General features: G+C 40.6%; 1 protein-coding gene and 2 long non-coding RNA genes across 3 annotated transcripts; 1 reads left to right on the top strand and 2 right to left on the bottom strand.

Moving 5' to 3' along the window:
• Window positions 1-57,264: 57,264 nt before the first annotated feature.
• LOC141648754 (uncharacterized) lies at window positions 57,265-58,729 on the bottom strand. The gene is made up of 4 exons (XM_074457471.1): window positions 58,435-58,729; window positions 58,190-58,311; window positions 58,012-58,089; window positions 57,265-57,873 (listed from the first exon to the last, which is right to left on the bottom strand). The coding sequence occupies exons 1-4, from the start codon at window positions 58,727-58,729 to the stop codon at window positions 57,265-57,267; spliced, it is 1,104 nt and encodes a 367-aa protein (XP_074313572.1).
• Window positions 58,730-60,476: 1,747 nt separating this feature from the next.
• On the top strand, window positions 60,477-69,156 carry LOC141647311 (uncharacterized). Its single transcript, XR_012545716.1, has 2 exons — window positions 60,477-60,667; window positions 68,115-69,156. It is a non-coding gene; the product is annotated as an uncharacterized LOC141647311 (long non-coding RNA).
• Window positions 61,936-62,972, bottom strand: LOC141647312 (uncharacterized). The gene is made up of 2 exons (XR_012545717.1): window positions 62,525-62,972; window positions 61,936-62,430 (listed from the first exon to the last, which is right to left on the bottom strand). It is a non-coding gene; the product is annotated as an uncharacterized LOC141647312 (long non-coding RNA).
• Window positions 69,157-72,089: the final 2,933 nt, after the last annotated feature.

The raw sequence follows: 72,089 nt of genomic DNA, 5'->3' as shown, positions 1-72,089 counted from the left end.
GATGGGAATGAGTTTTCCAACCCAACAAACCTTGACCAATTAAAACGGTACTATGCCTAGAATAGGAACAAAAACGCGCCTCGTGTAACCTCACGTGTCGCTCTTGTGGCACTGAATAAACGACCCCTGGCCAAGCTGAAATAAGCTAATGTCACTATGCTCTTGCATTTTGACAATTTTGTCATCCTCATATCATCAAATAAACTAAATTTGCACCTTCAGAGTAAGCAAAAGCTCATGCTTATTTTCTAAGTTCATTACAAGCTCTTGCTTTGAACAATTATTCTTTTACATTTACTCGAACTACGCGCAAGGGTTTGATTTCATTTTTAATGAATACGTAGGCAATCCTTCACAGGATACAACCCATTATTTTAAAATGAGAAGAGAATGACATTTGCATTGCATTTGGAATTCGACAAGAATAATAAATAGAAAATCACAACGGTTTCATAACCATTTAACCTTTTTTATTTCATTCATTTTCTTGTAATAGTACGCTACATAATAAAAATAAAAATAGGCTAGGATTCTAAAAACCCCACCTCTTTATTACAACAATAATAATAATAATAATAAATAAAGACTCGGACTATTCTTCCATCTTCCCTTTGCCCTTGTCATTCTTGTCATATTTCTTGTCACGACCTCGAGTCGGACGCTCTTGCGCCACTTCGGACCTAATCACCAACGGTCTTTCTCGAGGCCTAGACTTCCCATTCTTACCAAGCACCATCTCCACGACAGGAGAGGTCTTCGGTTTCTTCGAAGGATGAACGACTCGAAACCCGGCTTCCTCCTCTCCCTCGGTCAGATGCTTCTCCTTCTCTTTTTCAACCTCGCGCACCTTGTAGTCGACGGGCTCGCGCTTCCTCAATCTCTCGCGCTCTTCCGAGGTAGTAGCTTTCCTCCATCGCAGACAAGAATCCGACACCCATAAGGCATTAGCAGAAGAGTTCAAGAACCACACATTTCTTTGGGCCCATTTAATGGCCCACTCCCTTCGGCTCTCTGTAGTAAGCGCCACGGCAATCTGCAGAACGGTATCAAGCTTCGGTATCGTCTGTTTTAGTCCAACCTATCTCATCAGCCTTTTCGGGAAGATGCACACCATAAATTCCAAGCCAGGAATGCGCACAGATCGGGTAGGATCCAAAGAAGACACTCCAATGACAGATTTGAGGTGCCACCACGGTACAACCCACCTAATCAAAGGGCCATCATCACTCTTCAGTTTGTTCTCCCAATAATTGTAGACTCGAGTGAAGTCCACCATGTAAAGTCTGGTCCTCATTGCAATTGAACGAGCATGATAAGAAGGAACGTGAACTGGGGGCTCGATCAATCGAAGTCGTTCCATAAGCCATTAAATGGGCCCAAAGACGAAAAAAAAAAAAGAAAAAAAAAAGAAAAAAGAAAGAGAAAAATAAGCGTTCTTTTACCTGCAGAATGACGGGACTTCCCAAATACGGTAGGTCGCGGCTGGCTCTCCTATTATCCAAGCCCAAAAGGATATCTCCTAGACATAAACAAGCTGGGCACCTGCGCAGCTCCATTTGCTCAACAAGGCCCAGAAGACAGGGATCACCTCTCAAGTCTTCATCAACATGCCCTTGGAAGACATACACATGCAACAAGCAAAACCCAAATGCCCTTCGCCTAGCAACATAAGAAATGGTGGCGTCGGCCTTGTTAATGAATCGGTCAATGAAGTCCAACATTCGCACTCCCTTCGAGGTCACTAGACGGTCCACCTCGAGTCTAGTCAACCCAAGCAAGTCTCTAAATTTTGCTCTTGTACCCTTGCGAAGTAGAAGGAATGGCACGCAAGTGTTCAGGGTCCCACCCACCAATCGCATCAATTTCTTCAGGAAACGGGCAAATATCGCCTCCAGGGAACGCAAAAACGTGGAAATTAGGGTCCCAATAATCAAGACAAGCATCCAAGAATGGTTTGACAACCTTGATAAGCTTCAAACTCAACAATGATCCAAGATTATAGGCGCCCATATCATATTTCTCCATGTTTGAAAATTCGTTCGTCCATTCTTTCAGGCAAATCTCCAAAGTATTCATGATGAGAGATTATTTTGAGAACATTATGTAATAAGACGAAGAAGAGACGGAAGAATTGTGTGATTAAAAGCTCTATCGACGTCTCTATTTATACTAATTTATGTTTCTAAAAATCCGCCAGAACGGAACCACCTGGGAACAGGCGCAGCACCTGCTGCGCCTCTTCAAAGGGACGCAGCTCATGCTGCGCCTCTTCCTCAGCTTGATTTCTGTGATTTTCCGCGTTGGATCTTTCCTAATTCCGTGACGAATAATTTCCTATTCCTATGGGTTATTATTTTGGTAAATACGTGGAAGTTACCATATTTCGTGTTTCCTAATTCCGCGGGCACGCACCTCAAGACGACATCGACATTTTCGTCATTTTACCACACTTGTACATATTCATTTTAGGAAATAATTTTCATTATAATATAATTCATTTCAAAATTTATATATTTATTTCATTTATATTTCTTTCATTTCTTTTTTTAATCATTTCATTCCTAACTTATAGGTTTCTATTTTTTTCTTTTTTTAGGGGTAACCCTCCCTACCGTTCGGTCATTTCCGGTAAAATTTTTGCATTTTTTTCACACTCTTTTGAGTCTTTCTTTTTGCGCTAATTCAGGCCACGTGTATATACAAATGTATGTTTTGCGTGATTTCTATGTAAATTTCGGCAGCATGACGGCGTAAACCGTCATCTACCAAACCTGCTCAAAGCTAACATACAGATACAAGCAACACAACCCAGCAGCAAAGGCACTCAGGCCATCTTATATACAACCAAAAAGGGAAATGTACAACAAAATGGGGGCTCGAGCCCCAAACAAAGTCCGAAATGTTCAAAATGAAGGTCCAAAATGTACAAATGTACAAAATACAGCCAACAAACAAACAAACAAAAACTACACAAAGCTACTGCTGGTCGCCCTCCAGCTCTACAACTCTTGCCGCAAGAGCAGCAATCTCGGCGTCTCGAACCTCGAGCTCCCTCAACAAGCGAGCAGTCTCCTCCCGAGACTGAGCCAGCTCTCGCTCCAGCTCGCGGTCCCCCTGTAAACAACAAAATTAGCTCATGTCAATCATTTCAAGCAATTACAAGAAAAGTTGGAAAATCAAAATTCAAAAATGAAACAGGCACAAGGTTCATACCTGACGGACTCGACCGCCGACAAGTGCCTCGACGGCAGTAGCTCGCAGCCGGTTGGCCACCCTCCATAACGCCACGAACCGAGACGGCGCAACCTGCATTTTCAAAAAGAAGTTCTCAATAATTGAACAAACTCAATCAAATGTGTTACTACACAAAAAATTACGCAAAATTAGAGGCTCACCCTCCGAATCAGATGCTGCCAGTCGTCCAGGCCAGCATCCGTCACAGCCACGTCAAAGTCACGCAGCTCGGAGATCGTTGTCCTCCCAGTCGCGTCAGTGTACTCGAGGGTCTCAGGGTACTCTGGGGGCTCGATGCCCGCCGCCTCAACCTCCTACAAAACCAAATATTTCTCATTAATCGATGATCTTTCATCGTAGTCTCAAAATCAAGTAAAAAATAAGAGTAGAGATACTCACCACTACCGGCCAGTACGCCAACCTCCCGTAGAGGAACGCCAAGTAGTCCTCGCCAGGAAGAAGGAGGGCGTCACCACCGACGCCAGCCAGGTCAGCCTCCCTCTCTGCCTCAGAGGGCTCCTTGAACATCGTCCTAGGAGGATCGATGGGAACCGTCAACACGTCCCGAAAGCACTGACGAGCCAAGCGCTCGCCCAAGTACCACACAGGACCCATCGACGTCCTCAACAGCAGCCGGCTCGAGCTCCTAGGTCGAAGGACCTCAGCCACAAAAGGAGTCGCTTCAGCGTACTTCGCCCAAGGCCTGGGCACCCACTAGGACAAGATAAACGAAGAATCATTCTTATGATCAATTTAAAAGCAATATAGAAGCAAATGAATATAAGTGAGATGGTTACACTGTCTAGCGGAAGAGCGTTCACGTCCCGCCGGTAGACACCGTGAGAAGAACGCTTGCTCTTCGTCCTGCACATCACCCAATCCCTCACCACGGGATAGGCCTTCTCCAGCGGCTCAGTCCTCTTGGGCGCGAGGCCCGGAAAGTAGGAGTACACCCACGCCTGTGAAGCAAGATAGTTAATAACGATCTTTCATAATTTGACAAAGAAAGGAATTGATTTTAAGTCTAAATGAAGGTTCATACCTCCAACAGTAGTCCAGGTCCGACAGCGCCAGGAAAAGTTCCCTTCTCCATCAACTCCGGATGAACCATGGCCCTCATGAAGCGGATGAGGACCGCAAAACCAAAGATGACCCGGTCCCCAACGCCCTAGGGAGCTCAGGTCAGAAAGGAAGGGAAGAAGCTTCGTCGACAGCCTCTCTCCCTTGTCTCCGAGGTAAATCGAAGACATAAACCACCAGAGCCACAAACGAGCCCTCTGCTCAGCTGTACAGGGAGGAGGAGCTGTCTCCCTCCTTTCAATCGTCACCAGCGCCGGGATCTTTCCCGCGAAGTAGTCTCAAACGTAGGAGCTGGGTACCAAACCCGGCACTGTGACAGCCTTTGGCGACAAGTTCCAGCCGATCAACCTCCTAGCCTCGGCCGAGTCCACCCTCATGGCAGTCTCCGGCCACTCCACAGCCTCAGTCCCACACGGCAGACCAGAAATCATGCCGTAGTCCTCTAGAGTGACTCCCACCTCACCAAAACGCATGTGAAAAGTGAAAGTCGTATCCCAGAATCGGTCCAAGAAAGCGCGGACCAAGCTAAGGTTAGCCCGAAGCTTCCTTTTCGCGATATCCCTCCAGGACAGTACCAAGGCACCGAACGCTCCGCGCTCGATCATGGCGCGCTCCTCCGCCGATAGCCGCTCGTAGCACTCCATCGCTGTCGTGTAACCCGAGAACGACCTGATGTTCCCGGCCTCCTATTGTGATTTGAAACAAGAGCTATCTTTAGTTTTTTGAATGAAAATTGGAAGAGATATGAACAAATAAACGAAAGAAGATGAGTGATGAGTAGTGAATTCCTATTTACCAAGCTCTTCACCGTCCTGTAGGACAGGTGACCCTCCGCAGCCCAAAGCAGGTGCCTACTCTCCCAGGTCTCAGCCCACGCGGGAGCTCCCCTTAGCTGACGACCTACTCGTCCAACGTTGGCCCGTCTCGGGGCCTCCTCCTCCTCAACAGCCTCCTCCTCATGGACCTCGTCCCCAGCAGCCATCACCGCAGCGGTGAAGGCCTGCTCCAAAGCCTCCTCGACAACAGCAGCGTCTATCTCCATGGAAGTCCTCCCAGAAGTAGAAACCTCATCACCTGCAACATTAAAGCAAATTTATGCCGCGTCACGTGACGACAAGCCTTGGTTAAGGGATTTTCGAGCCTTCGGAAGCCCTGAAATCGCTCTTTCTCACCATCTTTGGCCATATCCTCACAAACCCGATCACTCATGTGGTAATTTGGGTCAAGTCAAGTCTAATTCGAAGCCTAGTCTTGGGTTCGAGTCGAAATTTCGGCAGCATTTTGTTATAACGGCGATTATGCCCTAGAAAAGTGTCCTGAAAAAGCTGTCACAAACCAAAATTCCGAGATGGTAGGAAGTTTACCCATCATCCAAGGATCCCAAATATCAAGTTTCATCGCAAATGGGCAATCCTAAGGCTATTTTCGAAGCAATTTACGGTTTAGCTGTGAAACCGTCTCAAATTCACTCAAATGCTCAAAACTCAACGAAAATTCGAAACAAATACATGGGTATGTTCCTTATACTACCAATTATCCGTTTCTAATACCAATTTGACAAGGCAAATGCATTTGGGGGAAAAGCCCCAAATTTTCGATTATTGGGTCATAAACCCTAATTTTTTCGATCCAAAATTGAACAAATACAGAAGATTAATGCAAGAATGAGACACATACCTCGATTAGTCATGATTAATGCAAGCTTTTGGATCAAACCTTGGCGGAAATGGTTAATATTTGAGAGAGTATTGTGTGATTTGTGTTTCGAAACAAATAAAATAAACCCTCATTTATCGCGTTTTTACGCAGAAAATACACCCTTGGGAACAGACGCAGCAGGCGCTGCGCCTATTCCAAGAGACGCAGCTCTTGTTGCGCCTCTTCTTTATGTTCCCTCCATACGAGTTTTCAAAAATTCGTTTGAGTTCGTTATTTGTGGGCCCATCTTTGGTGCGCCTCTTCCCCGATGCTATTTTATTTTTTTGGTCCGTTTGACGATTATCTTTCGTTTCGGCCCGTATTTCTAAGCCACCAGCAGACTATTACACGTTATTTATTGCTTCCAAGACCCTTACTTGTCACAACGAGCAGATATTCCTTCACAGGTGTTTCGACACGCCTTCATTATATTTCCCCAACGAGAGTAAGCGGATAGACTTTCCCTCTCGAGACATGGACATTAATTCCCGATTATGTTCCTCAACGAGAGTAAGCGGATAGACTTTCCCTCTCGAGACATGGAGATCAACATCAACCCCTATTTATTCCGAAGTTTGTTCGAAGCTGAACACGAACAGATTTCTCCCAGCAGTTCCCGACTGTGTCCTGCCGTTTTTTTTCCTCAGAACCATCATTTCCTTTTAATCCTTCAGATACCCATTTTCAGGATAAGCCGTCATATCTTCAGACACCAAGTTATCTTCATGCCCAAGAGTTTCGCCGAAGCACCTTCAGTCCCGTTTCGCCGGAGGTCTCAGGTATGGTCTCTTCTTATGGCTGGCGAGCCTCCTTACGTAGTCTAATGGACTTTAAACGACCCTCCCCGATAGTCGACAGACTCTAAAATGTTCCCGATGACAGGTCCTTGGCTCAGACCCCTTGAGCCGCCTCGCGTCGCCATAGTCGTCAGGTTGTAATCTTCGATTGACCTGATGGCTATACTTTGACTTTCGCCTTGTCCAAACCTCAGTCAAAGTGGGGGCTCTGTAGATACTTCATTTCTTCACCTCTCACAAACCACCCGGTGATTATTGGGCCGCATGTTTGCTACGCGGAACGATTTGTGACAGTTCGTAAGTTTATCGTCAAGTGATTGCTCAAATACTAATGTCTACCTCTTAGTTGTCATCTACGTGCCGATACGGTCGTTTTGACAGTAATTAGAGTACATTTGGAGTCCGGGCCTAAAGCCGTCTCCATTTCTTGATAACCGTTAAATCCCGAGTCAGAATGTTCTGGAATGTTCCGGATATTTCTATTCCATATTTTATAAATATTTCACAATCTTTATCCTTTGGTAAACAATTTCCCGTAATATTCACATAAGATAGTAAGGAAAACCAAATTATTCCGTCCTTCTATAACTCAAACACGGAAATCTTTCTTCCGCAGGAGGAAACCCCTTGGGAACAGACGCAGCAGGTGCTGCGCCTCTTCCAAGAGACGCAGTGACTGCTGCGCCTCTTCCCAGGTCCTTTTCTGCGTAATTTTCGTATCTTTTTCATATCTTTCCGAGATTCACTTCCAAAGACTCTCCGAAATCCTAATTCCTTCACGTGATTAGTATAAATAGGAGCCTTCGCTCCTCATATTTCTCACGCGAGTGTCCGCCCTTCTCTTCTCCCTTTGCATTCTAGACTTTTGTTCTTACTTTTTGGCGCCTACGTGCTTGAACATTCGACCACGTAAGCTCGGATCCTTCTGAGTACCAGCCTCGTTTGCATGATCGACCAATTTGACCAACTCCACAATCAATCAACTTAATTAATCTAATCGTTTTCCTCTTACGAGGGCACTTTCGCATTTGCATTATAGTTCGAGTCGAGCATCGCTAATCGATAACTTAGTCCTTCTCGTTTCGTCAAACATGTAAGTCTGAGGGTGTAAAATTCTCTCTTTTATTTATTGTTATTTATCTTTTGTATCACCACTATTGTAAGGTTTATGTCAAAAATACCAATTAAAACCGATTTCTAAAACCGTGCTTTAAAACCTCTTTTTGCGGATTTCCAGAAGACAACCCGTCGAGAAAGGACGCAGCAACTGCTGCGCCTCTTCGAAGGAGCGCAGTTCCTGTTGCGCCTCTTCGTGAGGCTGCCGCAGTTCCTGCTTCCTTTCTTCTTCCTTTGTCCCCTGTAATTCGTTCGTCTTTTTATTTGTTTCGTTTGTTTCTCGTTAATTCTTTGACATAATAGCTTATAATTTCACATGTATATTAATTATCGTCATTAACATGTTTTATCCATCATAAATCCGAGTTAAATCCCTTATAATCTCATATTTGCGGGTTTTCGTCATTAAATTCAATCCGGGTTGTAGGAATTCGATTTGTTCATATTGAGTTTCTGGAATTCGACCTTTGACATATTTTCATCTGTTCATTGTCATATTCATCACATGTTCGCCATTAGTTTGTCATTAATTCATCATGTTTAGTTTATTTCATTCACCCATGTCACTAATCAATTATTCTTCCATGTAAATAATTAGTAATATTCCGTCTCATCCATGTTTATTGCTTTTATGACCGTTAATCATATGCAAATAATGTATTAATCACTTTCATCCGAGTAAATATGTTAATCAACCCCTTAAAATCACCAATTTACATTAACGATTTGCAGTTCCGGCTTCACAGCCAGAACTCACCCTTGGAACAGACGCAGCAACTGCTGCGCCTCTTCCAGAGGGCGCAGTCCTGCTGCGCTTGTTCCAGGATGATTTCTGTCTCTGAACTCCGTCGTTGCTTGACCTAGTTTAATTAGCTTACGTATAATTAACTATTATTCGTATTGTCACCTTCTGACTTGTTCGTTAATTTATTCTTTATTCGTTTTTTTCCAAATTATCCGTTTTAAAGGTATTTTCGACATAAATCGCCTAGTCCTTTGTAATTATTGTAATTTTCGTTATTATAATTTTCTTTTATTGTATTTATCATATTTCTTGCATCATCTGTATGTTTTCACATGTAATTGAGCATTAAATCCCTACTTTGACCCAATTGTATGATTAAATTACGTGTTAACCGACTTAGCCTAATTCTCACATGCTAGGATTAAAACTTGGATGTTGCATTGCATGCATATAATCGACGATATATCGAGTATAGATAATTTCCCTAATCATTAGTAGAGGCCGCTATCGAGGCGGGCGGGATTAGGTGTTCGATCAAAAGACCTTCCTAATACGTACCCTCACCCCTTACTCCAGATCTCTGTGAACATCCGTGTTCATTGCATCCACGAGAGTCATTCTAGACATAGAATGCTAAGGGTAACGATTGTTTGGTGTTCATGTCTCTACTTTGTGTCTTGACATGACACGAGGTATTCGAACGGTTCCAATTTCCCATAAAAATTGGTGGCGACTCCAACAAAAATGCAAACGCTTGTTCTCTTCCTCCCAAGCGCCCCCGTGGGGCCCCCCGCTGTCCACAAGAGCCAGTTGGTTATTTTTGATAGGTATACGATTAGCCTGTCATTATGGAGAATATATTCACAAGACATGATAACATCAAATATGTTATTACTTATTTCTTTAACAAACATTTATTAAATCCATTAATTAAACACCTATTATTCTAAACAATTAAACAAAAGTTATATTCTGTCCATACAAAATTACTAGACATTTTAGGGAGCCATGAGTTCAATAAAAATAGTACCTAATAAATTATTTAACCTCATTTCATATATTTAACTTAAAACAACATTTAATAGGCGATTTCATGCATAAATAAAGAAATAATTAAGCAAAATGTGTCACGATTATCAATAATTTATTTTTCATAAGTATAGGACAGAATATGCATAAAAATAAATTGTAAATATTTTATTTATATTTATTTATTATTCTAACACAATTAAACCTTATTTATAGACTAATTAGTTATAAAAATTCAAAAGTAATTACACAAATTACAAAATCAACATGCAAAACTTTAATACACTAAAATAAGTCATCCTATGATAAAACATTTAATTTTCAGATTTATTTATATATTTTACATATTTACTTGAGATTAATTGCATAAAACACGAATATATATTAAATAAAAGCAATAATAATTATAAAAATAAAAAAAATAAATTTAAATACTATATAAATTATAATAGGCCATAATAAAATTAAGGAAGTAAATTTTAGAAACTATTTTGATGTTTTATATATTTATTAGACGATTATCACATAAAACCGTGATTAAATATCAAATAACAACAAATAAACATATGATAATTATAGAACTCAAATAATCACATGAAAACTCATAAATAATGATAATAAATTAGAATATAATCAAAAATATAATTTTTATAATCATCCATATATTTTACATGTTGATTAGATTGTTAAATCACATAAAAAACACAAATAAATCATAGAAAACATTTAAATAAGTATATATTCCTCAAAATAATAAAAACTACTATTTATTATATAAATCATGAATCTCATATATTTCCATGATTTTAAACATCATATATATTATCAATCTTATTATAACCTCATAAAAGCACTTGAAATTCAAAAATCATAGAAAGGAGAAAATCTAGTTACCTTGATAGAGATTAAGATTAGTAAATAAGTAGGATAGTGTTAAAAGATCAACCTGTAGATAACTCATTTCTGCACCTCTCGCAAACCACCCGGTGATGAATGGGCCGCATGTTTGGTACGCGGAACGATTTGTGACAGTTCGTAAGTTTATCGTCAAGTGATTGCTCAAACACTAATGTCTACCTCTTAGTTGTCATCTACGCGCCGATACGGTCGTTTTGGCAGTAATTAGAGTACATTTGGAGTCCGGGCCTAAAACCGTCTTCATTTTCTGATAACCGTTAAATCCCGAGTCAGAATGTTCTGGAATGTTCCGGATATTTCTATTCCATATTTTATAAATATTTCACAATCTTTAATCTTTGGTAAATAATTTCCCGTAATATTCATAAAAGATATTAAGAAAAACCAAATTATCCCGTTATACCATAACTTAAACACGGAAATATTTCTTCCGCAGGAGGAAACCTTTTGGGAACAGAGGCAGCATGTGTTGCGCCTCTTCCAAGAGACGCAGTAACTGCTGCGCCTCTTCCCAGGTCCTTTTCTGCGTTTTTTTCGTATCTTTTTCATAACTTTCCGAGATTCACTTCCAAAGTCTCTCCGAAAACCCTATTCCTTCACGTGATTAGTATAAATATGAGCCTTCGTTCCTCATATTTCTCACGCGAGTGTCCGCCCTTCTCTTCTCCCTTTGAATTCTAGACCTTTGTTCTTACTTTTTGGCGTCTACGTGCTTGAACATTCGACCACGTAAGCTCGGATCCTTCTGAGTACTAGCCTCGTTTGCATGACCGACCAATTTGACCAACTCCACAACTAATCAACTTAATCAATCTTGTTCGTTTTGCTCCTAGAGGGCACTTTCGTCTACATTCGAGTCGAGCATCACTAATCGATAACTTAGTTCATCTCGTTTCGTCAAACATATAAGTCTGAGGGTGTAAATCTCTCTTTTATTTATTGTTCTTTACTTTTTGTAATCATTAATGTAAGGTTTATGTCGAAAACACCTCTTTAAAACCGATTTATAAAACCGTGTTTAAAACCCTTTTTACGGATTTCCAGAAGACAGACCGTCGAGAAAGGACGCAGCAACTGTTACGCCTCTTCGAAGGAGCGCAGTTCCTGCTACGCCTCTTTGTGGACAACGGGGCCCACGGGGGCGCTTGGGAGAGAGAACAAGCGTTTGCATTTTGTGGAGTCGCCACCAATTTTTATGGGAAATTGGAACCGTTCGAGTACCTCGTGTCATGTCAAGACACAAAGTAGGGACATGAACACTAAGCAATCGTTACCCTTAGCATTCTATGTCTAGATTGACTCTCGTGGATGCCAATGAACACGGATGTTCACAGAGATCTGGAGTAAGGGGTGAGGGTACGTATTAGGAAGCTCTTTTGATCGAACACCTAATCCCGCCCGCCTCGATAGCGGCCTCTACTAATGATTAGGGACATAATATATACTTGATATATCGTCGATTATATGCATGCAATGCAACATCCAAGTTTTAATGCTAACATGTGAGAATTAGACTAAGTCGGTGAACAATTAATTTAGCATACAATTGGGTCGAAGTAGGGATTTAATGCTCAATTACATGTGAAAACACGTAAATAAATCATACAAATGCGATAAATATTACAATGGTAGAAAATTACAATAAAAATTACAATAATTACATTGGGTTTCATTGATTTATGTCGAAAATACCTTTTGAAACGGATAATTTGAGAAAAAGAATAAGAAAAAGAATTAACGAACGAATTAACGAACAGATCAGTAGGCGACAATACGGGTAATAGTCAATTATACGTAAGCTAATCAAACTAGGTCAAGCAACAACGGAAGTTCAGAGACAGAACTCAACCTGGAACAGGCGCAGCAGGACTGCGCCCTCTGGAAGAGGCGCAGCAGATGCTGCGTCTGTTCCAAGGGTGAGTTCTGGCTGTGAAGCCGGAACTGCAAATCGTTAATGTAAATTGGTGATTTTAATGGATAATTAATATATTTACTCGGATGAAAGTGATTAACAGGTTATTTACATGTGATTAATGGTCATAAAAGCAATAAAACATGGATGAGACGGATGCAAACGGATTATTTACATGAACGAACGATTGATTAGTGACATAGGTGAACAAAATAGGTTAAATATGACGAATTAATGACAAACTAACGACGAATACGACAAAAGACAGATGAAAATATATCAAAGGTCGAATTCCAGAAACTCGATATGAACAAATCAAATTTCTACAACCCGGATTTAATTTAATGACGAAAACCCGCAAATATGAGATTATAAGGGATTTAAGTCGGATTTAATGATGAATTATACGTGTGAATGAGTGATAAATAATATACATGAAATTATTAGACTATTGTATCGAAGAATTAAAGAAAACAAACAAAAACAAACAAAGATTGACGAATTACAGAGGACGAAGGAAGCAGGAACTGCGGCAGCCTCACGAAGAGGCGCAGCAGTAACTGCGCTCCTTCGAAGAGGCGTAGAAGTTGTTGCGCCCATTCTCGACGGTTTGTCATCTGGAAATCCGTAAAAGGGGTTTTGAACACGGTTTTAGAAATCGGTTTTAAAAATTATTTTCGACATAAACCTTACATTAATGATGATACAAAAGGTAAATAACAATAAATAAAGAAGGATTTACACCCTCAGACTTACATGTTTGACGAAACGAGAAGAACTAAGTTATCGATTAGTGATGCTCGACTCGAATGTAGATGAAAGTGCCCTCGTAAGAGGAAAACACGATTAGATTAATTAAGTTGATTGAGGTGGAGTTGGTCAAATTGGTCGGTCATGCGAACGAGGCTGGTACTCAGAAGGATCCGAGCTTACGTGGTCGAATGTTCAAGCACGTAGACGCCAAAAAGTAAGAACAAAGGTCTAGAATGCAAAGGGAGAAGAGAAGGGCGGACACTTGCGTGAGAAATATGAGGAGCGAAGGCTCCTATTTATACTAATCACGTGAAGGAATAGGGTTTTCGGAGAGACTTTGGAAGTGAATCTCAGAAAGATATGAAAAAGATACGAAAAATACGCAGAAAAGGACCTGGGAAGAGGCGCAGCAGTCACTGCGTCTCTTGGAAGAGGCGCAGCACCTGCTGCGTCTGTTTCCAAGTGGTTTCCTCCTGCGGAAGAAAGATTTTCGTGTTTAAGTTATGGAATGACGGGATAATTTGGTTTTCCTTAATATTTTGTATGAATATCACGGGAAATTGTTTACCAAAGAATAAAGATTGTGAAATAATTATAAAATATGGAATAGAAATATCCAAAACATTCCAGAACATTCTGACTCGGGATTTTACGGTTATCAGAAAATGGAGACGGTTTTAGGCCCGGACTCCAAATGTACTCTAATTACTGTCAAAACGACCGTATCGGTGCGTAGATGACAACTAAGAGGTAGACATTAGTGTTTGAGCAGTCACTTGACGATAAGCTTACGAACTGTCACAAATCGTTCCGCGTACCAAACATGCGGCCCAATCATCACCAGGTGGTTTGCGAGAGGTGCAAAAATGAGGTATCTACAGAGCCCCCACTTTGACTGAGGCTTGGACAAGGTGAAAGTCAAAGTATACCCATCAGGTCAATCGAAGATTACAACCTGACGACTATGGCGACGCGAGGCGGCTCAAGGGGTCTGAGCCAAGGACCTGTCGTCGGGAATATTTTAGAGTCTGTAGACTATCGGGGAGGGTCGTTTAAAGTCCATTAGACTACGTAAGGAGGCTCGCCAGCCATAAAAAGAGATCATACCTGAGACTTCTGGACGAAACGAGACTGAAGACGCTTCGGCAAAACTCTTGGGCCTGAAGATAACTTGGTGTCTAAGACTTATGGACGAAACGAGACTGAAGGCGCTTCGGCAAAACTCTTAGGCCTGAAGATAACTTGGTGTCTGAAGGATTATAAGGAAATAATGAGGAAAGACAGCAGGACACAGTCTGGAACTGCTGGGAGAAATCTGCTTGTGTTCAGCTTCAAACAAACTTCGGAAGAATTCGGGGTCGATGTTGATCTCCATGTCTCGAGAGGAAGTGACTGTCGGTCATGAACTCTCATTGTGGAACATAATCGGGAACTAATCTCCATGTCTAGAGAGGGAAAGTCTATCCGCTTACTCTCGCTGGAAATATAATGAAGGTGTGTCGAAACACCTGTGAAGGAATATCTACTCGTTGTGACAAGCAAAATCTTGGAAGCGATAAATAACGTATGATAGTCTGCTGTTGGCTTAGAAATGCGGGTCTGAACGAAAGATAATCGTTAAACGGACCAAAAAGATAAAATAGCATCGGGGAAGAGGCGCACCAAAGATAGGCCCACAAATAACGAACTCATAACGAATTTTTGAAAACTCGTATGGAGGGAATACCAGGAAGAGGCGTAACAAGAGCTGCGTCTCTTGGAATAGGCGCAGCGCCTGCTGCATCTGTTCCCAAGGGTGTATTTTCTGCGTAAAAACGCGATAAACAGAGGGTTTGCGATCATTTGTTCGAAACACAAATCATCCCTTTCTCTCTCAAATCTCAACCATTTCCGCCAAGATTCGATCCAAAAGCTTGCATCAATCATGACTAACCAAGGTATGTGTCTCATTCTTGCATTAATCTTCTATATTGGCTCAATTTGGATCGAAAAAAATAGGGTTTTCAACCCATTTAATTCGAAAATTTGGGGCTTTTCCCCCAAATGCATTTGCCTTGTAAAATTGATATTAGAAATGGATAATCGGTAATATAAAGAACATAACCATGTATTTGTTTCGAATTTTCGTTGAGTTTTGAGCATTTGAGTGAAATTGAGACAGTTTCACAGCTAAACCGTAAATTGCTTCGAAAATAGCCTTGGGATTACCCATTTGCGATGAAACTTGATATTCGGAATCCTTGGATGATGGGTAAACTTCCTGCCATCTTGGAATTTTGGTTTGTGACGGCTTTTTCAGGACACTTTTCTAGGGCATAATCGCCGTTATAACGAAATGCTGCCGAAATTTCGACTCGAACCCGGAACTAGGCTTCAACTTAGGCTTGACTTGGCCCTAATTACCACATGAGTGATCGGGTTTGTGAGAATATGGCCAAAGATGGCGAGAAAAGAGCGATTTCAGGGCTTCCGAAGGCTCGAAAATCCCTTAACCAAGGCTCGTCGTCACGTGACGCGGCCTAAATTTGCTTTAATATTGCAGGTGATGAGGCTTCTACTTCTGGGAGGGCTCCCATGGAGATAGACGCTGCTGTTATTGAGGAGGCTTTGGAGCAGGCTTTCACCGCCGCGGTGATGGCTGCTGGGGACGAGGTCCACGAGGAGGAGGCTGTTGAGGAGGAGGAGATCCCGAGGCGGGCCAACGTTGGATGAGGAGGTCGTCAGCTGAGGGGAGCACCCGCGTGGGCTGAGACCTGGGAGAGTAGGCACTTGCTTTGGGCTACAGAGAGTCACTTGTCCTACAGGACGGTGAAGAGCTTGGTAATTTTGAATTCATTACTCATCACTCACCTTCTTTCATTTCATTTGCTCATATCTTTTCCAATTTTCATTCAAAACTAAAGATAGCTTTTGTTTCAAATCACAATAGGAGGCCGGGAACATTAGGTCGTTCTCGGGTTACACGACAGCGATGGAGTGCTACGAGCGGCTGTCGGTGGAGGAGCGCGCCATGATCGAGCGTGGAGCGTTTGGTGCCTTGGTGCAGGCCTGGAGGGATATCGCGAAGAGGAAGCTGCGGGCTAACCTTAGCCTGGTCCACGCTTTGTTGGACCGATTCTGGGACACGACTTCCACTTTTCACATGCCTTTTGGTGAGGTGGGAGTCACTCTGGAGGACTACGGCATGATATCTGGTCTGTCGTGTGGGACTGAGGCTGTGGAGTGGCCGGAGACTGCCATGAGGGTGGACTCGGCCGAGGCTAGGAGGTTGATCGGCTGGAACTTGTCGCCGAAGGCTGTTACAGTGCCTGGTCGGGTGCCCAGTTCCTATGTCTGAGACTACTTTGCAGGGAAGACCCCGACGCTGGTGACGATTGACGGGAGAGAGACGGCTCCTCCTCCCTGTACAGCTGAGCAGAGGGCTCGTTTGTGGCTTTGGTGGTTTCTGTCTTCGATCTACCTCGGAGACAAGGGAGAGAGGTTGTCGACGAAGCTTCTTCCCTTCCTTTCTGACCTGAGCTCCCTAGGGCGTTGGGACTGTGTCACTGCTGGTTTTGTGGTCCTCATCCGCTTCATGAGGGCCATGGTTCGCCCGGAGTTGATGGAGAAGGGGACTTCTCCTGGTGCTGTAGGACCTGGACTACTGCTGGAGGTATGAACCTTCATTTAGACTAAAATCAATTCTTTTCTTTATCAAATTATGGAAGATCGTCATTGATTATCTTGCTTTACAGGCATGGGTGTACTCCTACTTTCCGAGCCTCTCGCCCGAGAGGACGGAGCCGCTGGAGAGGGCCTATCCCGTCGTGAGGGATTGGGTGATGTACAGGACGAGGAGCAAGCATTCCTCTCATGGTGTTTACCGGCGGGACGTGAACGCTCTGCAGCTGGACAGCGTGAGCATCTCACTTATATTCATTTTGCTTCTTCATTGCTTTTAATCGATCATAAGAATGATTCCTTGTTTGTCTTGTCCCAGTGGGTGCCCATGCCTTGGGCGGAGTACGCTGGAGCGCCTCCTTTTGTGGCTGAGGTCCTTCGTCCTAGGAGCTCGAGCCGGCTGCTGTTGAGGACGTCGATGGGTCATGTGTGGTACTTGGGCGAGCGCTTGGCTCGTCAGTGCTCTCGGGATGTGTTGACGGTTCCCATCGATCCTCCTAGGACGATGTTCAGGGAGCCTTCTGAGGCAGAGAGGGAGGCTAACTTGGCTGGCGTTGGTGGTGACGCCCTCCTTCTTCCTGGCGAGGACTACTCGGCATTCCTCTACGGGAGGTTGGCGTACTGGCCGATAGTGGTGAGCATCTTTACTCTTCTTTATTCTTGATTTTGAGAGTACGATGAAAGATCATCGATTAACGAGAGTCATTTGACTTTGCAGGAGGTTGAGGCGGCGGGCATCGAGCCCCCAGAGTACCCCGAGACCCTCGAGTACACTGACGCGACCGGGAGGACGATGATTTCCGAGCTGCGGGACTTTGACATGGCTGTGACGGATGCTGGCCTGGACGACTGGCAGCATCTGATTCGGAGGGTGAGCCTCTAATTTACATAATTTTTTGTGTAAGAACACATTTGGTTGAACTTATTCAATTATTGAGAATTTTTGGAAAATGCAGGTTGCGCCGTCTCGGTTCGTGGAGTTATGGAGGGTGGCTAACCGACTGCGGGCTACTGCCGTCGAGACACTTGTCGGCGGTCGAGGTCGTCAGGTATGAACCTTGTGTCTATTCCATTTTTGAATTTTGATTTTCTTTGTAATTGCTTGAAATGATTGACATGAGCCAATTTTGTTGTTTACAGGGGGACCGTGAGCTGGAGGGAGAGTTGGCCCAGTCTCGGGAGGAGACAGCTCGCTTGTTGAGGGAGCTCGAGGTTCGTGATGCCGAGTTTGCTGCTCTCGCGGCAAGAGTTGCGGAGCTGGAGGGCGACCGGCATTAGTTTTGTTTTGTTTTTGTTTGTATTTTGCACATTTGTACATTTTGGACCTTTATTTTGGACATTTTGGACTTTGCTTGGGGCTCGAGCCCCCAGTTTGTTGTACATTTCCCTTTTTGATTGTATATATGACGGTTTGAGTGCCTTTGCTGCTGGGTTGCGTTGCTTGTACCTGCAGGTTAGCTTTGAACAGGTTTGGTAGATGACGGTTTACGCCGTCATGCTGCCGAAATTTACATAGAAATCACGCAAAGCATACATTTGTATATACATATGCCCTGAATTAGCGCAAAACGAACGACTCAAAGGAACGCAAAAATGCATGAGAAAATGCAAAAATGCAAAAAATTTGCCGGAAATGACCGGACGGTAGGGAGGGTTACCCCCTAAAAACAAAGAAAAATAGAACCCTATAAGTTAGAAATGAAATGATTAAAAAGACATAAAAGAAATATATAAATTTTGAAATGAATTAAATTGGAATTGAAAATTATTTCCTAAAATGAAAAAGTACAAGTGTGGTAAAATGACGAAAATGTTGATATCGCCTCAAACTGCGTGCCCGCGGAATTAGGAAACACGAAATATGGTAATTTTCACGTATTTACCAAAACAATAACCCGTAGGAATAGGAAATTATTCGTCACGGAATTTAGGAAAGATCCAACGCGGAAAATCACAGAAGTTTAGCTGAGGAAGAGGCGCAGCATGAGCTGCGTCCCTTTGAAGAGCGCAGACTGCTTGCCGCGCCCGTTCCCAGTGTTTACGTTCAGCGATTTTAGGAAAAAGAAATTAGTATAAATAGAGACGTCGATAGAGCTTTTATTCACACAATTCTTCCGTCTCTTCTTCGTCTTATTACAAAAAATTCTTAATAGAATCACTCATCATGAATACTTTGGAGATTCGCCTAAAAGAGTGGACGAATGAGTTTTCCAACATGGAGAAACACGACATGGGCGCCTATAATCTTGGATCATTGTTGAGTTTGAAGCTTATCAAGGTTGTCAAACCATTCTTGGATGCTTGTCTTGATTACTGGGACCCGAATTATCATGTTTTTGTGTTCCCTGGAGGCGACATTTGCCCATTCCCTGAAGAAATTGCTGCGATTGGTGGGTGGGACCCAGAGCACTTGCCTGCTATTCCTTCTACTTCGCAAGGGTATAAAAGCAAATTTAGAGACTTGCTTGGATTGACTAGACTTGAGGTGGACCGTCTAGTGACCTCGAAAGGAGTGCGAATGTTGGCCTTCATTGATCGATTTATTAACAGGGCCGACCCCACCGTTTCTTATGTTGCTAGGCGAAGGGCTTTTGGATTTTGCTTGTTGCATGTGTATGTCCTCCAAGGGCATGTTGATGAAGACCTGAGAGGTGATCCCCGTCTTCTGGGCCTAGTTGAGCAAATGGAGCTGCACAGGAGCCCAACTTGTTTATGCTTAGGAGAGATCTTGTTGGATTTGGATAATAGTAAAGCCAATCGTGACCTACCGTATTTGGGAAGTCCCGTTATCTTGCAGGTAAAAGAACATCTTCTTCTTCTTTTTTCTTTTTTGTTTTTGTTTTTCGTTTTTTTTTTTTCTTTTTTTTTTCTATTTTTTTTTTTTGATGTCTGATACCCGCTTTTGGTAGGTGTGGCTTATGGAACGGCTTCGATTGATCGAGCCCCCAGTTCATGTTCCTTCATATCATGCTCGTTCGATTGCAATGAGGACTAGGCTTTACATGGTGGATTTCACTCGAGTCTGTAATTATTGGGAAAACAAACTGAAGAGTGATGATGGCCCCTTGATTAGGTGGATTGTACCATGGTGGCACCTCAAATCTGTCACTGGAGTGTCTTCTTTGGATCCTACCCGATCTGTGCGCATTCCTGGCTTGGAATTCATGATGTGCATCTTCCCGGAAAGGCTGATGAGACAGGTTGGACTAAAGCAGACGATCCCAAAGCTTGATACCGTCCCGCAGACTGCCAAGGCGCTTACTACTGAGAGTCGAAGGGAGTGGGCCATTAAATGGGCCCAAAGGAACATGTGGTTCTTGAACTCTTCTGCTAATGCCTTAAAGGTGTCGGATTCTTATCTACGACGGAGGAAAGCTACTACTCCGGGAGAGCGCGAGAGATGGAGGAAGCGCGAGCCCGTTGATTATAAGGTGCGCGAGGTGGAAAAAGAGAAAGAGAAGCATTTGACTGAGGGAGAGGAAGAAGCCGGGTTTCGAGCTGTTCATCCTTCGAAGAAACCGAAGATCTCTCCTGCCATGGAGATGGCGATTGGCAAGAATGGTAAGGCCAGGCCTCGAGAAAGACCGTTGGTGATTAGGTCTGAAATGGCGTAAGAGCGGCCGGCTCGAGGTCGTGACAAGAAATATGACAAGAATGACAAGGGCAAGGGGAAAATGGAGGAATAGCCCTAGTCTTTATTATTATTTATTATTATTATTATTATTGTAATAAAAAGGTGGGGTTTTTAGAATCCTAGCCTATTTTCATTTTTATTATGTGGCGTATTATTATTAGGAAAAGAATGGAATAAAAAAGGTTAAATGGTTATGAAACCGTTGTGATTTTCTATTTATTATTCTTGTCGAATTCCAAATGCAATGCAAATGTCCTTCTATTTACATTTTTAAAATAATGGGTTGTATTCCGTGAAGGATTGCCTACGTATTCATTAAGAAAATGAAATCAAACCCTTGCGCGTAGGTCGAATAAATGTAAAAGAATAATTGTTCTAAGCAAGAGCTTGTAATGAACTTAGAAAATAAGCATGAGCTTTTGCTTACTCTGAAGGTGCAGTTTAGTTTATTTGATGATATGAGGATGACAAATTTGTCAAAATGCAAGAGCAGAGTGACATTAGCTTATTTCAGCTTGGCCAGGGGCCGTTTATTTAGTGCCACAAGAGCGACACGTGAGGTTACACGAGGCGCGTTTTTGTTCCTATTCTAGGCATAGTACCGTTTTAGTTGGTCGAGGTTTGTCGGGTTGGAAAACTCATTCCCATCTAGGTCTGTGATCCTAACCGCACCCCCTGGAAGTATTGATTTGACTAGGAATGGCCCGACCCAATTAGGTTTGAATTTTCCCCGTGGATCGACAGGTAAAAGAGCTCTAACCGACTTGAGTACTAAGTCTCCTTCTTTGATGTTCCTGGGCCTAACCCTTTTGTTGAAAGCGCGTTTGATACGTGCTTGATATGTTTGTATATTGTGCAAGGCGCGTAGCCTACGTTCATCCAGGAAGATGAGTTCTTCATATCTATCCCTCTTCCAGTCGGCTTCTGGGATTTGACTTTCGAGTAAGATACACAAGGATGGTATCTCTAACTCGACTAGTTGTACAGCTTCCATGCCGTAAGTCAAATAAAAAGGGGTGGCCCTAGTTGGCGTCCTAACAGATGTGCGATATCCCCACAAAGCAAAGGGTATCTTGCTTGGCCAATCTCGATAGTTGTCAATCATTTTCTTGAGAATTGTGACAGCGTTCTTGTTTGTTGCCTCTACCGCGCCATTAGTCTGTGGTCTATATGGCGAAGAGTGGTGATGCCTAATTTTGTACTTGGATAGCAATTGCTCCGTCTCAGCTTGGAAATGTGATCCGTTATCACTAATGATCTCATGTGGGCAACCGTATCGACAGATGATGTTGTTTTGTATGAACTTTGCCACGTTTTTAGCCGTGAGACTAGTGTAGGAAGCCGCTTCTACCCATTTGGCGAGATAGTCAATTGCCACTAGGATGAAACAGTGACCTCCTGTTCCGGCTGGAGTTATCTTCCCGAATATGTCAATTCCCCAGGCAGAAAACGGCCAAGGAGATGTCATCGTGTAGAGCAATGAAGGAGGGACATGTTGTACATTCCCGAAGATTTGGCAATTGTGGCAATGTCTTACGTATTTGATGCAATCGAATTCCATTGTGGTCCAATAATACCCCAGACGTGTGATTTTCTTTGCTATCATGGGCCCACTCATGTGAGGACCGCATTCTCCATCGTGGACTTCTTCCATCACCTTCTATGCCTGTGAATGATCAAGGCAACGTAGGATTACACCAAGAGGTGTTCTTTTGTATAACTCTCCTTGCATGAGAACGTATTGGGAAGCTAGTAGGCGTATAGCACGTTGTCCCCTCTTGTCCATATCCGATGGATAGGTACCGTTGAACTTGAAATTTAGAATTGCTTGGAACCAGGGTTCCTGTGCGATTTCCTCTTCATCGGTGATTTGATGGACATAAAGCCGGCTCTGACCGTCGTTCGATGCATAAAGGCATTTCCACCATGTCGTCTGGCATATTAATCAAAGATGCAAGTTTTGCAAGAGCATCTGCAAATTGATTTTCCTCCCAAGGTAGGTGTAGATAGGTCACGTGATCAAAGAATTGGGCCACTTGATCTATTCTAGCTTGATAAGGCGCTAAGCTTTCGCTTCGGATTTTTCAAGATCCCGTAACTTGATTGATGATCAGGGATGAATCCCCATGTACTCGGAGGTTTTTAATGCCCAAGCTCACTGCCGCGTGTAGTCCAATGAGACAAGCTTCGTATTCTGCAGCGTTATTTGTCACCTCGAAGTCGAGTTTGACAGAGATTGGTGTATGCTCGCCTTCAGGACAAATGAGCAACACTCCTATTCTAAATCCTCTTAAGTTTGATGCTCCATCAAAGTAAAGGTCCCAGGAGTCTACATCAGTTTGGAGTATATCCTCGTCTGGAAATGACCAAGTGTCTATTGTTTGTGCATCATTGATGGGATTCTCTGCGAAGAATTCGGCGACGGCGCGTCCTTTTATACTTTCAGAGGCACGTACTTGAGATCGAACTCTGAGAGCATCAAAGTCCATCTTGCTAGACGTCCGTTGAGAACGGGTTTTTCGAAGAGGTATTTGACTGGATCCATTTTGGAGTATATTTTGACGGAGTAGCTAAGCATGTAATGGCGTAGCTTCTTCGTTGCCCACACAAGAGGGAGGCATGTCTTTTCGAGTTGTGAGTATTTGCACTCGTACTCCAAGAACTTCTTACTAAGGTAGTAGATAACCCTTTCTTCACTTCCTACGGTTTGAGCTAGCATGGCACCCATGGCAGTTTCGGTTACTGTGAGATATAAACCAAGAGGTTGATCTCGTTGAGGTGGCATGAGCACTGGTGGTTTAGCCAATATCTCCTTGATTCGATCAAATGCCTTTTGGCAATCATCATCCCACATGGTGTGATCCGTTTTCTTGAGCTTCTTGAAGATAGGCTCACAAATCATGGTGAGTTTCGATATGAATCGACTTATATATTGCACTTTTCCTAGGAATCCTCTTACTTCTTTTTCAGTTTAAGGTTGTGGTATTTCGATCAGAGCTTTGATTTTGGAAGGGTCTATTTCTATACCTCGTTGGCTAACGACGTATCCCATGAGTTTACCAGATGTTACTCCGAATGTGCACTTCTGAGGATTGAGCCTCATGTTGTACTTTCGTAGCCTTGCGAAAAATTTACGAAGGTTCGCAATATGCCCTTATCTATCCTTGGACTTGACAATCATGTCGTCTACGTATACCTCAACTTATTTGTGCATCATGTCATGTAAGAGTGTAGTTGCGGTGCGTTGATATGTAGCTCCGGCGTTGATTAACCCAAACGACATTACCGTATAGCAATAGGTTCCCCATTGAGTGACAAAAGCGGTCTTATGCATGTCTTCTATAGCCATCTTGATTTGGTTATAACCCGCATACCCATCCATGAAGGATAGTAATGCGTGGTCCGCAGTATTATCCACCAATATGTCAAATATGTGGTAGAGGGAAGTCATCCTTAGGACTTGCTTTGTTTAAGTCTCTAAAATCAACACAAACACGGATTCTCCCATCCTTTTTGGGTACAGGTACTATGTTGGCTACCCAGTCAGAATACTCGGAAACTTTGATGAACCCAACTTTGAATTGCTTATCGACTTCTTCCTTAATCTTGAGAGCCCATTCTGTTCTCATTCGGCGAAGTTTTTGTTTTACATGCTTGAAACCTGGCTTAATCGGAATTCTATGCTCGGCGATATCCCTGTCGATCCCTGGCATATCTTTGTAGGACCATGCGAAGACGTCTTTGAACTCGTGTAGGAGGTCTATGAAGTCGGCCCTTTCGGTAGAGCTCAAGGTAGTCCCTATCCTAAGTTCTTGGGGTTCTAGTTTGGTTCCTACATTGATGGGTTCGGTGTCCTCTATTACTAGTCCCCCTTCCCTTTCCTGTAGTATTTCTTTGGCTATGTAGGGAGGTATTTCAATTGAATCTGGGTCTTGGTCATCCTCAGTATCATCGTAAACAGAATTGCACTCAAGATAACACAAAGAGTAAGCAGAACCTGATTTATTCATATTAAAGTTTGAGAAAAGTTGAAACAAAGAAGCCATCTGATCTGTGGTCAATGGCGGCAAAGGGACAGTGGTTAGGACATTTCCCGAACTACTGTTACTACTCGAGGCTAAGCTAGGAGAAACAAAGGGAATGGGGATGACGATAGGAGGAGACTCTCTAGTGACCTCTCTAGACTCCGACTCCGACTCTGACTCTGACTCCGACTCCGACTCAAATTCATCGTCTTCTGGTTCTCCTTTGAACATCTCTCCTTCTCAAGTGGTGAGCTTGAAGAGTCTTCCTTGATTATTGGTCCACTTGATTGATTTTCTCCATCCTTTCTGCTGATTCGCGTTTGTTTCTGTGATTAACGCGGTAGGATTGAAGTGATCGTCTTGAAGTATCATGGTAATGATCTCATCCTGCGCGGCTCTAACAAATCGATCCTCTCCAAACAATAGACTAACAGCTTGTTCGTCTAAGCAAGGTGCTTGACGGGCTTTGACGGTAGGAACCGTTTCTGGAGGGATGAAGTAGCAATCGTGAAAGATCTCGATTCCGGCTAGCTTCCTCTCGAGATAGTGCCAAGGTTCGGGAAATCCGTGAAAGAGTTCTAGGCTTCCTTCCTTAAAGAAGTATCTGTTTAGGGTAGGGAGATAGGGTCGCATTTGGACTCCCACGTACTTACGGTTTTGAACTTGAGCAAGCATCTCTAGAACTTCCTCTTTGGTGGGTTTGTACCCTAGTCCAAGTGGTATCCTTTTTGAGTTGCTTTCCTTGTATGGTGCGAAGGTGTTCCTTCGGATGGGGTTTAAAGGCATTCCAGGGAAGTATCCCTGGGATTTGAGTATGTGGTTGACCACTAAGTTGGAGTAGGGATCATAGTATAAGGGTGCCAATTCGCTTTCTATGACACTTATGCTTTGGAAGCCCCCAAGTTCATATACCGGATCTGCAAGGACTTGATTGTTCGACTTCTTTTCGATTATTGCCTTGATGGGTGACGAAGTGATCGTCACCACTTTGCCATTTAGTGGGATCTTGATCTTTTGATAAAGGGTGGATGTCACCGCTTTGGAAGCGTGAATCCAAGGCCTTCCTAGAAGTATGTTGAAGGAAGCTTCAATGTACCTTTCCGACTCTTTCATGCCTAGTTTGTATGCCGTTTTGAGAGGTATGACGTTGACCGTGGAGCCATCATCTACAAAGGTCATTGACACGTTCTTCTTTAGACAAATGACAGTGATGTAAAGAGCCAAGTTGTGACTAGCGCCAAAAGGTGGCAAATCTTCATCTGAGAAAGTAATAGGATTACTTAGCTTCGGTGATTCTTGGAAGACCAAGTTGACTACATCTTCGGGTGTGGAGTTATGTGCTACATTTAGCTTGGCCAAGGCTTGCAGTAAAGCTTGGCGATGTGGGAATGAGCTTGCTACCAATTGCCAGACTGAAAGATCAGCCTTTGTCTTCTGTAATTGCTTGAGGAAATGATCAGTGGAGTCATCTTTGTTATCATTTGGCGTGACAACGTTGGTTGGACAATTTTGAGTAGTGCTTTGATATGGACGCCCCGAACGAGTTAGGTGGTCCACATCTTGGTCTTCACCATTTTGGACTATTTCTTTGACTAGGGAGTTTTCAATGAGATACTCGTCCTCGTCGTCATCGGCCCATACTCCGTTGATTGTAGCTAATCCCCTCATTCTCATGATTTCATCCTCCAATTGTGTGATTTGGTCGACTAGCTTATCAACCACGGCGATTATTTCTTGTATAGTAGCGTTTTGAGAGAAGATTAGTGGCACATGCTCCTTAGGTGTTGCGTTGGGATCATGTGAAGTTGTCACCACATTTTCCAATTCCCAAACTTGCCTATCCACACTCCTTGCCCATGTGATGAAGTCGGAAATGGTAGGGGAGATAGTAGAGTAGAACCCTTCATTCTCAATCGCGTGGATCTCATATTCAATTGGAGAAATGAGGTGTGAACAATCTAAGGTAGATTCTTCACTTGTGATCACTAGAATCCCAAGAGGGTTCTGAGTGTTGTTGGGTTTACCTCTCGGCGGTATTGGTAGTCGGCCATCTTCAATCATGTCTTGAAGCGCATTTTTCAATTTGTAGCATTTTTCGGTGTCATGCCCCTTGCCCCTATGGTATTCACAGTATGAGTTCTCGTCCCAGAATTTGGGTTTCTTTTTGGGTTCGGGAGTAGTTCCTATGGGTTGGAGTTTGCCTTGCTTCATTAACCTTTTCAGAGCGTTGGAGTAAGTATCCCCAAGGTATGTGAATTTCCTTGGTGGAGTACTTTTCTTGGACGGCTCAAGAAGGTTAATCATCGGTCTTGCTAGTGGAGCCGTATGAACGACTTGTTGAGCCTTGATATCCTCGACCTACCGTTTTGGACAAGAGCCCTTTACGGATGTCATCTTCAATCCTTGTTCCTAGTACGGTTAAGTCCTTGAAAGTTTTGATGTTTTGGTATCTCAAATGATTGGCGTAGATGGGTTTGAGATTGTCCACGAACTTCTCCACCAGGGTAGCCTCATCCGGGCGTTCAACTAGTTGAGTACTAGTCTTCCTCCCCCTACTTAGGAAGTCGGTGAATCCTTCTTTGTCATTTTGGGTAAGAACCTCTAGAGTGCGCATGTTAACTTGGATCTCGGCATTATCCGCATATTGCTTAGCAAACTCGATCGCGGCATCTTCCCAAGTAGCGATCTTCTTGTGTTCTAAAGAGTAGAACCATTGCTTTGGGATGGTGTCAAGAGATGAAGGAAAGATCCTTAAGAACATCTCGGGTTTGATGCCTCTGATAGACATATAATCCTTGAAGACGCGGATGTGGTTCAAAGGGTTTTCGTGTCCCTTGAATTTAGGGATATCCGTCATACTGAAGTTGGTTGGCAATTTGGAATTGACGGCCTCATACTTGCGATTGTTCTCCCTATAAATGTCATCTCCTTTAAGGTACATCAATTGCTCCTCTAAGTATTGGAGTTTTTTCTCGGCTACAGTCATTCCTATGGGAGTATTTTCGTCCTTGGATTCACTCGCGAAGTCACCTACTACTTCACTTTCTTGAGGAGGCAACCTCCCCTCTACGGCGTAGATCCGGCCCTCGATGGTGTCAAGACGATCATACACTTGATCTTGGGTAACTTGGATTTGAGCTAATGCGGCTAGGATTCGATCATTACCATCTTCAAGTTGATTGAAGTTAGCGTCACTTTCAGGCATCTCGAAAACTGGATAAGAGATCGACAACGAATCAAAACACGATCGACCATTCTAACACACTTGCAAAGAGAAGAAATGTTTTGACTCTTGAAGTGGGTGTGTGCCACTTGTGTTGAGTGAGCTTTGAAGAAAAGACCAAGTTTTGAAAATGTATATCCTAGTCAACTATAGTTTAGTTGTAGGAGTGGACTCGAAGTGAGGTTTTGAAATGGGCTCGAGCCCGAATTTTGACTCGACAAACGGACCGAGTTTTGACTGGGTTTTGCGCTAATCAATGGCCTTTTTCGAAATTTCTATTTAAAAAAGGGTTTTGATTTTTACAAAAATCGTCATGGTTTCGTTTAGAAATGGTGATCACGTAAGGTACAAACATTTATACAAGCATTATAACGGGATGCTGAGTGTATTTAAAAGGGTTTTGGTTTAAAGGGTGGGTTGCCATACCGAACAATCAAAACCGAAGTCTGTGGAGAGGCTCGTACCAAACAAGAGTAAGGCCGATTCCTAGCTAGTCCATTTCCTCAAGTAGTGAAGGTCCTTGATACAAACAAGAGTAAGCATCATGGTATGGATGACATCAATCGCTATCCATCCTTAGGCCCAAATAAGAATTAGGACCGTTTAGACGGGACGATTGGTCGAATGGGTTGGGTTGGGCCTAGGAAGGCCGAATAAAACGGTCTAGGAACACCGAGTTATGAAAACCGACAATTGTCTTGTACAAATTTTTCCCTAACCTTGTTCAAGTTTCACCCTTGGCTACACGTAAGTGTATTATCCCCAGCAGAGTCGCCAAACTGTGGACAACGGGGCCCACGGGGGCGCTTGGGAGAGAGAACAAGCGTTTGCATTTTGTGGAGTCGCCACCAATTTTTATGGGAAATTGGAACCGTTCGAGTTCCTCGTGTCATGTCAAGACACAAAGTAGAGACATGAACACTAAGCAATCGTTACCCTTAGCATTCTATGTCTAGAATGACTATCGTGGATGCCAATGAACACGGATGTTCACAAAGATCTGGAGTAAGGGGTGAGGGTACGTATTAGGAAGCTCTTTTGATCGAACACCTAATCCCGCCCGCCTCGATAGTGGACTTTACTAATGATTAGGGACATCATCTATACTTGATATATCGTCGATTATATGCATGCAATGCAACGTCCAAGTTTTAATCCTAACATGTGAGAATTAGACTAACTCGGTGAACAATTAATTTAGCATACAATTGGGTCGAAGTAGGGATTTAATGCTCAATTACATGTGAAAACACGTAAATAAATCATACAAATGCGATAAATATTACAATGGTAGAAAATTACAATAAAAATTACAATAATTACATTGGGTTTCATTGATTTATGTCGAAAATACCTTTGAAACGGATAATTTGAGAAAAAGAATAAGAAAAAGAATTAACGAACGAATTAACGAACAGATCAGTAGGCGATAATACGGGTAATAGTCAATTATACGTAAGCTAATCAAACTAGGTCAAGCAACAACGGAAGTTCAGAGACAGAACTCAACCTGGAACAGGCACAGCAGGACTGCGCCCTCTGGAAGAGGCGCAGCAGATGCTGCGTCTGTTCCAAGGGTGAGTTCTGGCTGTGAAGCCGGAACTGCAAATCGTTAATGTAAATTGGTGATTTTAATGGATAATTAATATATTTACTCGGCTGAAAGTGATTAACAGGTTATTTACATGTGATTAATGGTCATAAAAGCAATAAAACATGGATGAGACGGATGCAAACGGATTATTTACATGAACGAACGATTGATTAGTGACATAGGTGAACAAAATAGGTTAAATATGACAAATTAATGACAAACTAATGATGAATACGACAATAGACAGATGAAAATATATCAAAGGTCGAATTCCAGAAACTCGATATGAACAAATCGAATTTCTACAACCCGCATTGAATTTAATGACGAAAACCCGCAAATATGAGATTATAAGGGATTTAAGTCGGATTAAATGATGAATTATACGTGTGAATGAGTGATAAATAATATACATGAAATTATTAGACTATTGTATCGAAGAATTAAAGAAAACAAACAAAAACAAACAAAGATTGACGAATTACAGAGGACGAAGGAAGAAGAAAGGAAGCAGGAACTGCGGCAGCCTCACGAAGAGGCGCGGCAGGAACTGCGCTCCTTCAAGAGAGGCGCGGCGATTCTGCGTCCTTTCTCGACGGTTTGTCTTCTGGAAATCCGTAAAAGGGGTTTTGAACACGGTTTTAGAAATCGGTTTTAAAAAGTATTTTCGATATAAACCTTACATTAATGATGATACAAAAGGTAAATAACAATAAATAAAGAAGGATTTACACCCTCAGACTTACATGTTTGATGAAACGAGAAGAACTAAGTTATCGATTAGTGATGCTCGACTCGAATGTAGACGAAAGTGCCCTCGTAAGAGGAAAAAACGATTAGATTAATTAAGTTGATTGAGGTGGAGTTGGTCAAATTGGTCGGTCATGCAAACGAGGCTGGTACTCAGAAGGATCCGAGCTTACGTGGTCGAATGTTCAAGCACGTAGACGCCAAGAAGTAAGAACAAAGGTCTAGAATGCAAAGGGAGAAGAGAAAGGTGGACACTCGTGTGAGAAATATGAGGAGCGAAGGCTCCTATTTATACTAATCACGTGAAGGAATAGGGTTTTCGGAGAGACTTTGGAAGTGAATCTCGGAACGAAATAAAAAAGATACGAAAAATACGCAGAAAAGGACCTGGGAAGAGGCGCAGCAGTCACTGCATCTCTTGGAAGAGGCGCAGCAACTGTTGCGTCTGTTCCCAAGTGGTTTCCTCCTGCGGAAGAAAGATTTCCGTGTTTAAGTTATGGAATGACGGGATAATTTGGTTTTCCTTAATATTTTGTATGAATATCACGGGAAATTGTTTACCAAAGAATAAAGATTGTGAAATAATTATAAAATATGGAATAGAAATATCCGGAACATTCCAGAACATTCTGACTCGGGATTTTATGGTTATCAGAAAATGGAGACGGTTTTAGGCCCGGACTCCAAATGTACTCTAATTACTGTCAAAACGATCGTATCGGTGCGTAGATGACAACTAAGAGGTAGACATTAGTGTTTGAGCAGTCAGTTGACGATAAACTTACGAACTGTCACAAATCGTTCCGCGTACCAAACATGCGGCCCAATCATCACCGGGTGGTTTGCGAGAGGTGCATAAATGAGGTATCTACACTCTTCGTGAGGCTGCCGCAGTTCCTGCTTCCTTTCTTCTTCCTTCGTCCTCTGTAATTCGTCAACTTTTATTCGTTTTCATTTGTTTTCTTTAATTCTTTGATACCATAGAATAATCATCACACCTGTATATTTTTGTTCATTCATTAACACGTTTAATCCATCATTAAAATTCGACTTAAATCCCTTATAATCTCATATTTGCGGGTTTTCGTCATTAAACTCAATCCGGGTTGTTGGAATTCGATTTGTTCATATCGAGTTTCTGGAATTCGATCTTTGATATATCTTCATCTGTCTTTTGTCATATTCGTCATTAATTTGTCGTTAATTCGTCATATTAAACCTATTTGGTTCACCCATGTCATTAATCAATCGTTCATTCATGTAAATAATCCGTCTTTAATCCGTCTCATCCATGTTTTATTGCTTTTATGACCTTCATTCACATGTAAATAACGTGTTAATTACTTTCATCCGAGTAAGTATATGTTAATTAACCATTAAATTCACCAATTTACATTAACGATTTGCAGTTCCGGCTTCACAGCCAGAACTCACCCTTGGGACAGACGCAGCAACTGCTGCGCCTCTTCCAAAGGGCGCAGTCCTGCTGCACCTGTTCCAGGTTGAATTCTGTCTCTGAACTCCGTTGTTGCTTGACCTAGTTTAATTAGTTTATGTATAATTGACTATTAACCGTATTATCGCCTACTGACTTGTTCGTTGATTCTTTCTTTTATTCTTTTTCTCAAATTATCCGTTTTAAAGGTATTTTCGACATAAATCGTTAAACCCGATGTAATTATTGTAATTTTCGTTATTGTAATTTTATTTATTATATTTATCATATTTCTTGTATCATTTTTATGCCTTCACATGTAATTGAGCATTAAATCCTACTTCGACATTAATTGTATGCTAAATTACGTGTTAACCGACTTAGTCTAATTTCTCACATGCTAGGTTTAAAACTTGGATGTTGCATTGCATGCATATAATCGACGATATATCAAGTACGAATAACTTCCCTAATCATTAGTAGAGGCCGCTATCGAGGCGGGCGGGATTAGGTGTTCGATCAAAAGAGCTTCCTAATACGTACCCTCACCCCTTACTCCAGATCTCTGTGAACATCCGTGTTCATTGGCATCCACGAGAGTCATTCTAGACGTAGAATGTTAAGGGTAACGATTGCTTGGTGTTCATGTCTCTACTTTGTGTCTTGACATGGCACGAGGTATTTGAACGGTTCCAATTTCCCATAAAAATTGGTGGCGACTCCACAAAAATGCAAACGCTTGTTCTCCTCCCAAGCGCCCTCGTGGGCCCATTGTCCACAGTTTGGCGACTCCGTTGGGGATAATACACTTACGTGTAGCCAAGGGTGAAACTTGAACAAGGTTAGGGAATAGTTTGTACAAGACAATTGTCGGTTTTCATAACTCGGTCTTCCTAGATCGTTTCATTGGGCCTTCCTAGGCCCAACCCAACCCATTCGACCAATCGTCCCGTCTAAACGGTCCTAATTCTTATTTGGGCCTAAGGATGGATAGCGATTGACATCATCCATACCATGATGCTTACTCTTGTTTGTATCAAAGACCTTCACTACTTGAGGAAATGGACAGGGAATCGGCCTTACTCTTGTTCGGTACGAGCCTCTCCACAGACTTCGGGTTTGATCGTTCGGTATGGCAATCCACCCTTTAAACCAAAACCCTTTTAAATGCACTCAGCATCCCGTTATAATGCTTGTATAAATGTTTGTACCTTATGTGATCACCATTTCTAAACGAAACCATGACGATTTTTGTAGAAAAAAAAATCCTTTTTTAAAACGAAAATTTCGAAAAAAGGCCATTGATTAGCGCAAAACCCAGTCAAAACTCTGTCCGTTTGTCGAGTCAAAATTCGGGCCTAAGCCCATTTCAAAACCTCACTTCGAGTCCACTCCTACAACTACACTATAGTTGACTAGGATACACATTTTCAAAACTTTGTCTTTTCTTCAAAGCTCACTCGACACAAGTGGCACACACCCACTTCACGAGTCAAAACATTTCTTCTCTTAGCAAGTGTGTTAGAATGGTCGATAGTGTTTTGATTCGTCATCGATCTCTTATCCAGTTTTCAAGATGCCTGAAACAAGTGACGCGAACTTCAATCAACTTCAAGATGGTAATGATCGAATCCTAGCCGCACTAGCTCAAATCCAAGTCACCCAAGACCAAGTGTATGATCACCTCGATACCATCTAAGGCCGGATTTACGCCGTATAAACGAGGATCCCTCCTCGAGAAAGTGAAGTCATTGACGACTTGGTGAATGACTTTAGGGACGACAACCCTCCCATGGGTGTGACTGCAGCTGAGAAAAAACTCTAATACTTAGAGGAGCAATTGATGTACCTTAAACGGGATGACATTTATAGGGAGACTAATCGCAAGTGTGAGGCCGTCAATTCCAAATTGCCAACCAACTTCAACATGACGGATATCCCTAAATTCAAGGGGCACGAAAACCCTTTGAACCACATCCGTGCCTTCAAGGATTACATGTCTATCAAAGGCATCAAACCCGAGATGTTCTTAAGGATCTTTCCTTCATCTCTTGACACCATCCCAAAGCAATGGTTCTACTCTTTAGAACACAAGAAGATCGCCACTTGGGAAGATGCCGCAATCGAGTTTTCTAAGCAATATGTGGATAATGCCGAGATCCAAGTTAACATGCGCACCATAGAGGTTCTTACCCAAAATGACAAAGAAGGATTCACCGACTTCCTAAGTAGGTGGAGGAAGACTAGTACCCAACTAGTTGAACGCCCGGATGAGGATACCCTTGTGGAGAAGTTCGTGGACAATCTCAAACTCATCTATGCCAATCATTTGAGATACCAAAACATCAAAACTTTCAAGGACTTAATCGTACTGGGAACAAGGATTGAAGATGACATCCGTAAAGGACTCTTGTCCAAAACGGTAGGTCGAGGATATCAAGGCTCAACGAGTCGTTTATACGGCTCCACTAGCAAGACCGATGAGGTTAACCTTCTCGAGCCATCCAAGAAAAGTACCCCACCAAGGAAATTCACAAATCTTGGGGACACTTACTCTAACGCTCTAGAGAGGTTGATGAAGCAAGGCAAACTCCAACCCATAGGACCTACTCCCGAACCTGAAAACAAATCCAAATTCTGAGATGAGAACTCGTACTGTGAATACCATAGGGGCAAGGGGCATGACACAGAAAAATGCTACAAATTGAAAAGTGTGCTTCAAGACATGATTGAAGATGGCCGACTACCAATACCGCCGGGAGGTAAACCCAACAACACTCAGAACCCTCTTGGGATTCTAGTGATCACAAGTGAAGAATCTACCTTAGATTGTTCACACCTCATTTCTCCAATTGAATATGAGATCCACGCGATTGAGAATGAAGGGTTCTACTCTACCATCTCCCCTACCATTTCCGACTTCATCACATGGGCAAGGAGTGTGGATAGGCAAGTTTGGGAATTAGAAAATGTGGTGACAACTTTACATGACCCCAATGCGACACCTAAAGAGCATGTGCCACTAATCTTCTCTCAAAACGCTACTATGCAAGAAATAGTCGCCGTGTTTGATAAACTAGTCGACTAAATCACAAGACTAGAAGACGAGATCGTGAGAATGAGCGAACTAGCTACAATCAATGGAGTATGGGCCGATGATGATGAGGACGAGTATCTCATTGAAAACTCCTTAGTCAAAGAAATAGTCCAAAATGGTGAAGACCAAGATGTGGATCACCTAACTCGTTCGGGCCGTCCGTATCAAAATACTAATCAAAATGGTCCAACCAACGTTGTCACACCAAATGATAACGAAGATGAATCCACTGATCATTTGCTCAAGCAATTACAGAAGACAAAGGCTGATCTTTCAGTCTGGCAATTAGTAGCAAGCTCTTTCCACATCGCCAAGCTTTACTTCAAGCTTTGGCCAAGCTAAGTGTGGCACATAACTCCACACCCGACGATGTAGTCAACTTGGTCTTCCAAGAATCACCGAAGCTAAGTAATCCTATTACTTTCTCAGACGAAGATTTGCCACCCTTTGGCACTAGTCACAACTTGGCTCTTTACATCACTGTCATTTGTCTAGAGAAGAACGTGCCAATGACCTTGGTTGATGATGTCTCCGCGGTCAACGTCATACCCCTCAAAACGGCATACAAGCTAGGCATGAAAGAGTCGGATTGGACCCCTACCAATCAAGGTGTCCGCGCATATGATGGTACACGACGAAAGGTAGTAGGACTCATTAACCTAACCATAGCCACAGGGCCAATTGAGTGAAAGGTTTACTTCCAAATAGTGGACATTGAAGCTTCCTTCAACATACTTCTAGGAAGGCCTTGGATTCACGCTTCTAAAGCGGTGACATCCACCCTTCATCAAAAGATCAAGATCCCACTAGATGGCAAAGTGGTGACGATCACTTCGTCACCCATCAAGGCAATAATCGAAAAGAAGTCAAACAATCAAGTCCTTGCGGATCCAGTATATGAGCTCGGGGGGCTTCCAAAGCATAAGCGTCATAGAAAGTGAATTGGCACCCTTATACTACGATCCCTACTCCAACTTGGTGGTCAACCACATACTCAAATCCCAGGGATACTTCCCTGGAAAGCCTTTGAACCCTATCCAAAGAAACACCTTCGTACCCTACAAGGAAGGCAACTCAAAAAGAATGCCACTTGGACTAGGAGGAAGTTCTCGAAATGCTCGCTCAAGTTCAAAATCGTAAGTACGTGGGAGTCCAAATGCGACCCTATCTCCCTACCCTAAATGGATACTTTGTTAAAGAAGGAAGTCTAGAACTCTTTCACGGATTTCCCGAACCTTGGCACTATCTCGAAAGGAAGCTAGCCGGAATCGAGATCTTTCACGATTGCTACTTCATTCCTCCAGAAACGGTTCCTACCATCAAAATCCGTCAAGCACCTTGCTTAGACGAACAAGCTGTTAGTCTATTGTTTGGAGAGGATCGATTTGTTAGAGCCGCGCAGGATGCGATCATTACCATGATACTTCAAGACGATCACTTCAACCCTACCGCGTTAATCACAGAAACGAACGCGAATCAGCAGAAAGGATGGAGAAAATCAATCAAGTGGACAAACAATCAAGGAAGACTCTTCAAGCTCACCACTGGAGAAGGAGAGATGTTCAAAGGAGAACCAGAAGACGATGAATTCGAGTCAGAGTCGGAGTCGAAGTCAGAGTCGGAGTCTAGAGAAGTCACTAAGGAGTCTCCTCCTATCGTCATCCCTATTCCCTTTGTTTCTCCTAGCTTAGCCTCGAATAGTAACAGTAGTTCGGGAAATTTCCCAACAACTGTCCCTTTGCCGCCACAGACCACAGATCACATGGCTTCTTTGTTTCAACTTTTCTCAAACTTTAATATGAATAAATCAGGTTCTGCTTACGCTTTGTGTTATCTTGAGTGCAATTCTGTTTACGATGATACTGAGGATGACCAAGACCCAGACTCAATTGAGATACCTCCCTACGTAGCCAAAGAAATACTATAGGAAGGGGAAGGAGGACCAGTAATAGAGAACACCGAACCCATCAATGTAGGAACCGAACTAGAACCCCAAGAACTTAGGATAGGGACTACCTTGAGCTTTACAGAAAGGGCCGACTTCATAGACCTCCTACACGAGTTCAAAGACATTTTCGCATGGTCCTACAAAGACATGCCAGGGATCGACAGGGATATCGCCGAACATAGAATCTCGATTAAGCCAGGTTTCAAGCCTGTAAAACAGAAGCTTCGTCGAATGAGAACATAATGGGATCTCAAGATTTAGGAAGAAGTCGATAAGCAATTCAAAGCCGGGTTCATCAAAGTTTCCGAGTATTCTGACTGGGTAGCCAACATAGTACCTGTACCCAAAAAGGATGGGAGAATCCGTGTTTGTGTTGATTTTAGGGACTTAAACAAAGCAAGTCCTAAAGATGACTTCCCTCTACCACATATCGACATATTGGTGGACAATACTGCGGACCACGCATTACTATCCTTCATGGATGGGTATGCGGGTTATAACCAAATCAAGATGGCTATAGAAGACATGCATAAGACCGCTTTTGTCACTCAATGGGGAACCTATTGCTATACGGTAATGCCGTTTGGGTTAATCAACGTCGGAGCTACATATCAACGCACCGCAACTACACTCTTACATGACATGATGCACAAAGAAGTTGAGGTATACGTAGACGACATGATTGTTAAGTCCAAGGATATAGAAGGGCATATTGCGAACCTTCGCAAATTTTTCGCAAGGCTACGAAAGTACAACATGAGGCTCAATCCTCAGAAGTGCGCATTCGGAGTAACATCTGGCAAACTCCTGGGATACGTCGTTAGCCAACGAGGTATAGAAATAGACCCTTCAAAGATCAAGGCTCTGGTCGAAATGCCACAACCTCAAACAGAAAAAGAAGTCAGAGGATTCCTGGGAAAAGTGCAATATATAAGTCGATTCATATCGAAACTCACCATGATTTGTGAGCCTATCTTCAAGAAGCTCAAGAAAACGGATCACACCCTGTGGGATGATGATTGACAAAAGGCATTTGACCGAATCAAGGAGATATTGGCTAAACCACCAGTGCTCATGCCACCTCAACGAGATCAACCTCTTGGTTTGTATCTCATAGTAACCGAAACAGCCATGGGTGCCATGCTAGCTCAGACCGTAGGAAAAGAATAAAGGGCTATCTACTACCTTAGTAAGAAGTTCTTGGAGTACGAGTACAAATAATCACAACTCGAATAGACATGTCTCGCTCTTGTGTGGGCGACGAAGAAGCTACGCCATTACATGCTTAGCTACTCCGTCAAAATATACTCCAAAATGGATCTAGTCAAATACCTCTTCGAAAAACCCGTCCTCAACGGACGTCTAGCAAGATGGACTTTGATGCTCTCAGAGTTCGATCTCAAGTACGTTCCCCTGAAAGTTATAAAAGGGCACGCCGTTGCCGAATTCTTTGCAGAAAATCCCATCAATGATGCACAAACAATAGACACTTGGTCATTTCCAGACGAGGATATACTCCAAACCGATGTAGACTCCTGGGACCTTTACTTTGATGGAGCATCAAACTTAAGAGGATTTGGAATAGGATTATTGCTCATTTATCCTGAAGGCGAGCATACACCAATCTCTGTCAAACTCGACTTCGAGGTGACAAATAACGCTGCAGAATACGAAGCTTGTCTCATTGGACTACAAGCGACAGTGAGCTTAGGCATTAAAAACCTCCGAGTACATGGGGATTAATCCCTGATCATCAATCAAGTTACGGGATCTTGGAAAATCCGAAGTGAAAGCCTAGCACCTTATCAAGCCAGAATAGACCAAGTTGCCCAATTCTTTGATCACGTTACATATCTACACCTACCTCGGGAAGAAAATCAATTTGCTGATGCTCTTGCAAAACTTGCATCTTTGATTAATATGCCAGATGACATGGTGGAAATGCCTTTATGTATCGAACGACGGTCAGAGCCAGCTTATGTCCACCAAATCACCGACGAAGAGGAAATCGCACAGGAACCCTGGTTCCAAGCGATCCTAAATTTCAAGCTCAACGGTACCTATCCACCGGATATGGACAAAAGGGGACAACGTGCTATACGTCTACTAGCTTCCCAATACGTTCTTATGCAAGGAGAGCTATACAAAAGAACACCTCTTGGTGTAATCCTACGTTGCCTTGATCACAGGCACGGAAAGTAATGGAAGAAGTTCACGATGGAGAATGCGGTCCTCACATGAGTGGGCCCATGATGGCAAAGAAGATCACACGTTTGGGGTATTATTGGACCACAATGGAATCCGATTGCATCAAATACGTAAGACACTGCCACAATTGCCAAATCTTCGGGAATGTACAACATGTCCCTCCTTCATTGCTCTACACGATGACATCTCCTTGGCCATTTTCTACCTGGGGAACTGATATAATCGGGAAGATAACCCCAGCCGGAACGGGAGGTCACTGTTTCATCCTAGTGGAAATTGACTATTTCACCAAATGGGTAGAAGCGGCTTCCTACACTAGTCTTACGGCTAAAAACGTGGCAAAGTTCATACAGAACAACATCATCTGTCTTTACGGTTGCCCACATGAGATCATCAATGATAATGGGTCACACTTCCAAGTTGAGACTGAGCAATTGCTAGCCAAGTACAAAATTAGGCATCACCACTCTTCGCCATATAGACCACAGACTAATGGCGCGGTAGAGGCAGCAAACAAGAACGTTGTCATAATTCTCAAGAAAATGATTGACAACTATCGAGATTGGCCAAGCGAGATACCCTTTTCTTTGTGGGGATATCGCATATCTGTTAGGACGCCCACTGGGGCCACTCCTTTCTATTTGACTTACGGCATGGAAGTTGTACAGCCAGTCGAGTTAGAAATACCATCCTTGCGTATCTTACTCGAGAGTCAAATCCCGGAAGCCGACTGGAAGAGGGATAGATATGAAGAACTCATCCTCCTGGATGAATGTAGGCTACGCGCCTTGCACAATGTCCTAACATATCAAGCACGTATCAAACGAGCTTTCAACAAAAGGGTTAAGCCAAGGAACATCAAACAAGGAGACTTAGTATTCAAATCGGTTAGAGCTCTTTTACCTGTTGATCCACGGGGAAAATTCAAACCTAATTGGGCCGGGCCATTTCTAGTCAAGTTTATACTTCCAAGGGGTGCGGTTAGGATCACAGACCTAGATGGGAATGAGTTTTCCAACCCAACAAACCTCGACCAACTAAAGCGGTATTATGCCTAGAATAGGAACAAAAACGCGCCTTGCGTAACCTCACGTGTCGCTCTTGTGGCAATAAATAAACGGCCCCTGGCCAAGCTGAAATAAGCTAATGTCACTCTGCTCTTGCATTTTGACAAATTTGTCATCCTCAAATCATCAAATAAACTAAATTTGCACCTTAAGAGTAAGTAAAAAGCTCATTCTTATTTTCTAAAGTTCATTACAAGCTCTTGCTTAGAACAATTATTCTTTTACATTTACTCGAACTACGCGCAAGGGTTTGATTTCATTTTCTTAATGAATACGTAGGCAATCCTTCACGGGATACAACCCATTATTTTAAAAAATGTAAATAGAAGGACATTTGCATTGCATTTGGAATTCGACAAGAATAATAAATAGAAAATCCCAACGGTTTCATAACCAATTAACCTTTTTTATTTCATTCATTTTCTAATAATAATACGTTACATAATAAAAATAAAATAGGCTAGAATTCTAAAAAACCCACCTTTTTATTACAACAATAATAATAATAATAATAATAATAATAATAATAATAATAATAATAATAATAATAATAATAATAATAATAATAATAATAATAATAATAATAATAATAATAATAATAATAATAATAATAATAATAATAATAATAATAATAATAATAATAATAATAATAATAATAATAATAATAATAATAATAATAAATAATAATAAAGACTTGGGCTATTCCTCCATTTTCCCTTTGCCCTTGTCATTCTTGCCATACTTCTTGTCACGACCTCGAGCCGGACGCTCTTGCGCCACTTCGGACCTAATCACCAACGGTCTTTCTCGAGGCCTGGACTTCCCATTCTTGTCAATCACTTTATCCACGGCAGGAGAGGTCTTCGGTTTCTTCGAAGGATGAACAACTCGAAACCCGACTTCTTCCTCTCCCTCAGTCAAATGCTTCTCTTTCTCTTTTTCCACCTCGCGCACCTTGTAATCAACAGGCTCGCGCTTCCTCAATCTCTCGCGCTCTTCCGGAGTAGTAGCTTTCCTCCATCGCAGATAAGAATCCGACACCCATAAGGCATTCGCAGAAGAGTTCAAGAACCACACGTTTCTTTGGGTCCATTTAATGGCCCACTCCCTTCGACTCTCAGTAGTAAGCGCCACGGCGAGCCTGGGACAAGATCAAGCTTCGGATCGTCCGCTTTAGTCCAACTTTGTCTCATCACCCTTTCCGGGAAGATGCATACCATGAATTCCAAGCCAGGAATGCGCACAGATCGAGTAGGATCCAAAGAAAATACTCCAGTGACAGATTTGAGGTGCCACCATGGTACAATCCACCTAATCAAGGGGCCATCATCACTCTTCAATTTGTTCTCCCAATAATTGCAAACTCGAGTGAAGTCCACCATGTACAGCCTAGTCCTCATTGTAATCGAACGAGCATGATAAGAAGGAACATGAACTGGGGGCTCGATCAATCGAAGGCGCTCCATAAGCCAAACCTACCAAAAGCGGGTATTAAAAAAACGAAAAAAAAGAACGAAAAAAGAAAAGAAGAAGAAGAAAAGTGTTCTTTTACCTGCAGAATAACGGGACTTTCCAAATACGGTAGGTCGCGGTTAGCTTTCCTATTATCCAAGCCCAATAGGATCTTTCCTAAGCATAAACAAGCTGGGCTTCTGCGCAGCTCCATTTGCTCAACTAGGCCCAGGAGACGGGGATCACCTCTTAAGTCTTCATCAACATGCCCTTGAAGGACATACACATGCAACAAACAAAATCCAAATGCCCTTCGCCTAGCAACATAAGAAACGGTGGGGTCGGCCCTGTTAATGAACCGGTCAATGAAGTCCAACATTTTCACTCCCTTCGAGGTCACTAGACGGTCCACCTCAATTCTAGTCAATCCAAGCAAGTCTCTAAATTTCCTCTTATACCCTGCGAAGTAGAAGGAATGGCAGGCAAGTGTTCTGGGTCCCACCCACCGATCGCAGCAATTTCTTCAGGAAATGGGCAAATGTCGCCTCCGAAGAAAGCAAAAACATGGTAATTCGGGTCCCAATAATCAAGACAAGCATCCAAGAACGGTTTGACAACCTTGATAAGCTTCAAACTCAACAAATGATCCAAGGTTATAGGCGCCCATGTCGTGTTTCTCCATGTTGGAAAACTCGTTGGTCCACTCTTTTAGGCGAATCTCCAAAGTATTCATGATGAGTGATTATATTAAGGATTTTATGTAATAAGACGAAAAAGAGACGGAAGAATTGTGTGAATAAAAGCTCTATCGACGTCTCTATTTATACTAAATTCTGTTTCCTATAATCTGCCAGAACAGACACACCTGGGAACAGGCGCAGCACCTGCTGCACCTCTTCAAAGGGACGCAGCTCATCCTGCGCCTCTTCCTCAGCTAAGTTTCTGTGATTTTCCGCGTTGGATCTTTCCTAAATTCTTTGACGAATAATTTCCTATTCCTACGGGTTATTATTTTGGTAAATACGTGGAAATTACCATATTCCATGTTTCCTAATTCCGCGGGCATGCATTTCGAGGCAATATCAACATTTTCGTCATTTTACAACACTTGTATATTTTCATTTTAGGAAATAATTTTCATTTTAATGTAATTCATTTTAGGAAATAATTTTGATTATAATTTAATTCATTTCAAAACTCGTATATTTATTTCACTTATATATATATATTTCTTTTATTTCTTTTTTAATCATTTCATTTCTAACTTATTGGTTTCTATTTTTTTTCTTTTTTAGGGGTAACCCTCCCCACCGTCCGGTCATTTTCGGCAAATTTTTGCATTTTTGCATTTTCTCTTGCATTTTTGCATTCTTTTGAGTCGTTCATTTTGCGCTAATTCAGGCCGTGTGTATATACAAATGTATGTTCTACGTGATTTCTATGTAAATTTCGGCAGCATGACGGCATAAACCGTCATCTACCAAACCTGTTCAAAGCTAACCTGCAGATACAAGCAACGCAACCCAGCAGCAAAGGCACTCAGGCCATCATATATACAACAAAAAGGGAAATGTACAACAAACTGGGGGCTCGAGCCCCAAGCAAAGTTCAAAATGTCCAAAATGAAGGTCCAAAATGTACAAATGTGCAAAATACAAAACAACAACAAAACAAAACTACTGCCGGTCGCCCTCTAGCTCCACAACTCTTGCCGCGAGAGCAGCAACCTCGGCGTCGCGAACCTCGAGCTCCCTCAACAAGCGAGTTGTCTCCTCCCGAGACTGGGCCAACTCTCGCTCCAGCTCACGGTCCCCCTGTAAACAGCAAAATTGGTTCATGTCAATCATTTCAAGCAATTACAAGAAAAGTTGGAAAATCAAAATTCAAAATGAAATAGACACAAAGTTCATACCTGACGACCTCGACCGCCGAAAAGCGGCTCGACGGCAGTAGCTCGCAACCAGTTGGCCACTCTCCATAGCGCCACGAACCGAGACGGCGCAACCTACATTTTCAAAAAGAAGTTCTCAATAATTGAATAAGTTTAATCAAATGTGTTCTTACACAAAAATCATACAAATTAGAGGCTCACCCTCCGAATCAAATGCTGCCAGTCGTCCAGGCCAGCATCCATCACAGCCACGTCAAAGTCACGCAGCTCGGAGATCGTCGTCCTCCCGGTCGCGTCAGTGTACTCGAGGGTCTCGGGGTACTCTGGGGGCTCGATGCCCGCTGCCTCCACCTCCTGCAAAGTCAGATGTTTCTCGTTATTCAATGACCTTTCATCGTATCTCAAAATCAAGAATAAAGAAGGGTAAAAGCACTTACTACAACCGGCCAGTACGCCAACCTCCTGTAGAGGAACACCGAGTAGTCCTCGCCATGAAGAAGGAGGGCGTCACCACCAACGCCAGCCAAGTCAGCCTCCCTCTCAGCCTCAGAAGGCTCCCTGAACATCGTCCTAGGAGGATCGATGGGAACCGTCAACATATCCTGGAAGCACTGACGAGCCAAGCGCTCGCCCAAGTACCACACAGGACCCATCGACGTCCTCAACAGTAGCCGGCTCGAGCTCCTAGGTCGAAGGACCTCAGCCACAAAAGGAGGCGCTCCCGTGTACTCCGCCCAAGGCCTGGGCACCCACTGGGACAAGACAAACAAGGAATCATTCTTATGATCGATTAAAGGCAATGTAGAGGCAAACAGCCTCCTCCTCGTGGACCTCGTCCCCAGCAGCCATCACCGCGGCGGTGAAAGCCTCCTCCAAAGCCTCCTCGATGGCACGAGAAGGGTCAACAGCAGTGTCTATCTCCATGGGAGCCCTCCCAGAAGTAGAAGCCTCATCACCTGCAACATTAAAAGTAAATTTAGGCCGCGTCACGTGACGACAAGCCTTAGTTAAGAGATTTTCGAGCCTTCGGAAGCCTTGAAATCGCTCTTTTCTCACCATCTTTGGCCATATTCTCAAAAACTCGATCACTCATGTGGCAATTAGGGTCAAGTAAAGCCTAAGTTGAAGCCTAGTCATGGGTTCGCGTCGAAATTTCGGCAGCTTTCGTTATAACGGCGATTATGCCCTAGAAAAGTGTCCTGAAAAAGCCGTCACAAACCAAAATTCCGAGATGGTAGGAAATTTACCCATTATCCAAGGATCACAAATATCAAGTTTCATCACAAATGGGCAATCCTAAGGCTATTTTCGAAGCAATTTACGGTTTAGCCGTGAAACCGTCTCAATTTCACTCAAATGCTCAAAATTCAACGAAAATTCAAAACAAATACATGGTTATATTTCTTATACTACCAATTATCCGTTTCTAGTACCAATTTTACAAGGCAAATCCATTTGGGGGAAAAGCCCCAAATTTTCGAATTAATTGGGTTGAAAACCCTAATTTTTTCGATCCAAATTAAGCAAAGTACAGAAGATTGATGCAAGAATTATATACATACCTCGATTAGTCATGATGAATGCAAGCTTTTGAATCAAATTTTGGCGGAAATGGTTAATATTTGAGAGAGAAAATGAGGAATTTGTGTTTCGAACAAATGAATTGAATCCCTCTGTTTATCGCGTTTTTAAGCAGAAAAGACACCCTCAGGAACAGACGCAGCCGGCGTTGCGCCTCTTCCAAGAGACGGAGCTCTTGCTGCGACTCTTCCTGGTGTTCCCTCCATACGAGTTTTCAAAAATTCGTTATGAGTTCGTTATTTGTGGGCCCATCTTTGGTGCGCCTCTTCCTCGATGCCATTTTATCTTTTTTGGTCCGTTTGGCGATTATCTTTCGTTCAGACCCGCATTTCTAAGCCAACAGTAGACTATCATACGTTATTTATCGCTTCTAAGACCTTTCTTGTCACAACGAGCGGGTATTCCTTCACAAGTGTTTCGACACACCTTCATTATATTCCCAGCGAGAGTAAGCGGATAGACTATCCCTCTCGAGACATAGAGATAAGTTCCCGATTATGTTCCCCAACGAGAGTTCACGACCGAGAAATGGAGATCAACATCGACCCCGAATTCTTCCGAAGTTTGTTTCAAGCTGAACACAAACAGATTTCTCCGAGCAATTCCAGACTGTGTCCTGCTGTCTTTCCTCAAAATCATCGTTTCCTTATAATCATTCAGATACCCCTTTTCAGGATAAACCCTACATGTCCTTCAGATACCCTTTTTCAGGATAAGCCTTCATACCTTCAGACACCAAGTTATCTTCAGACCAAAGAGTTTCGCCGAAGCGTCTTCAATCCCGTTTCATCCAAGTCTCGGTATGGTCTCTTCTTGTGGTCGAGCCTCCTTACATAGTCTAATGGACTTTAAACGACCCTCCCGATAGTCGACGGACTCTAAAATGTTCCCGACGACAGTCATTGGCTCGACCCCCTTGAGCCGCCTCGCGTCGCCATAGTTGTCAGTGTGTAATCTTCGATAGACTGATGGCTATACTTTGACTTTCGCCTTGTCCAAGCCTCGGTCAAAGTGGGGGCTCAGAGATACCTCATTTCGCACCTCTCGCAAACCACCCGGTGATGATTGGGCCGCATGTTTGGTACGCGGAACGATTTGTGACAGTTCGTAAGTTTATCATCAAGTGATTGCTCAAACACTAATGTCTACCTCTTAGTTGTCATCTACGCGCCGATACGGTCGTTTTGGCAGTAATTAGAGTACATTTGGAGTCCGGACCTAAAACCGTCTTCATTTTCTGATAACCGTTAAATCCCGAGTCAGAATGTTCTGGAATGTTCCAGATATTTCTATTCCATATTTTATAAATATTTCACAATCTTTAATCTTTGGTAAACAATTTCCCGTAATATTCATACAAGATATTAAGGAAAACCAAATTATCCCGTTATTCCATAACTTAAACACGGAAATCTTTCTTCTGCAGGAGGAAACCACTTGGGAACAGACGCAGCAGGTGTTGCGCCTCTTCCAAGAGACGCGAGAATCGCCGCGCCTCTTCCCAGTCCTTTCTCGTTTTTTTCGTATCTTTTTCATATCTTTCCGAGATTCACTTCCAAAGTCTCTCCGGAAACCCTATTCCTTCATGTGATTAGTATAAATAGGAGCCTTCGCTCCTCATATTTCTCACGCGAGTGTCCGCCCTTCTCTTCTCCCTTTGCATTCTAGACCTTTGTTCTTACTTTTTGGCGTCTACGTGCTTGAACATTCGACCACGTAAGCTCGGATCCTTCTGAGTACCAGCCTCGTTTGCATGACCGACCAATTTGACCAACTCCACAACTAATCAACTTAATCAATCTTGTTCGTTTTCCTCCTAGAGGGCACTTTCGTCTACATTCGAGTCGAGCATCACTAATCGATAACTTAGTTCATCTCGTTTCGTCAAACATGTAAGTCTGAGGGTGTAAATCTCTCTTTTATTTATTGTTCTTTACTTTTTGTAATCATTAATGTAAGGTTTATGTCGAAAACACCTCTTTAAAACCGATTTATAAAACCGTGTTTAAAACCCTTTTTACGGATTTCAAGAAGACAGACCGTCGAGAAAGGACGCAGCAACTGCTGCGCCTCTTCGTGAGGCTGCCGCAGTTCCTGCTTCCTTTCTTCTTCCTTCGTCCTCTATAATTCGTCAAACTTTTATTTGTTTTCATTTGTTTTCTTTAATTCTTTGATACCATAGCATAATCATCACACCTGTATATTTTTGTTCATTCATTAACACGTTTAATCCATCATTAAAATTCGACTTAAATCCCTTATAATCTCATATTTGCGGGTTTTCGTCATTAAACTCAATCCGGGTTGTAGGAATTCGATTTGTTCATATCGGGTTTCTGGAATTCGATCTTTGATATATCTTCATCTGTCTTTTGTCATATTCATCATTAATTTGTCGTTAATTCGTCATATTAAACCTATTTTGTTCACCCATGTCATTAATCAATCGTTCATTCATGTAAATAATCCGTCTTTAATCCGTCTCATCCATGTTTTATTGCTTTTGTTATGACCTTCATTCACATGTAAATAACATGTTAATTACTTTCATCCGAGTAAGTATATGTTAATTAACCATTAAATTCACCAATTTACATTAACGATTTGCAGTTCCGGCTTCACAGCCAGAACTCACCCTTGGAACAGACGCAGCAACTGCTGCGCCTCTTCCAAAGGGCGCAGTCCTGTTGTGCCTGTTCCAGGTTGAATTCTGTCTCTGAACTCCGTTGTTGCTTGACCTAGTTTAATTATTTTATGTATAATTGACTATTAACCGTATTATCGCCTACTGACTTGTTCGTTGATTCTTTCTTTTATTCTTTTTCTCAAATTATCCGTTTTAAAGGTATTTTCGACATAAATCGTTAAACCCGATGTAATTATTGTAATTTTCGTTATTGTAATTTTATTTATTATATTTATCATTTTTCTTGTATCATTTGTATGCCTTCACATGTAATTGAGCATTAAATCCTACTTCGACATTAATTGTATGCTAAATTACGTGTTAGCCGACTTAGTCTAATTTCTCACATGCTAGGATTAAAACTTGGATGTTGCATTGCATGCATATAATCGACGATATATCAAGTACGAATAACTTCCCTAATCATTAGTAGAGGTCGCTATCGAGGCGGGCGGGATTAGGTGCTCGATCAAAAGAGCTTCCTAATACGTACCCTCACCCCTTACTCCAGATCTCTGTGAACATCCGTGTTCATTGGCATCCACGAGAGTCATTCTAGACATAGAATGCTAAGGGTAACGATTGCTTGGTGTTCATGTCTCTACTTTGTGTCTTGACATGGCACAAGGTATTCGAACGGTTCCAATTTCCCATAAAAATTGGTGGCGACTCCACAAAAATGCAAACGCTTGTTCTCCTCCCAAGCGCCCCCGTGGGCCCATTGTCCACACAACCCAAATGATCTCCCTCAACCAATGTCTCTTGCTCACCTTCTTGAACAAACATAAGAATGAAAACAATTAATTAAATACTACTCTAAATAAACAAATAAAAGGATTGGAACTAAATAATCACTTACACTTACTAATGAATAAGATGAAAGAGATGTGAGAATGAAATAAATGAAATGTAGAGAATTGGGGTAGAAGCTCACGGCAAAGAGGAGAGATTTGTGAGTGTAAATTGTGTTGTGTAAGTTGTAGATGAGTAGGTGGCTAAAAAGGAATAGGTTAGGGGAATGATTAAGGCTAAACCATAGCTACTTTAAGTAAAGTAGTCACATGCCTATGAGGGTAGGCCTTGGGCTCCAAGGAAAAAAATCAAGTTGTCAACTTGCCATGTGCCTATGTGATGAGGTAAATGATAAATCAAGGTGAAAAGAGGAATAACGAGTGTGAGTCTTGTTCGCGGATTTCTGCGATAGCCTTTCGTATTTCGGGGATAATTTACTCTACAGAACATTGATTGAGGTTTTTCGGTGGCGTTGGAAAGCTAAGAGACAGATTTACAACTTTCATTTTAATACCAAGAGCTAAATCAGTTTTTAAAATATCGTAAAATTAGGATCAATGACAAAGTAGTTATTCGCTAGTTTGAGGAGTGTAAGTTTAAGATGGGTATTTGGATATCATTGCCAAAAAATAATAGATTTTAAAGGATAAAATTTTATTGTGAAACATTCTTATTATTTAAAATAGGAGTTTAATTATATAGGATGACGTGGAAATTACGGGGTGTTACAAGTGATGTTGATATATGTCTATATGAAGTCTAATGCTAGTGGTAGTGTTATTATGACACTTTATGTTGATGATTTACTTATCTTTGTCACTTCACTAGATGCTATCGATTCCACTACGGGCATGCTTAAAACTTCTTTTGGAATAAAAGACTTGGGTGAAGTTTTTGTCATTCTTGGTTTAAAAGTTATAAAACTAGTAAAGGTTATTGTCTTATTCAGGCTCATTATGTTGAAATTTAGTTATTTTGATAAGAGCCTGCAAGAACACCTTTTGATGCTAGTTTATATTTAAAAAAGACATTGCCCGATAGTGTGGATCAAGCTGGTTATGCTAAGATTCTTGGTAGTGTCATGTATCTTAGGTGTTTATCTCGTCCTGATATTGCATATTGTGTTGGGAGATTGAGTAGATATACTCATAACCCTGGTCACGATCATTGGAGTGCATTAGTTCGTTTGCTTAGATATCTTAAAGGTACTACTGATTTTGGATTATCTTATTGCGGTTATCCTCCAATTTTGGAGGGATATTATGACGCTAACTGGATCTCGGAGAGTATTGATATACACTCTACCTGTAGTTATGTTTTCACTTTAGCAGGAGCAGCGGTATCTTTGAGATCATCCAAGCAAACATGTATTGCGAGATCTAAATGGAATCGGAATTTATAGCTCTCGAATTGGCTGGTCGAGAAGCTGAGTGGTTGAAAAGTTTAGTAGTGGACATTCCTCTTTGGCCAAAGCCTATGCCATCCTTGCCGCTACATTGTAACTCACAAGCTGCCATTCATGTAGCCAAGAATAAGGCTTATAATGGCAAGAGTAGGCATATACGCCCAAGGTATAATATTGTTTGTAACTTGATCAAGTTTGGAATAATCTCTTTAGATTATGAAAGGTCGGAAAGTAATATTGCCGATCCATTGACAAAGGCTTTAAACAGGAAACTAGTTTCAAAAACTGCTAAAAAGACGGGATTGTACCCACCTACGTGGTGCTTTTACGATGGATACCCAATCTGGTTAACCAGATTCAATATGGTCAAACGAAATCGTCTGGCATTGCTTGAATATTATTTATTTTGATGAATAAAGGATGTTATTCAGTTTATCCCTTTTAGCCTGTTTATTTACTGCAAAGTTAGGTTGGACAGGTGGTAATCCTTAATGAGTTCCATACCTTAAAGGTTTAAGTGGTATGTGCAGTACACACTTGATGGACTCACCTACGTGATTGTGGAGTGTTGGCCACCTCCTGTGAGAATAGATGTGGGCTATTCTTAATGCAATCATGAGACATGGTTTTTATGGTGCCTTATGTTACTCAAGGGAGTTGTTCTCATATTCTGGTTATTGTCAGGTTCAAGACTATGTTCACCTGATAATAGCTACTCTCCTTTCTTTTCTATCTATCAGGTTAGTTTGGACCAAGTGGGGGATTGGTGGAGTATGGTGTTGCTCCAAACAAAAATGTGATAATATTGTCCCACATAGGATGAATAGTGGGGGAGTCTTATCCTTATATATGAATGTTCACTAACAAGTGACACGTGACACATAAGCGTTGTGCGGTGTACCCCTTTTGCTTTTGGTCTAAATAGTTTTCTTCGGATTCTAGCTGTTGGAATTTTAGTCGTTAAAGCATAATCACACAATAATATCTGCTCTTAATGTCTAGTTTTATTACCATTCATTTCCGGGTTAATGGCCATTAACTTGGTGATTTTTTAGCATCTTTATGTGGTTGTTGGAGCTTTTTCTTCACTATAAAAGCTTCTATTCTCCAACAGTTTCACACACAAAAAAATACAAAAAAATTATCTTTATATCTTTTATAAACTATATTCTGAGAACAGTTCCCACTTTCGTCTTTGGTGTGCAACAATGTGTGAAAGGAGGCGTTAACCCTGGAATCGGTGACCACGAAACCCAAGGAGCACCTGTGTGGGAGTCTAACTGATTTAGGGCAGTGTCTTACACGACGTCTCGATTAAGGTTATATCGATCAGATAAGTTCATATTATTTCCTACATTAAGAGGTTTTATTAATAAACCAAAACAAAAAAATGACAATTCAATTGTGTTTTAATTAGTTTAACATTGCATGTTTTACACACAATATGTACACAGTACACGTCTTCTCTCTTTGCATCTTTGTAACTAAAGTATGATAATGACTAATATATATGTGGTACACTGTACACCCTTGGACTTCTTAGATCCTTTGTTTTTGGACCTCTCATCCCCACCTTAAACATGTGTTTGATGTCCTCCATTTAGTCAATGGCATGTTTATGGCAATGAGTTTAACTTGCGATCCTTCAAAAGTTTCTCATTAGGCCTCTCTTAATCTAAAGAGTGCTCTTACCCTCACTATTAGTCCTAGCAAAACTAAATCGACCCGAATGGCCCGACCCGAAAAAACTCGACCGGAACCCGACTTTAGGACCCAAATATGACCAAAACCTAAATTGGTTCGCCCTAGCTATTTAACCCGACCTGAATGTTTATTATCGCAAACTGACCATTCTCTCCAAATAATTAACTTGAAAACAACATACCCGAAAATAACTTGAACGCAAAATGACTCGACTTGACCTAGTCCAGCCCAAATTCAGCCAAACTCGGACAACTCGAACCTGGCCTGTTTTTCAGGTTTACTCACCTTACGCTTCTTTTCTTGGCAACCTTAAATGGTTGTGGTCTACTCGTACCATCATCATATTTCTCTTTTCATGTGACTTTGTTGGTGGGCTGGTACTCCTACATAATCTTACCCTCTCCTCCGGGGGTTTGCCTATTTTATCTTCTTGGGGCATGTGTCACCATTTTAAGAGCACCATCCACATAATGTGAGACTTTCCCTCGCTTCACAAGGTGTAGGGTTCTTGTCAGCTCCCGTTTACCTTCTACTTCTTTAATTTGATTTTCAGCTTAAACTCTTTCAAAACCTCAATCACTCCAACTCGTCTTAATTTACTTTCATATTTTCTCCTTATTCATTTGGTGGCTTTGGTAACTTAGTCTTAGACCCCGTTGACCTGCAGTGGCTTTATTACCTATTTTCATTGCTCTTCATGGTTTCTTGCCAATACTCTTAAAACACGCCCTTAGACACCTGCCAATCGAATTTATTAAGGCCCTCCTAATTCTCCATGGCACAAGATCATTGTAGCCGCCTCCTTTTGCGCTACTTCTCTTTTGGTAGGTAATGGTTAGATTGCTTGTCATCATTTAGGGCAGTGGTTAGAAAGATGAACTTTCAAGTGTACTCCATATACCTCTTTGGAGCGAACTACTTGCCATTCAGGTTGGTCCTCTTTCTTGTGCAATCGCACGAGTTGTTTCATTATCAGCTAAGTACGTCTTTCTTGCTACTTCCTCCATTCCACTTTTATTGTACACTTTTTTGTAAAATTTATTCCAAATTAATTATTCATTTCTAAATTTGGTATGCTAAAATGATGGACTACCACTATTACCCATAAACTATAAGTCCCTCCATCAAAATGACATTGTACCCCTTCTTCCCAAATAAAGGGGTAGAGTATTAGTTTTACATTTATTTCTTAAACTTTCCCAAAATAGAAAGTAGGACACCAAAAGTGGAATGAAGGAAATATTATTCAATTAAATCACAATGTTTTAAAAATGGTGGGATAAAATTCACTCATAAATAACATAGCATAAATTCTGGTATTGTTCTATGTTTTATAAATGGTGGGTGGATATAAGTAGACGTTATCTTAAAAATATTGTTGTTATTGTATTTGAGTTGATCTTAATAGTATATTCTATAATAGTAATATTAATATTTGATTATTGGTATTGATGATTGGCATAGACTGTTGTATCGACCTATGTCTTAAACACTAAGAAATTCAACTTCGTACATTTAACATGTATGCTTCTAGCATGGTTTTGTGTGGATCATAAAAATCTTAATCAGATTGTCATACCTAGATAATTGTCATGAATTAGCCATTAGCTTACATAAATCTGGTGAAGTGATAGAATTAGTCAAACAAACGTTTTAGAAACTCAAAATTTAAACGTGTTGTCAATATTATTAATCATACAAATTCTCCCCATATATTATTGTCGTCTACAAAGAAATTTACTCGGAAAACACTATGTCAATATCACAAATACTCATGGAATATAAAGTACTAAACTGCCTCCCATCTGTTATGAAATATCTTTTAACATTTTAGTTCATTTCCAACTTAAGAGAGAATGAGAAGTTAAAGTTACCATTACTTATAAATTTATACCCACCAAACTCTATACATATGCGTGTGTTTTAATAAATTTAATCAACTTATATTAGGATAAAAATAAATAAATAAAAATTATTCTTAAGAAATCTACTTTATTAGGATAATCTTATTAATTTTTTTTAGAAATCTACTATTATCATGATACATTTAATAACATTTAGGTCATTTTTAACAATACATTTAATAACATTTAGTTCATTTTCAACTTAAAATAGAATGAGAAGTTAAACTTATAATATTACTTATAAATTTATACTCACTAAATTCTATATATATATATATATGTGTGATTTAATAAATTTAATCTACTTATATTAGGATATAAAATTAAATCAAATTTGATTTGTTTTATTTTTAAGAAATCTACTCTTATTAGGATAATTTTATTAATTTTTATTTAGAAATCTACTTTTGTTAGGATAATTTATTAAATTTTTCTTTAAATTATGGGATTTCTAAAAAAGTTGGACTCTTTAATATCGCTCAAAAAGTTCCTGCTTTATATATATGTATTGATTGATTGATTGATTGATTGTATCAAAATTCAATTGAATATAAATTAAACTGGATTAGGTGCATTTGCAAGTTACTAAACTTGAACTAAAGATTTCTTAATTTAGTGGTTAAGACGGAGGTATTGTGGATAATGGGTTCAAGGTTTAAGGCTCTGTTTGATAAAATTAACTGAAAAGGTAGTTGAAACATGAAAAGGTAACTGAAACCTGAAAAGGTAACTGATAAGGCAGCTGAAAATTAGGAACTGATAAGGTAGCTGATTATATAAAAAAAATGTTTGACAAACTAACTAATTTTGAATTTTGATGAAATGACGTAAAAAGATATGATAATTATTTAATAGTATAGATTTAAGGGGTAAAAACGGAAAATTAAATCACATCAGGTACCTGAAATCTCAAATGCTACTCTAGGTAGCATTTCATTTCAGGTAGCTTATTTGGTAAAATTAACTAATTGCCAAACGCTTACAAAAAAATAAGGTACCTAAAATTTTGGTCAAATAAGCTACTTTGACCAAATCAGGTACCTGAAATGTCTTGCCAAACGGAGGTACTAAGGCTCTGTTTGGTAAAACTAACTGAAAAGTTAGCTGAAACCAGAAAAGGTAGCTGAAAACTGAAAAACTAACTGAAACCTGAAAAGTTAAATGATAAGGTAGCTGAAAATTAGGAACTGATAAGGTAGCTGATTATATAAAAAAAAATTGACAAATTAACTGAAAAGGTAACTGATTTTGATGAAATGACGTAAAAGGATATAATAATTATTTAATAGTAAAGATTTAAAGGGTAAAAATGGAAAATCAAACCAAATGAGGTACCTAAAATCTCAAATGCTACTCTAGATAGCATTTCATTTCAGGTAGCTTATTTGGTTAAACAAGCTACTTGTCAAACACCTATAAAAAAATAAGGTACCTGAAATTTTGATCAAATAAGCTACTTTGACCAAATCAAGTACCTGAAATGCCTTGTCAAACGGAGCCTAAATCTCTCCTCCCTTCTATTGTAAATTTGTAATGCGACTAAGTGCGCGATTCGATAGACAAAAAGAAAGTTACTAAACCTGGTGCATCTAAAACTATTGTGCAATCATTTGATAAGGTAAATAGGTATGAATCATGGTTAAGGGTTTTTTTTGCTTGTTATGAAAATAAATTAACAATAAAAACTTAGTGGCACCACAATCAACAATCAATATATATATATATATATAAGAGGCTTTTTTCAGGCACTGTGAGAGACTCCAACTTTTTAAAAACACTAAAATAAAAATAAATCCTTAAGAATTAATAAAAAAAATCTTTTAGAATTAATAAATTAAAAAAACATCAAATAATATGATGTGCATGCAATATAATATAATATATTATTTGTATGTGTTTTAGTGGGTATAAAACTCATAATATTGTTATATATACTCATCTTCCCATTCAAAAAATTCATACGTACATCTTCATTCTTTTCTTTTCATGTGGTTTATGATTTTTATTTCCTATATATTATTATGGCTTACATGATACGCTAATTACGTTGTTTGGTTATTACAAGCAATCATATGTTCACTAACCTTTAACCTTCTGTTTATTTTGCTTTTACAGAGTGATTAAAAAGAAGAATAGCGGTAGATCTAGATCATGGTTATTAAGTAACAGAGGCCGTTGAAGCACACATACATGGTACGTAATATGAGGGTGATAATTAAGGTCAATTCGTTTATATTCAGGGACGGAGCACAAGCCGGGCCGGCCGGGCCCCGGCAGATTTTCGGAAAATTTTGTAATACTTCAAAAAAAATTCCAAAAAAATATATGTTCTTCATCTTCTTATTCTACTCCGTGATCTTAGGCCTGTATATTATAGAAAAACAAAGTAAATTTGGTAAAGAAATTAATTAGAAAATAACTACCATAATTAAAAAAATTCCAACTTTCTATAATTCTATTTATTAAGGTAAAATTTTACTTGTTACTATACCCTAATTTTCACCAGAAAATAATTTAAAAGAACAAAAGAGTGAAAAAGTCTTCATTGCTGATTTCCCGTTGATAATAAGTCGAGATCTCGAAAGTCGGAGAACCATTACAACTTACAAATAATCTCTAAATTCATATTTAATTCATTTTTTTTTCATTTGAAAAGCATTGTTGTTGTATCTTGTATACTTGTATTAATTTTGAAGTATAATTGATTGAAGCTTGCTATTAATTAGTATTTTTTTTGGCAAATTTGTTTAAGCTAAAATTGATGAGAAAAATGAGTAGTTTCTAATGGATCCCTTACCTTAGTGAATATATTACTCCGATTGTCCGACGAACATCAACCCGCTGTCCTCAGACCGCCGTAAAACGCATCACATATTCAGTTATTCACATCGCTTTAGATCGGCTCATCGGCAGAATTTGTTGTAAATTGGTTGATTTAGGGAATAGGAATAGGAATAGCAATAAAATGAGATAACAAAATTGGTTGATCGGCTGATTTAGGAATTTGTAGTAAATTGGTTGATTTAGGAGGTGAAGTTGAAATTAGGAGAAATGGAAGAAGGGGTTTTATGCTAGAAGCAAAATGGTGTAGAGGAAGAAGGGGATTTAGATTTTAGAATTAACTAGAATATAGAATTATGCTTTTTGGAGTAGTTATTTTTATTTTTTAGTTACTTTAATTCTTTTTTTATTAAATACACATTTTACCGTTATTTATGAGCATTTAAATTTTTTTTGTTTATAATCACATCACAATAAAGTAATATTTATGAACTCAATTTTATAGTAGACATAAAAAAAAATTCGGCCCTAGGTAGAATTTGGTCCGAGCTTCGTCCCTAGTTTATAACAATAATAGATGTTTTGTAAAACGGAATTAGTATAATTCTATGGGTTCATTGGGACGTCAACATGTTGATATAATTTTAAATCAAGATATTCAACATGTTGATATAATTCAACACATATCAGAATTTGAGTTGGCTCAAAACCATTCATAATTCACCATATCAAGCTACACAATTTCTTCTCTCAACTCAATTAAGAGAAACTTTGTACATACTCGAATTACCAATTTAATGTGTAAAGTTTTCAAGCTAATTGTTTTTTTTAATTGTGTTGTTGTGTTCCATTAATTAATTGCGTTTTTTTATTGCACGCGTATATGAAACGCTAATTACAATTACGTGTTCATTCCGCACCCACTTCGGTCTTTTCTAATGCTCTGGCATGCAAGAAACACACGGAAAAGATATAAACTATATGATTTTTGAAAACTAAGCATCAATTTCGTATAAGCATATGACAAAGAGCAACTAATTTAACGAGATAGATTTAAAATACATCAACCCTTCGACCTTCGCTACATCACAAAAGTATAATGAGTTATTGAGCCATTTGATTATCCTAATTGATTTATCCACTCTTCACTGAATAAATTCCATCATTAGTGAGAGGCCAAAAGACTTCATCATACTTTCTAGAGTACATAGGGTAGATGCCAATATCCAATCCGCATCCTTATCCTTAAAAAGGGCACGCACTAGAGAAGCATTCCACGTCAAGTCACAATTCCATAATTCCCGTACTTGAAGGCTTCCTAGAGAAAGAAAGGTCGAATCAAGCAAACGATCTTTCGGTTCCGGCGTATTTGCATTAACCCACTTTGCATTCCACGCGTTAAGACAAGATTCCAAGCCTGGCTTCCAACCAATGTTATCCAGAATCAGCTCCAGACCATACCTAATACTTTTAACCCCCCATGAACAGCCCGAACCATATTTAGGTCGCAGCCCATCAACAAAGGTATTCGTTCCAAAAATCTTTCGTCGGAAAATCCTACTAAAGTAAGAATCATCCCCCGAGACAAGTCTCCAACCATGTTTAGCGAGCAGCGCCTTATTTAGACATTCAACATTTCGAATACCCAACCCTCCCGAACTCTTAGGAAGACTTAGAAAATTCCTACTGCACCAATGTAGCTTTTTCCCCAGTTTACACCCAGCCCACCAAAATTGTGCCAACAGAGGGGTCGCCTGGAATCCAAGGAACTTTTTAAGGAAAAATTTTAATGAGGGAATGATTAAAAGGGAAGATATTAATGGGAGGAATTTTTTCCTTAATACATGGTTTGGCAACAATTACATGGAAAGGAAGAGAGAGAAGAAATATACCTGCATTGATAAACTGAATAGAGAGAAATATTCCTCCAGTAATGTTACAGAGGTGGGAGGTGGGTAATCTATTACCTCCTGTAAGGAGTAATTGTTACTGGGCCTGAACTATTGCCTTTCTACCAAACTTACAAAAATGAGCCAGAATATTTACCCCTTAATTTTTCAGCCCTATTACAGCCATTCCAGGCGACCCCAGAGAATTGAGCTTTGCTGACACACTTACCGGAATTTTGAAAACCGATAGGAAGTAATTAGAGAGATTTGATAAGACTGAAGAAATTAAGGTAAGCCTACCAGCTGCCGATCAGAATATTCCATTCCATGAAGAGATGCGTTTAGTAACATAATCAAGAAGAGAATCAAAAATCCCCTTCTTAGATTCCTGAAATTCCGCGGGTATCCCCAAATATTTTCCAATACCTTTTGAATTTCGTACTCGAAGAATACTCATGGTCCCTTGTGCCTTTGCTAGTGTCGTACTCGGACTAAAGAGAATACCAGGTTTATCCAAATTCAACTTTTGTCCTGATGCATCACAATAATCATCCAAAATCCTTTTTAAACTAGTCGCCGCTTGTCCCTTATCTTGGAAGAAAAAAACAGAGTCATCCGCAAAAAATAAATGCGTGATCGGTTCCTCTTGCTGACACAGAGTGATTCCTTTCAAAAGACCCACCTCCTTTGCACACTCAATCTGCCCTCCAAGTACCTCCATACAAAGAATAAAAAGGTACGGGGATAAAGGATCACCTTGGCGCAGACCACAATGCGGTTGAAAACGAGGCAGCGGAGAACCATTAAAAAAGACCTCATAAATCTAGAATCACCATGTCCGGGAGGGGTTTTTGTAAATCACGCCTTTGGAACTTACCTGGCCCGAATGTATGGAAGGTTTTGATCGGGAAAATCGTCACAAACACCCTGCCTGTAGGTTTTGAGTTTCACAAGCGATCGATTGAAGGGAGTCATACATGCAGGATGTGTCTAGGGGATCAACAATACAGTGAGACAATTGAGCATATCTTTAGGGATTGTGCTTTATCTTCCAGAGTTTGGGCAGGGACGGCCCTCGGGATTCGGGTTGAAGGCACTGCGATGATCCCGCTTGGGGATTGGATATAAATTGGATCCGGTATTTGGATACTTTGGAGGGGGGCGAAAGTCAAACTCTTGTCTTCTTGGCAACTTTATGAGGTCTTTGGATCACTAGTAATAATGCGGTCTTTAAAGGAGATCAGGTTATGCCGTGCGTCCTCCTCCAGTCAATCGCTAACAATGTTGAGGTGTATTTACAGTCTAGACTGAAGGAGAAGGAGTACAATGAGAAGGTGCAAGGACGAGTGATACAATCGTTAGGAAATGATGGTATGCAGACTATTAAGGATGGTCATCCAGTTTATATGATTGGTAGACGGGGTCATTGTAGAGGTATTCGGATAAAGGTTGATGCTGGATGGTTGAAGAACTTGGACGCGACAATAGGGTGGGTGGTGTATGATGGTGATGGGGATATGATTGAAAGCGAAAGCAGGAAGATTAAGGCTGAATCAGCTTTGCAAGCAGAGGCCTTAGGTATCTCTGAAGTTATTCAATGGGCCGTTGGTAGAGGCTTCTTCCATCTGGAGGTAGTGTCGGATTGTCTGCCCTTACTTTGTCAGATTGCAGGTTTTGCAGGAGTTCATCATGGGCATTCTGCAGGATCTCAAGGACTTTTATGCGTCTTTTCATTGTTTAAGTTTTGCTTATATTGCTAGAAATCTTAACTATGTAGCACATGGTCTTGCTGCTCGGGCCATGCGATTGTAAAACTCTTTATTTACGGTTGCCAAAAAAAAAAAAAAGATTATCCTAATTGGAAATGGAAATGCGGAATCAACTGTGTGTCTATGGAAATAAAGTTCCACAATCTCTTAGACGATTGATGATTGTAATGTGGGATTTGTATTCTCGGCAATCCCAAAAGACCCAAATGATAGCTAGGTACATAGAGCGTGTTGTGGGATCTATTTCAAAGTTAAACTATGCAACAATATAACTTTTAATCTAATAATATCAATTTAAATACTTTGTCTACGAAACACAAATCCTATAATATGCATGACTTATTCAATATTAGATCACGGTACTTATTCCTTAAAAGTTTTATTTTGATTAGAATCATAGACTTCCCACAAAGGTGATTATAATTTCTATATACACAAATTATAAAAAAAATTAATTTATTTCTATAAAATAATATACACATATTCCAAAAAAAAGAAAGTCAATTTATTTGTATATACTCGCACTCTCACAACAAAGCTAATGTTAAGAAAATAACCATAACTTCTCAATTGAGAAGATACAATTAGAGGCGAGTCAATATTATAACCTGTACAACATATAGACACAAAATTTAGTAGTATAAAAAAATAAAATAAAGAAAACACTTAAAATTGATTTTACTTTTCTGTTCAGAACATTTTATGAAACAGTCACAAGAAGGACCAACTGAATTATTACGATACCCGCACTCTTAACTCTTAACCCATAACTTCAGTTGCCACTCCTGCGCGAAACTCGCTCCACACCACCATCATCACCATCATCGTCTGCATCGCCGCCATCGTTTCTTGTACACAACCGCCGGCGCCGCCTTCATTTTTCTCCTATTGTAAGTAATTTAATCATTACTCTTTTTAGTTTCTGGTTTTAAATCCCTCAAACATTAGCCTTGCGATTTGAAATCGTGGAAAACAATTAATTCGTTAGGTTTCGATCCTAATTACAATATTACATTGTGAAATAGTTAAATTCAATTTGAAATAATCCGCTTACCAAACCATATATCCGATACGGGTTTGTTCATCCCTGGGTAGTGCTCGAATATAAAAGGTAAACAAATGATTGAGATAGATGGAGTACACTTTAATGGGAATTAGCTCCAACCAGACATGGCATTTTAGTCTATTCGTCGATGACGTAACGAATGCTAACCCTTCGTTGGGGGATGATTGTCTATTTGACATTGATTCTAGTTTCGTCCGACTTTGAAAGTGAATTCGGAATCTTTTTGCTTGTATCATTGATTTGAATGTTTGATGATTTGAACCATTAAGATAGTCGAATTTTTAGGATATGAGAGAGTTGGTTTCGCTTTCTAGGATGAGTATCCTTTTGGAAATTGCTCTCTAGCATACATACTTAATAATTTGTATGCTTAGGCCGGGTGACGGATTGGTATTTACTACGGAGTACTATGTTTGGTAGTCGAGGGGTGGTAGTCGAGAGATTGACAGTTGTGACGTTGTGTATGTGTATATTGAACAATTATTGTGGTTTGCTTTGTTATTTACAAATGTTGTTTTAGTAATGTGTCGTATGAGGATTTACCCATGTGAGAATAAGCTAGGTGTTGTGTATGGATTTTGGTTTGGTGGATGTGTAGTCTAGTAATCTGGATTGGTAAAATGAGTAGGGTTTTGTCTCGCCTTAGGGGGAGATTCTCTTGGAAATTGGAGTTAACAATGATTACATATTGTATGAAGTAGTTAACAAGAGAAACTGTTTATGCGTATAATCTGAATCTTCAGATAAAATACCCGTTTGTTCGTTCCTACTGAATGAAGAAGCCATATAATTGTATGTTATATCCACAAGTTCCAATAGCCTTGACAAGAGAATTGCAGGCAGCTACTGACTGCTACTTCATAGTTTTCCAGCATTCTCTGTATCGGTTTCCTTCTTTTATAAGAACTTCCATGCTGCATTAATACAAACACATCAGTGTTCATTTTTGTCCACAAAATTAGCATTATCAGTTATTAATCGCGGAACAAGCACCTAGCAAAGCGGTAATTTGAAACCAAAACAGGAACCTACATCACAAGTCATAGATAACAGAAAGCCAACCATTTTTAAAAATTCATAACCAGACGGCATTTTCACCCTATTTACATAATAGATAGACTATATGGTTTTCTCCTCTCTTATGATGATTTACAATCCCAGATAATACAGGAATAAAACAGCCATTTTTCTTCTGAATTCCTGAAATAGATTTAACCAGACTGTTGAATGATTTTAACTCCAATTCGGAAAGTCTACACTAGCATCAGCTATCAGAGTAATAGTGACTCTTACGCTGCTTGCATTGATTTTCACATTTCTCTATATTAGAGTCTTAGAGAGATAGGTAAGTATGGTTTCACAAGAGGGGTTTAAAACACACAATCTGAATAAGAAGACCTGAATGTAAACAATTCGATATTGTTGCAAATACCCGTTACTAAGATGCTTCTCAAAAAAAAAAAAAAAAGGTAAAATCCAAATCAAATACAGCAAAACTACTGAAGAGTCGGTCCAATCACCTACTCCAAAATCTGTGGCTACTACCGTCACCCCTTCATCTGTGCACCCTCCAGCTTTGCACCTTACCTGCATATGAGTGATGTACCCATTGTATAGAGAATGGACTTTAAGTTAAGTTGAGTATTGTGTGTGGTATGTTACGATCTTACAATAGCAGTACCTGATAGCAACCACCACACCCTGTGCCATTCCTGTAAGGCCTGTGGACAGCAGCTACATATCCATCATTCACATCTCTTCCAAACTCTCCATATCCACATGCTCCACCTGAATTTTCAATTACACGTAAAATATATCTCACAACAACAAAAACAACTACAAGAAAATATAACATTACGTCCATGTCTCAAGTGGCGCTGCAAACAAGTTACAAAACAAGAGGGCCAGGCCCTCGTCGTGCTAATATAGAGAAACTCTTTTCAAATGACCCAAAATAAAATTTATGCCAACAATTGCAACTAAGGATTGCTACTTCAATAAACAAACGGCTTCTTCTCATTTTACGATATTTGTTTTCTTTGTGTGAATGAAAAAATGAGGAAAATGGGGACAACCAATCAAAATGGATTCTTGTAGGAGGCAAGTGATGTTGAAGGGAGGAACCATTTGAAGGTAATCCGTTATCCTACGGGGGAGGGGGTAACCTTTTCATGCTTAATGGTGTTGTTATTAGCTTATTGCTTCCTCTCCTTCCTCTTATGCTACCACTTCTATTGCTTCATTGCTTTTACTTTTCTCCTATTATCCTAGTAATGTTTCGCCTCATTCCAAGCAAGCCGTTAATAGTTAGAAATACTTGATATGCAAATATTTCCTTCCCTCTAAAGGAAAAATGACTTGGAACTCTATTTTTTCTCAAGAAATATTTTTCTTGATTGTATTTTCCTTTGAAGAAATAGGATCCAGAGCGTGGTTGATTTTGGCATATGCTAAAGACAGGTGGATTCTTTTGAGGGTCTCTTATTGTATTCGTAATTGCTTGTCCCTGTTAGTAGGTAGAGCCGTAGAGGTCCTAGTTGCGTACTAGAGGACGCTAGAAGTATAATAATCTAATGTGCAATCAGTGATATGGACAAACACTGGCATTGTACTTGGGTGCATCTGCTTTAGAGTCCAGAAGGTATATGAAGGTTAATGCTCACGTGTTTTGATACCTTTGGATTGTGAATTTGTGATGGGCTTAATAATATTAGATTTTTTTTTCACAAAATTTATGGTATTCAAGGCTCCTTTGGCCCACCCACCGGTGTCTCAATCTCCCAGGCCCTGACTTCGTAAGAACTCATTTTTGGCCCTTGCGCAGTTTTGTTTGTTTTATATGTTTTGGTACAGACTACAGACGCGTTCATATGAAAAGTCTTTGGTGATTAAGTCACACGTTCACGCAATTCTATCCTTGTGTCAGCTCTCAGCTTGTTTGTTAAGGGAGATAACTGCATATGCTTAAGTGGTATCTGAAATGGAACAGACTCTAGAGCTGTTGGTTGCTTTGATGGTAGTGGGCTAGTGACCTTATCTTACTTGGCCATGGTACATGTCGGATCATGGCTGATTGATTATCTATTCTTAAGAGTTGAATCAGGCATATCTCTGAGATACTGTGTGATGCGGAGGTGAACATATGGTAGGCGGCTGTAAGGCAAGTTTGGGAACCTCTATCTCAAGGCCCAGTGTAATTTTTGTTGAATTTGGACGGTGTATGTGATTATCCTTTTTCTCAATCTAACTTTTCTTCAACTTTAGTTTTTGTGACAAACCATTCTGATTTCGCAGTTCCGCTGTTTTTTTAACTTATAATCTTTTCTATACGATCTTCCGTACATATGTTTTAGGGAAAAAAAGCATTTGCTTGTGTTAAAGCTGAAATAGATAGGCATTTGAATATTTTATATTTTAAGTTGTTGATATGGCGAATGCTTTCGCTCTCCTCTAACAGTTCATTACATATTTATTTTTTTCCAAATTAATTACGTTTCAAGTTGAAGCAACAACAACAACAACATCAGAGCCTTAATCCCAAAATGATTTGGGGTCGGTTGACATGAATCATCTTTTCGAACCGTCCATCGGTGAACGCACGCCTCAAAATGCGAATAAAAAAAGGGAAGATGAAAAACAAAAAGGAAGAACGAAAATGTAATGGAAAGTCAAGGTGAACTTAGAGGTTTTAAAATCGAATTCCGTCTTTCTTTTATAAAAACTTAAAATTTAAATCGAGAGAAAAGATTAAAACGATTTTTAAAAACCGAAATAGAGTTAAGGATCCGGAATGAACCAGGTAAAATCTATAAGAAAGTGGTTGGTGAAAAAGTGTAATACAGGGGAGAAAAATAAATAAATTAATTTTTTAAATTAAATAAAAAAAACACTAAATCTGTCAAAACATCAAATACTAAAAATCCACATGTATCTTTTCCCTCCATTGTGCCCTCTCCGTCACCATACTCTCCTCAAGCCCCAAAACTCTCATATCGTGCTGTATCACTCTCAACCATGTCTGTCTCGGTCTTCCTCCTCACTCGTGCGTCCATAGGTCTCCTTCTCACATGGCCAAACCATCTTAGTCGGTTTTCCATCATCTTGTCCTCCATTGGCGCCACTTTTACCTTTTCCCTAATCACCTCATTCCTTAACCGATCTTTCCTTGTATGTCCGCACATCCACCTCAACATGCGCATCTCCGCCACACTCATCTTTTGAATGTGACAATGCTTCACGGCCCAACACTCGGAGCCGTAAAGTAGGGCAGGCCTAATTGCCGTGCGATGAAATTTTCCCTTTAATCTTTGGGGCATATCTTTATCGCATAGAAACCCTGAAGCACTCTTCCATTTCAACCATCCCGCTTTAATTCTGTGAGCCACATCTCCGTCTAACTCCCCATCTTTTTGAATAATAGATCTTATATATCTGAAGAAATCCGAACCCTCAACAACATTCCCATCGAAAATAATACTCCCCGCCTCTGTCGATCTCAACCCCGCCACCTTAGTGAACTGACACCTCAAATACTCAGTCTTACTCCTCCTCGCCTTGAACCCACGAGTCTCTAAAGTCTGCCTCCACAATTCCAACTTTCTCTCCACCCCTCTTTTGTCTCATCAATCAACACAATATCATCAAGAAACATCATACACCAAGGGATGTCGTCACGATATCCCTTGTCAACTCATCCATAACTATAGCAAAGAGAAAAGGACTAAGTGCGGAACCTTGATGCACCCCGATGGTAATAGGAAATTCTTCCGTTCTCCCAACATTAGTGCGAACACTTGCACTAGCCCCCTCATACATGTCCTTTATGAGGTCAATATATTTTCGCGACACACCCTTTCTCGCCAAAGCGCACCAAAGTACTTCTCTTGGTACCCTATCATATGCCTTTTCCAAGTCAATAAAAACCATATGTAAGTCCTTCTTGTCCCGATGGTATTCCATCAACTGTCTCATGATAAAAATCGCATCCATAGTCGATCTCCCGGGCATAAATCCAAATTGGTTTTCCGAGATGTCTACACATCTCCTAAGCCTTTGCTCGATTACCCGCTCCCATAACTTCATCGTATGACTCATAAGTTTAATTCCCCGATAATTGGAACACTCTTGAACATCACCTTTGTTCTTGTACAAAGGGACAAGAGTGCTTCTCCTCCAAGCCGATGGCATCTTGTTGCTCCTCCAAATCTTGTTGAAGAGCATGGTTACCCATTCGATCCCTTTCTCCCCGACGCACCTCCAAACTTTTATGGGTATACCATCCGGTCCCTCTGCTTTCTTTGACCCCATCTTCCTTAACGCCTTTCTAACTTCACTCTTTTGTATTCTACGCACAAATTCCAACTTCACTCTTTTGTATTCTACGTTTCAAGTTGAAGATTATGCTAAATTGCTAATCACTTTGCAAAATTTAAGAATTAAATTATGCATGCAGACATGCTGTTGGATTTATCTTCTAGTGACGTATAGATGAGAGAAGTCCCAAAAGCACAGCTAGAGGTACTGTTGGGCTCTTTATCATGGAATTATGAGCTAAGCTACAGTTAGATAATCAAAGCAATCCTTAAATAAGTACATCCTTAGGATTGTGTGGATGTGTAGTCTGGTAATCTTGCTTGGTAAAATGATTTACAAGTAGGATTTTGTTTCGCTTCAAAGCAAAGATTTTCTTGGAAATTGGGAGTTTCGGATATTTGTTTTGTTTGTATGAATGAAAAAATGAGAAAAATTTGGTACAAACAATTAAAATGCCTTCTTGTTGGAGGCAAGTGATGTTGTTGAAGGGAGTAACCATTTGAAGGTAATCCGTTATCATACGGGGGGAGGTGGGTAACCTTTTCATCCTTGATGGCTTCCTCTCCTTACTCTTCCATTACCACTATTATTGCTTCATTTGCTTTTATGTTTGCTCCTATTATCCTAGTAATGATTTGCCTCATTCCAAGCAAGCGCTTAATAATAGTTAAAAACACATGAAGTACAAATATTTTCTTCCCTAAAGGAAAGTTTACTTGGAACTCTATTTCCTACTCTAGAAATATTTTTCATTAAAGAATAGTTTTCCTGATTGTATCTTCGATTCAAGAAATAGGAGCACGAGTGTGATGGTCTGCACACAGTCCTGAGCATGGTTGATTGTGGCATATACTAAAAGAGGGGGCTCATGTGAGAGGGACAAGGTCATTTTGAAGTCCGTTATTGTGTTCATAATTTCTTGTCCGTGTCAGTCAGTAGAGGTCCTAGTTGCCTAGTGGAGGATGCTAGAAATAGAAAAAAAGTATAATCATTTTAATAATATCCTTGTCCCTCTCACTCTGTAACTGATATGGACAAACACTTTTTGCGGTTAGGTGCATCTGCTTCAGAGTCCAGTAGGTATATGAAGGTTGCCGCTCATGTGTTTTGATACCTTGGGATTGTAATGGCCTTAATAAAATTAGATTTCTTTTTCACAAGATAGATGGTATCCAACAGCTCATGTGTTTTGATACCTTGGGCATTTGGGCAGTGTTGGTTGTTTGATATGCTGTGGTACAGACGCATGCGTATGAAAATTATTTGGTGATTAAGTGGGACGTTCATGCAATACTTTCCTTGCATCAGCGTGCTTGTTAAGGGACATAATTACCGCAGATGATTAAGTGGTAGTCTGAAATGGAACTGACAGTAGAGCTGTTGGTTGCTTTGATGGTAGTGGGCTAGCAGCCCTATCTTACTTGGCCATTGACAATCTATTAGTAAGAGTTGAACCAGATCAATTCTTGAGATGCTTTTCGGGTTTAATTGAGTCTGAAGGAGTTTGAGCTGCTGATTGATCTCAGGAAGGGAGATGCATTGTGACTGTGTCTTGCAGAGTTAAAAACATATGGTAGGTAGCTGTTAGGCAAGTTTGGGCACTTTTATCTTAGATCCTGTGTGATTTCAGTTGAATTTGTACGGTTTATATGCTTATCTTTTCCCCCTTTCCACTTTTCTTCAACTTTTAGTTTTATTGCGAACCATTTCTGATTCGCAGTTTCACTGATTATTTAACTTTACTTTTGTATAAGATCTTCCGTACAAATGTTGTTAGGGGAATAAAATCATTTACTTGTGTTAAAGCTGAAAATCTGAAATAGACAGCCACTCGATCTTTTTTAGTTGTTGATATGAGGAATGCTTCTGTCCTTTTTTAGGTTTTAACAGTCCTTTTTAATTACATTTAGAGTTGATGAATATGCTATTGTAAATAAAAAATTAAATTATGCATGCAGGTGGATTTATCTCCGAGAGAAGTATAGATGACAAAATTCCCAGAAACACAGCAAGAAGTACCACTTGGGGTCTCTATCATGGATCCTTAGATAAGGTACAAGTAGATTATGAAAGCAATCCTTAAATACATACATCCTTCGATTGACTGTTAAGGCAAATCTGAATTTTTAGAAATTTTGATACGGAAAGAAAGCTGAATGGATAGGCATATCCAAGTATTTCTAAATCGAATCTCTCTTCTTGCTTCTACAATTGCCACCATTCTCCTCCTTTCCATTATCTTTCACCCCCCGGATACGTGCATTCCTCATTTTAGCCCTCACAACCCCCTCAAATTTCCTCGCTCCACATGTGACTCGCATCATCAACCCCGTTCATTCACCACTCTCGAGAAGAAGAATCATCGCCTCTGGTCCACCTCTGCATGGCAGAAGAAAGTTCAATCTTTCTCTCATATCTTCAGTGACGCCCAAAAGCACAGCCCTTCTCGGAGTTTCTCTCTATTGTCCAACTCCTCCAGGACTCTTTGTTTGCTTGCTGGAGCCGGCCAAGAGGCTATGGCTCTCCGTCAAATTGGTGTTTCAGATGTTACTGCTATTGATCTTGTCGACTCGCCCCCTCTTGTAAGTCGGGCTGACCCATATAATCTTCCCTTTTTCGATGATGCTTTTGATTTTGCATTCTCTGCTCAATTTGATGTTGTTTTGTTTCCCGCACGTTTTGTGACGGAAATGGAGAGGGTGGTTAGGGTTGGAGGGTTCTGTCTTTTGCTTGTTGAGCTGTCTACTCATGAGAAGATTAAAGAAATTGTGGGGCTGTTTAAGAGAGGAAAGTTGTTTGTTGCAAATAATTGTACATTTAGTGGATCAAAGATGACCAAGATTGTTGTAAGAATTACTAATTCTACTGTAAATTGAACATACATAAAATTTTATCAATCATAGGTTCTGTTGAAGTTGTAGTTCCTCGAAAGAAATTCTTGTTGGGGATTTCGTCGTATCAAAGGGGACTGTGAATGTTGAAATACATTTCGTATGGAAACATGTTGATGTCGAATGATATACTCGCCTACTCGGATGTAGAACTGTCATAGCTTTTTAGACATCTCATATCCTCTCATGCAGTAGAACTAGAAGGGGTATTTTTTTTCTTTTTTCAATTTACCTTTGTAGAGTATTGCCAAATTAGAAGGACCTATGCTAATACTAGTGTGCTTGAGAGACAACTAAATCTTTTTAGTGGCCGTCAAGCTCATAACTTTTTAGCATGTTTCACATTCAGCTAAAAAAGCACATAATTTTATCCGTTGTCACCAGATTTGAAGGATTTTAATGGAATTTTTCTATTTATTTTGTTCAATCAAGATTTGCTATCACCAAATGTGGTTGAAACTTTAAACTCGAAACTCACATGTTATTTTGATAACCTTTGGATTGGACACTTCAATTATTATTATGAAATAGATTTAACTTACTTACATTACGTTACGCCCTTGAACTCGTTTCATAATGTTATTTATTCCTTATGTCTTAAATAAAAAATATACTCCGAATTGGATTATAGTTCGTGCTTATGGTAGTTCTGCGGTTTGCCAAATTATGTTATACATGTTATTATGCTACCAATTGGATTATAGTTCGTACATGTTTTGTTCCCTAGACGGTTTCAGATGATGATTCAACTTTTTTACCTTGAATTCCCGTATATTGTGGAGCCTTATTGCTTGAATACCCTAGATGGCCTGGTTTCAGATTATTCATATCCGCCGACCCAAATCATTTTGTGCTGGAACTAAGGCACTGATATTGTAGTGGTCGTTGTTGACGTACTCGTTGTCGTCATTGTTTTGTTTCCTGGCATTACCCAAACTGAAGGTTAGTAGGTTTGATTTGTCATTTGTGTAATTTGAGCTGGCAAGGTTTGCGTTCCCATTGCTGAAAAACTATGTATGAGTAGGACAAACATATTTATTGAGCGAGCTGATTAGACTAATGACACCACTAGACCCTAATCAATTTACTACGGAGTACTACTAGTGACACTTCTTCTTATTCAGGACATTCGCCGCCTAGTCGGTGTTGGATATATACATGGTGGTTGACACTTCGTCGACCACCAATAACAAATGATAAACTTGGATAACGATAGAATCATGAATCGTTTTCCTTAAAGAGTATTTCGATCCTTGCATTTGCCTTGGGTTGCACGAAATCTCTTGTAGGATAAGATTATCGATTCCCTCTCGTTCTAGGCAAATAGAATCGAGAGAATACAAATGGAGTTTTGTAATTTGTTTGTTCTTTCAAAGTTGAAAAGTTTCTGATTTTTCTCATCTCTTTTCAATCATGCATCAACATGTATTTATACATGTTATGTATTCATACCCTAAAGGAAACAATCGGTTATTTCCAAGAGGTACCTTTTGGCACAAATATGAAACAATGCAACACGGTTCATAGAACCCGATAAATATCACTCACCCCGATCGGGGACGTGGTTTTTCCAATTTCACGTAAACAAAAATTTGGAAACTTTTACTAGATAACAACAGCCCCGATCGGGGCTAGCCACCCTGATAGGGGTTATGTCAATTTTCCATTTTTGTGCTACGATTTCATCGACTAATTTGCATTGTAACTTATTCTTTAAATTTGCTCATTCAAACTCGTTTATATGAGCGTGTACTCCATCCTCCCTAACTCATATTATAACGGTCAAACTCGCTACGATTTATGGCCAAATCACGATTGCATTCAAATGATATCGTGATTAACTAAAATCACCAACAGTCGGTCCATTCGATCCTTATCACCTGCTTTCCTAACACTCCAACGCCTCCAACCCTATGGGCTATGGTCGGTCTAAGATGACGAATTAAGCATGTACTAATCTCGATAAATTTTCGTCTGTCTAGGGGTGTTTCCCTCCTTGTTGTTCCCGTCCCGTCGGTACCTTGTCCTGTCACCGCCGTTGTCCGCATTCAATTCAAGGGTGATCCCCCCATTCCCCCCATCCCTGGGTTGTTTGTCATGTTTAAGAGGTTGTCTGGTTGTGTCCTAGTGTTTGTTTCCCGTCTGTGCTACTACTTCCGTAGTGGCTGCTCATTGGGTCCGATACGGTGATCCCCCCATTTCCCCCACCCGTCGTTCCCTCCGCCTTTCCCCCTTTTCGACTAGTGTCGTCCCTTCTTTTAGAATGTTTTTCTGTTGGCGGTGGTCCTGGGAGGTGTCCCCTGGTGATCTGGGTTGCTTTTTGGTGTTTTGATACGCCTGGTTGTCTTGTTGGTGAGTCTTTGCTCCTGATGATTGCAAGAGTGTCTATGACGGTTCTGTTTGTCAGTCGCGGTTTGAGTAGTCGAGGCATGCTGGTTTAGCTGTTCTGGTGTTTGTGGCTGTTGAGGTTGTTATGGGGTTCTCCTGTTGGCTGTCGGGTCAGTTCTTTTTCTTTTCAGTTTGGTGTTTGGTGAAGCTGGGTGTAGTAGTATTTTTTGTGTCTTATTTGGCCTTGTTTTCGGAGCCTCGACTGGGTTGGTTGTTTCGAAGGTGATTGTCCCGAATTCGAGTTCAAGGTTGTTTGTTTTGAAGGTGGGTTCCAGTATGAGATGTGCTTGGTAGGGTGAGTTGGGGTCTGGTAATGCTGTTGGGTGGCCCGGTTGCGGTGGTCTCAACTTCTTTGTTTTTCATGAAAGGGTTGGCTTGGAATTGTAGGGGTCTTAATGATCCGCTTGCTCCTTCAATCCCTAAAATTAGAGCAATTTGTAGGTCTTTTCTTAATAACTTAGACTTCATTTTCCTTTCTGAAACTAAGTGTGATGTACGATCAGTTGATGTTCTTTTGCGCCCGATGGGTTTTCTCGAATCTGCCGGGTGTGATGCTGATGGTTTAAAGGGGGGGCTGTGGGTTGGATAGAAAAGTAGTTGTAAATTTGAATGTATCTTTTCCAGTCGCAATCTTATTATCCTCTTGGTTAATCA

This window comes from Silene latifolia, chromosome 3, assembly GCF_048544455.1.
Source record: "Silene latifolia isolate original U9 population chromosome 3, ASM4854445v1, whole genome shotgun sequence".
Lineage (NCBI taxonomy): Eukaryota > Viridiplantae > Streptophyta > Magnoliopsida > Caryophyllales > Caryophyllaceae > Silene > Silene latifolia.
The sequence above is the reverse complement of the archived record's forward strand: the minus strand, read 5'-3'. Positions and strand labels throughout refer to the sequence as shown.

Excerpts from the sequence above, each read along its gene's own strand:
- LOC141648754 (XM_074457471.1), bottom strand. The coding sequence starts at position 58,729 with ATGGAGGTACTTGGAGGGCAGATTGAGTGTGCAAAGGAGGTGGGTCTT. Across the intron at positions 58,312-58,434 it reads TCGAGTACGAAATTCAAAAG|CTGGTAGGCTTACCTTAATT; the intron begins GTATTGGAAAAT and ends TCTGATCGGCAG. Across the intron at positions 58,090-58,189 it reads TGGGGTCGCCTGGAATGGCT|GAGGTAATAGATTACCCACC; the intron begins GTAATAGGGCTG and ends TACTCCTTACAG.